The sequence below is a fragment of the Chanos chanos genome, chromosome 1 (assembly GCF_902362185.1).
Source record: "Chanos chanos chromosome 1, fChaCha1.1, whole genome shotgun sequence".
NCBI lineage: Eukaryota > Metazoa > Chordata > Actinopteri > Gonorynchiformes > Chanidae > Chanos > Chanos chanos.
In genome coordinates, this window is record NC_044495.1 from 12,748,459 (window position 1) to 12,809,406 (window position 60,948).

At 37.4% G+C, this 60,948-nt stretch overlaps 2 protein-coding genes across 2 annotated transcripts; both read left to right on the plus strand.

Annotated features, from left to right (window-relative positions):
• Positions 1-14,804: 14,804 nt before the first annotated feature.
• On the plus strand, positions 14,805-44,184 carry sntg2 (syntrophin, gamma 2). Its single transcript, XM_030785747.1, has 17 exons — positions 14,805-14,873; positions 22,599-22,736; positions 23,483-23,539; positions 23,838-23,895; positions 24,574-24,617; positions 25,262-25,303; positions 26,987-27,074; positions 27,298-27,389; positions 30,479-30,606; positions 33,314-33,443; positions 34,960-34,998; positions 35,452-35,568; positions 36,062-36,133; positions 36,554-36,763; positions 42,371-42,463; positions 43,699-43,809; positions 44,053-44,184. Exons 1-17 carry the CDS (start codon positions 14,805-14,807, stop codon positions 44,182-44,184), a joined length of 1,620 nt encoding a protein of 539 aa, XP_030641607.1.
• A 5,402-nt stretch (positions 44,185-49,586) lies between these two features.
• tpo (thyroid peroxidase) lies at positions 49,587-60,698 on the plus strand. Its single transcript, XM_030770320.1, has 11 exons — positions 49,587-49,594; positions 49,682-49,842; positions 50,333-50,456; positions 51,361-51,490; positions 52,382-52,588; positions 54,639-55,157; positions 57,342-57,600; positions 58,356-58,526; positions 59,241-59,478; positions 60,082-60,292; positions 60,555-60,698. Exons 1-11 carry the CDS (start codon positions 49,587-49,589, stop codon positions 60,696-60,698), a joined length of 2,172 nt encoding a protein of 723 aa, XP_030626180.1.
• The last annotated feature ends 250 nt before the right edge of the window (positions 60,699-60,948 follow it).

Sequence of the window (60,948 nt, forward strand, 5' to 3'; positions counted from 1 at the left end):
TGCTTCCAAGGCATTATATTCCACATATAACAAACTTACTAACTCATATCAGTGAGGTTCTAATGTTTTTGTTTGGTTACATGATCTGGATTGCACCTATAAATCAGGCCATCTCAATTGTGTGAAATCCAATAGTGTATCAGAGGTCATGTTAATAACACTGTCCTCTGTGAAGGGCTTAAAATGTAATATAGTGTCATCTATAGAATATTCTTCACTGGTCATATTCTTACCCCATGTTGTAATCAAATGACAGCAGTTTTACACTTTGCTCTTTGTTCATTGCTCAATGAATATAGTGTCTAGAATGTACTACAGCCATGGTCTAAAGGTTAGAGAACCGGACTGGAGAGTTGCCGGTTCGATTCCTAGGCCCAACATCCACGGCTGTGTGCCCTTGAGCAAGGTGCTTAACCCTAATGCTCCCCGGGCACAAAGAATGCTGCCCACTGCTCCTGCATCTGTTGTGTGTGTTCACTACTGGTGTGTTGGATGGGTTAAATGCAGAGACAAATTCACTGTTCACAGTGTGTGTGTGCAAGCATAGAGCTTTACATTTTTACATTTACTGATCATATGAATGTTTGATTATCAAATAATTTCCTGCCTTGCTGCAAGCTCTCCCTTACTGGAAAACCAGCAGAGCTGACATTCGCTCTATTGAAGGTGTGACTAATTCAATCTACACTCTTCTTGCATGGCCACACTCTGAATGCTCATATTCTCTCTGCATTTAAGCCTCTGATACAACTTGCCACTCTGTAGAGAGTGACTGCACAATTTTCATCAGTGTCGGCAGAAATGGGAGGAAAGTCAGTCTAACCTTAGACTTGAGACTTGAGCCCTTTCGTATTACATTGTGAGTTAATGTTTTTCCCACCTATTTTCTGAATATGTGATCTGCCTTCTTCATAGAAGTGGCTGTAACATTTTTGGTTCTAACTGAGCAGGTCTAGAAGACAGTGAGAAATCGACTTCTGGCTATGTGTATTGAATGTTTGTGGTGGCATAAACATTGCTTATTAGTTGTTTACATTCAAATTTGGCTGAAGACTGAACGATCGCATGATAGATGTTAGTTTTTTTCTTCTTTGTTCAGTTGATGTAGATTTTAAAATGTCATAATTTGGGTTCTGAATTACATAGCTGGAAATTTCAAAATAAAAACTGTTCAAACTAATTCAATTTTTTTTTTTTTAGGAAAGCTCAAAAAGTCACTGTGGAAGGGGTTTCAGTGAGCCACAATTCATCCATCAATCTAACTTTCAAATATACTTTCTGATTTTACCATACTGCTTTTTACAATCTTCGGTTATGTTGACTAAGGCTACATGGTGAGCTGAAATATATGTCCTTGAGACTCTACACTTCTTTGGCCCTGATTGAGCATGCGAATTATTTTTGCATTTTGTGATTCAACATGCATCAGATTAGGTACAATTCTGATGGCAGCTAATCAAAAGGCAGTCTTTTTTTTTTTTTTTTTTTGTTATTGACATTGTGTATATGAAAGAACCAATCCTGTTAGGCCATTCTCTTTGAGGGAAACGCAAATCAAACACTTCTTTTTTTCCTGAACTATTATTGTGATTGTGCTGTTGTGGTAACAACAGTTCATTCTCAATTCATTCTGAACATTTGGATCAATACTGATTTTAATCATTCCTCATAGAGAGGGATATTTTTACATCAATAATTAGAAACAGCTGGAGAAATTAAAATGGAGCCAAACATACTAATGGCAGGGGACAAAGTGCTCCTATGACCAATTGGTGTGAAGGAAGGAGCATTTCTTTCTTCTGTGTCTTACTGTAGCCTTACTACTTCCTCTTCTGCTGCTACTACTGATCGACAATTTTATTATAGTCGTTATTATAACATTTGTCTCTGTAAATAATAAACTGTATGACTATGTCAACATGTTGACTGATTTACCCTTTGAAATACTATTTTCAAGTAATGTTTAAATTCTGCCTTACAGCTCTTAAAGTAGTGATACTTGGTAAAATGCACACTAAAACTTGGTGGAGAATCATACTGTGTATTAAAAATAGAACATTGTTCTCTTCATGTTTACTCCAAAACCGTAAACACTCTATGATGGTACATTCAATGACGCTTATTGGGGTGCAGGATGAAAAGCTGTATTTTTCCTCTATATTGACAAATTTTGGCTAAGTCCTTCACGCCCATATAAAATTCATGAATCCCCTCCCACAAGCAAAACAATGCAGAGTACAGAGGAAATATACATTCATCCCCCACAGCGTGACTAAACATTTTAGATCAAAGAGGTACCTGACTTTGATGTTTCACTGAGGCAATAGATCTAACTGCTGAACATATCAATTTAGAAGAAAAAATGCACCAACTAAAATGTTACAAAAAAATACTTACTGCCCATTTATATAAGTCTTTCAGTGCATGAATCTCTTGTTAGTATTTAACTTCACTACCTTGCTTGGACTTCACTTTAATACATTGTTTATTTACACATTTTCATATGAGAAGTATCAAAGAAAGTGTCTTTCACAACTAAAGGAATTAGTTTCACAGTTTTTTTTTTTTGCTCCCCTGAACACGTAATGGCATGATAATCACTGAAAACTGAGGCTGCTGGTTAAATGTGTTTTTCCAAACCATGGAAAACTGTTAATGGTCTCTACATGCAATATTATTTTTCGGAAGAAATACTGTTGCATTCAAAATTCAACTCCAGTCAAAGATTCGCAAAAATGGGTCTCACCATAGAGTTGAGATTTTACTTTCCAGTTTGCTTTTTGGGCTGCCGTATATGTTAACATAGTAATGAGGTTTAGCTAACTCTACACAGAGTATGTTTTATTCCCTTTATCAGACCATGGAAAACAAAAACAAAAAACAAACAACCCATCTGCAAAGGCCACATAACCATGAATGTTTAAAGACTTCCACTGTTTTGCACATTTAAGAATAAATGTCTTCGTAAGTAAACTTTAGTTAATGGATAGTACTTGTTTACTGCCTAAAAGGACAATGGCTGTGTATACTTTAATTAAGATCTGTTGTGTTTTTCAATTTCACAACAAAATAAGATTTTTGGGTGCCAGACTCTATAATGAAATAGCACAGCCTTCTGTTTATGTGAAAACAATAGTTTAAATGTATGGCTGCTCCGAGGACACTATACCACAATTTAGTTAATTATATAAATGTGAAGCGTTAACTGTAAAATAGCCAGACAAACTAGATGCAAGGTTAGGGTGACATAGCTCTAAACAGTGAGCGGTCAAGGATGTTGTTCAGAAATCTGTTTTTTGGCCCAATCAGCAAAACCAAGGTACTATATTTTTCTTTTAATACTCAATGTTCCCCTATAATTCTATTTTCCTTAGTCAAGATATCCATGAATCTGAACAAAGATTTTGTATTATTATATATGTATTAAACATCTATGACCTTCCCCTACACTCCTATTCCTCACATTGCTAGATTGATCGAGATGTCTTTTAAAAGAACCATGAAAGAAATCTTTTGAGTCTCTAACAGGAGCTTTAAGAGGCAAAAGGAAAACTAAGCAGAGTGTGCACATTAAATGTTCCTGGGTTTAAGTGAACACAATTCAAGTATTTTCAGAAATTGTGTGCTTTGTGGATATTAGAGAAATGTAGCTTTGGAGATTCTTGCAGGCAGGTGTGGGGCCTAGCAGAATGTTCTCTATGGTATCAGAGGAGACCAAGGCTTTGAACCAGTTCAAGGAACGAAAACGAAAACCAGAAAAAATCAATATTTCACTAGGAACAAAAACAAAACCAGAAACTTTTTTTTTTAATGTTTTGGAACAGAAACATTTATTTGAAATAATGGTAACTGGTTAAAAACATTATTTTTTCATTCTTTTATCTATTACAACAAATTAAAATATTTTCTGCTTGCAATAACTTTGGTGTGGCCTTTACTTCCTGATTTCCTCTGAACATCACTCATGTCTTCAGATAGCGGACATGAATTTCCTGGCAGCAGGGCAGTGATATAGCGTGAAAGTGAAATGTGGTGTGGTCTCCCTATTTGCAGCCAGAGGAGGTAAATCTTATGCTATGCATGTTATAAAATATTGATCTTAGATAACAACCTCATCAATGTTTTAGCCTACAATGGTAAGTGTGTTTTGGCTAAATGGGCAAATTTTTCATAAAGGTTGTAGCTACATAGCCTATTTCTGTTATTTATTTGCATATGCTATTGAGCTATTGTTGCAGGCTATTGAGTAGCTTGAAACGTTTTTGTTGTTGTTTGACAATAAACAACCTGGCATAAACAACCCATATCTTCATTTGTGTACACAAAAAAAGCCTAAATGTATAAAAGTTCATGGGTTTTGCTTCCTAGGGCACGCACCTCCATGCATTTTGTTGTCGCTACTCAAACAGGCCGCAGGTGCTGGGTCACACCCAGTTCTGTGATTGACAACAATTGCAAACCAATCAAATGACCAGGAAGCCACAGTGGATTTCGGCCCGAGGACAGATTGGACTACAGCACTCCTAGTTAGTAATGCAATGTATTTTTGTAACGTTTTATTACATTAGCAATAGAGACTGTAGAGAAAATATCTAAAATATCTCTCAACAGACATTTTTATACCATCCGAAAGATACATATTGTCATGTCACACAGGCCTAAATGGAATCGTATTAACCGGTATTTCACTTTGTTCTAACCGGTTTGGGAACGGTAACTTTAAGTTTAAACGTTAACGTTAAAATACTGATACTGCTCGGAATGAACCGACTGAACAAAAAATTCTTGGGGAGGAGACACGCGCATCCTCACACACACATGCTCGCATACTCACATGCACGTACAACACGTATGTATCCCCAAATGCTCATATCCACATATATCTACAAATCTTTCCATCTATAGAACCAAGGGGTAACTCACACAAATCGACATGAAGTAGAGGGTTAAGCAGAGTACATTTGCTCCAGTCCTGGGTGTGAGTCTGAGGTGCTTGTTATCTGTGGCGGACAAGGTCAAAGGTCTTGTGGAGCTTGGGTATATCTTTACACGAGAAATTGCTTTCTTTGGTCAGTGACATCAAGACCCAGGTGCAGTAACATCTTGTGTGCAAGGAGTGGCTCTTCTTTTTCATTTGTACCAACACAATAGCTGTAACTTCTTTAAATGTAATCCACACACACACAAACCTGAAAGGCATTCTATGAATTAACATTCATTAATTAGCAGCTTAATTTGGGCCTGACTTTACAGCTGGGTAAATTGCTATGGCAGTGTGATAAAAGACACAAATTTTAAACAGTGTCATTTTTAAGAAATGTTTTAAAGGTGCACACTGTGGCTCCTCTTTTGATCGCTCACATTTATACTCACATGTACTATTTTCTGTAAATATGAATCAATCCATCATTTGTGTCTTGTTACAGAGATACACGGAAGCCCATACTCCTGAAGGGCAGAACGACTCTCAATGAAAGAAATATAAAGTAGGCCAATTTCAACTGTATGAAAATTCTCATTTATTTGAATTTATTTAAGTATTTTTAGATTTTATAACATGCCTACAGAAACTATATTCAAATATTAGGACTTCTAGAAAGAGACAAATATGTCACATAAATGCATTTTATGTTTTCCCTGCTTCTTCAACTGAATTACTTGGTGTACTGATATGTTGTTGTGATTTAACAAAGTTGTACATGCTTAAAAGTTAAATGTGATCTCCACTTGCATCCAGCTTGCTCAATGTGCTGATGTTAGCTAAACCTGGCTTTTATGTTCTCCATATACATCACAAAAAGTCAACATTTAATCCATTAATATTTAATCTGACTATTGAAAGCTAAATTATATGGAGGACAATGTACAGTTTCTTGCATCCATACAAATTATTATTCAAAATGCACCATTCTGTATTGTTTACCATGAGAATACCAGTTTGTTTTCCCCATATGGACTTGGCCCCAAATTTGCCATCTTTCTCAGTTTAACTTGTTTGTTCAAGTGTAAAAATTGGGCTGCATACTTGGACTCGTGTGAGATCGATTTGAATGCGACACTATCCCTGTCCAAGAATGGTTAAAACTGTTACTATTATAACAATATGAATACATGCATTATAATATGGGTTATAACGATGGTTTGACAATATTTTATCAGCAACAGTTTATGTTTTCGAGTAACTCTACTTTCTGCTTGGCCTGAGTTAACATAGTTCTGGGAAAAGTATTCTTTAGATATCTTATTGTTTATGTTCAATGGCATCAATTAAAATACCAGAAGAAATACCAGGCCTTATGTGGGAGTAATAAATAAATGTCTTGTGCAGGGACTACAAAATATGATTCATATATTAACAAAGTAACACAGGGTTGAGCTAAAGGTTACTCATATTGCTAAAGGGATAGGACTAAGGCTAAAATGTAATGGAGGAGATTTGGCAAGGCTTAAAGGAAAGTTAAAATAGTCAGGTGCATGGAGCTTATTAAACTGACCAAACTGCAGACTACCAACATACTGCACACTACCACATGAGTAATAAACCACCTCAATATTGGGTCAAAGACGTTTGAGGCATCTAAATTAAGAGGATCTTCCAAGTTCTTTTTTGACACTTTGTCTAGGTTTTGTTACAATATATTCCAAAATTGAGCTCAGCTAATGGGTTGTGGCACTCCTAATTTGCTCAAAGTACTGTGTCATGGCTCTTTACATCCCCTCTGAATACCAATTCACATATCTGTGCCTCGGTTAATTGATAGAATGTCTTCAGCTGTTATATTTAGTGCAGAAAATGCAATGACAGTCCCTTTCATATTCACAACTACAAAGCATTTCTCCATAACATCATCATTGTCTATAAACTTCAGGGCATACTTCAGAGTCGACAGGACAGAGACGGTGCTGTCTTCAAACATACTGTCTTCTACTTTAAAGACACCTATGTGTAACCTCCTTACATAAGTGAATATCCAGCTTACAAAATTTTGGGGCAAATCCTCCGTACACATTTCAAGCTACTGCAAATACCTCTCAAACCTTCCATGACAAATGTATAATGCAACTAGGAACTCACTGTCATATACATCCAATTCAGGATAAATGCAATTATCAAAGCAAAAACGTTTGATATTTGTTTTTTCTCTATATGTTTCCATTTAGTAAAATGAGGCATGTAAGCTTTTCAAAAGTTAGACCAAAACAATTTGTATAATGGTCACTTGAACATCAGTTGCTAATGTATAATGAATCAGGACCTCGTGATTTTATGATTGACAGAATCAATCCAAAATTTCACAGAAGAATAACTGATTTACACAGAAAGCCACGCCATAACACAGAGGAATGGAGGCTGGTTAGCATACAGATGCAGATGGCCTGACTGGCTCCCAAACAGGATAATATTGATTTACTACAGCTCATTACAAAGGAATAAACAGTTCTCTTGACACTTGCCCTGCTACTTCACATTTTACGGTATTAGTAGTTAATATCAAACTCTTAAAAAAAAAAAAAGTCTTTTTCAAAACTTTCAGTTCAGAAGTTTGTACATCGTAAAGCATTTTTGGGGTACCTTAAAATTTCATCACATACGCTTTTGAAAAAAGCATGTCGTGCCACAGAGAAGTCAAGGATCAAAGGATACATCTGATATAGCATGTTGATCTGTCGAGGCTAAGGCATAGCTTGGCAATATCACAGGGGGAATTAGTGAAGTCCCCACTCGCCTCAGGGATACATGTAGCCCATGAAAAAAAAAAAAAAAAAAACGTACAATGGGTCTTTTTAGTGTATTAAGGCATCGATATCTGGGACAATCAAATCAAAAGATTTTGCTCTCTAAAGAAACAAACTGGCTCTTCAAAATGTAATTAAAGAGCTGAAAGTCTGAACTGTGTCAGTTCTTCCATCTTATTTTCCTCTTTCGTTACTGTATGTCCTTAATAAAGTCTATATTTTATATCATTAATAAAGATACACTATTTTCTTTTTAATATTGACTGGTAATGCAGTCATTAGATGGAGTATTACTGTCCTTAGTGCTCTTTTGTCCTGATTGACAGAATTTATATTTGACACTGAATTGTTCACAGAAGGTAGAATGCTAGAATGGTTGAATCACCCAAACGCTGCTTATACACAAGACCAAATCAAGAAAAAATAATCTGCAGTAGGAAGCTGATAGTACATTGCAAATGAATATGAACACACTTAAAATTATGAAAAAGCATGGTAGAAAATGTTGTGGAATTTCAAAACATATATTTGTGATATTCAGAGTTAGCAAACAATTAAGGAGTTAAGACAGTAATGATATTTTCATAAAAGGTTTGCAAGTCTAACACTGCTACTTTCAACAAATGGAAGACCACTGTACCTAAATAATCACCAGTATAAAACTACAGATGAGAGACCTGTTTAGTTTATGGGCAGTGCAATAATCTATCACAGGCTGTCAAAGTTGTTTGGTTCATTTTTGAGATGAAATTGTAGCGAATTAGCTTGGATTGTATTAATTTCTCTCTCACAGCAGTTACGGAAAGCCTAAATGGTTTAAATTTTGAAGCCTGAGATGCAAGAGGTACTAACTATGGATCATTTGTGACAGAGGACTTACCCAGAGGCAAACTAATGAGCTGTTAGGGCCTCTCCTGTAAATTTCTGACAGATCCAGTTTGATGTAACGCCCATTTTCAAACCCTTATACATTATCGAAATGATCTTTCACGTAATGGCACTCTGTTTTATCATTGCACAAAAAGCCTTTTCAGCACCATAAAGGCACCAACAAAAGGAGCATTCATTTATATGAAAGTATTTTTGCATTTTCAGGGCACTTTGCAGTTCTAGCACTGCAGGCTGATTCACTCATATTTACATATTTTTCATTTTCACGACTTGACACATAGAGGGCATTTGGCTCATATATCCTCGCTTTAACTTCCATGGGTTCTGTTTGCTTTCCTGAAACCATCTGGTCATAATTTTACTCTCCAAGTTTGTCATAAACTAGTTGAAACTACAAGTTTTTCTTGATATCCTTGACATTAATATACATTTTGTTGCCATGTTATTTGACAGCATTGTGTAACCCTGTGTTAATATATATATAAAAAAAAAACATTTTGAACTGGACTTTGTCCATTAACTGCAGACAAATAAATAATACAAAAAAGGAGTTAATGTAAAACTCACCTCAGTCTTTGGAAACAATTTTGTTTTTGTTTTTTTTAACAATGTGAACATCTTTTTTTCATATTCATTTTTAAGAAATAGTCTAGAGGGCAAAATACCATGAAAAGGTCTAGGCAGCAAAATTTGGCGAAGGCCAAGACGTATAAAATGGTTTGAGAAAGCAGGTTTTTATTAAATGGGCTGCTATGTTGGATCACAGAAATAAAAGCACGGGAGACATTTAACTGTGAAAACCACATGCTGCTTTGAATCACTTCAGACTGAGGGTATCCTTTATCTTCCCATGTGGACTGAACTTATGTTTCCCATCTGTCACGAATCCTTTCAATTATGAAACCCACAATGCAGTGTAGGGTGTCGGCAGGCTATGCTTCAGAAGCTTGATCACCCATCCTCAAAGTCAAAGAGGACCCCGCTATTGTAACCCTCTCCCCTCCACTTTATTCCCCTACACCACAAACTGTCAGGACAGCGGCGGGATAATCACCAGACGCACAGGAAGCCAGCCACGGCCGTTCACTGGGCTTAAGCTAGTGCTTTTCACCAGCACTCACACTTTCACAGCCAATGACTACTCCAACACATGCTTTGATGTCTTATTTATCATGGTGGCAGAGATATTTTTGTTTAGACTCATAAAGGATTGTCATGCCTACGCTGCTGTTTTTTTGGGGGGGCGGGGGGGAGGAGGAGGTCGCGGGAAACCCATCAGTGTAATTAGGGTTCAAATGATTTTAATCATTCTCTTTTATGACATTCTTTTTCTTTCTTTTTTTCTTCTTTCTTTCTTTCTTTCTTTCTTTCTTTCTTCAAAATTCACTTTGTGTTCCTTGTGTTCTTTTATTTTATTCAAAATGTAATTATAATTTCAAACACAATCCCAAACTAAAGATTACATGTGATTTTTTTTTTCCTTTCCTTACTTCAGTGCATAACAGACAAGACTGATATATTCCTTTGGTTATTACATCCCCTCATTGTCCAGAAAGGAATCAATTTGAAGCAAGCAGAATTGTTATAGTGGTAAGTACATCCGGAGGATGGAATTGTAGTAGTGGTAGTAATGGCTGTGATGCTTGTAGTAGCTGTAATACTGCCTTAGTCATTTGGTAGAATTACTAGTGGTGCTGGAAAGGCTAGAAGATTGTAGTAATGGGAGTACAAAGAGAGAAAATGCAGGCGTGTTGTTTTTCATTGCTGCCCATTCCAACAGGAGCTTAAAACAGGCTCTCTGGGTGAGGGCAGATCTCACTGTGTAGTTACTGAGGAGCCTTCACAGAGAAATTCACACATACTCTTGCCTGCATTTTAATTTTTGTTCATTCACAGCACAATTATAATATTTATAATTGCATTCCACTTTTATCAACCCAGTGGGACAGACATGCAGACAATATCATTCTCTGTTCAACAGTCTGAAATAAACCCTACTGGTTTCCCAGAATGGCTGAAATATACATGTATGCCATCTTTATTTTTATTACAATGTTAAATTTAGAGAACAATTTTAGAAATGATAACCAGAGGGAGACAGGGACCTGTGAACAGGGTAACACAAATGTCTCACTGAGCATGAAAAATGTCAACTGTAACATTGTGACACTGATTAGATACTGTGAAAACCACCATAGCTTGTTTCACCAAAAATTCATACACCTGTTCTGGTGTCACTGCTATGGACTGTAATCAAAAGTACATGTTTTAATTCCATTATTCATTAGTGAATAGATTGATTGTTAAATTAGATTAGACAAGCATAGCTCTTGACTTACCTGCCCTTCTCTTATTGAAGGGTTTAGCGTTGATTCATTAAAGTCAAGGAAATACCTGCTTGTACAAATAAGAACTGACAGCTTGAGTCCCTGATTTGGTTCATGTCATTTTGTGTATATTACCATATTTCATTAGCAGCAGTTCACTCGTTCGTATAATGGTCAGACCTGTATGGAAATCCCTGTGCTTAGAATCATATTTTTTCCTGTATCAAAAATAGCTGTATTATAGACACAGACTCCTGCTGGCAGTGTAAATGAACACCTCCACTGAAGTATCTCGGGTCATTGTGCAGCATGCAACATTCTTTGAATACAACAGAGAGCCCTTAATCCTTAACGTGCAAAAGCAATCAACTAAAAAAAAAAAAAAAGAGCATGGGGGGGTGACATGGGGGGGGGGGGGGGGGGGTGACAAAGATGTGAAGACAACATTAATAAGGTCCTGTGCTATATTGCACTGGTTTTACCTTCAGGGAGTAGGCTCTATAAGAAAACTACGTAGCCTATGTCAAAAGAACAATATACTCTGCAAAAGACAACATGTAATGAATAGATTTGCATCTCTGAGAACGAGATGCATGGCATTAATTGAGGAGTAAGTTAACAGCGTTGCCCTTAATTGAGAAAACACATTACATCCCCAGAACATCCTGCCCACTTCCTTGTACCACAATCTGTAACTCATGCTTCTTTCTGAGCAATTATAATTTCCCAGGATGTATTAATATATTCATGTGGGTTTTTTTTTTTTATTAATTAAAAAAGCACAAGTATTCAAGTAATATAGCAAACACATGTAACTCAGGTTTAGTACTAAGGTTTGTTCCATCCCCTTTACAGTAAGTCAGAGTTAAGGGTTGTTCCATTGCTTCAACATTCTAAACCACAACGTGTAATGTATACAAAAAGAAGGTTTAATATTTTCACAGAATGTGGGTTAAGCAATTACCTCAGCAACATGCTCAGTTCAGTCAGTGATTATGTAGCTCCAGCTCCCTTCCATTCTCTGTGAAACTTTGCTTGCCCTTGGGAATGTTCCAGAAGTATGTGAGCTGAGAGAGCTGTGTTGGAGTCTCTGCGTAAGATATGATTTTTATTTTCTGTAAATATAGTTTGGTCTGTTGATTATCTTATTTGAGCTATATTTTGGTTCATTTTGTACTGTGTACATTTCGAATGGTGGTCCACAAGTCACATTTAACAAACATTTTAGTTCACAAGTCACAGATAACAAAACCAGCAACTACCCAGAGAGGCCTACACACACACACACACGCACACACACACACACACACACACACACACACACAGTATATAAAGATACACACAGCCAATATCATCACTACAGCACATCAGCCCTCCATTCCTTTTTGGAAACACTGTTAATATTGATTTTGGCTGTAGCTTTTGGAATGTTTGAGTCCTTTAATCTTTGTTAAACCTATTTTTTTATTTAGAAAAAGGTTCAGAAAAAGAAAAAAAAGATGAAAAGAAAGTTTGATAAGGGCACTGTCTGCATTTAAACACGTCCTATATTTACTTTCATCTATTTTTTTTTTAATCACTCCAGAAAGGTGTTTCTTAATGATTACTATGACAGTTTTGAATTGACATTTGTTCTTTCCTCTTTGTTTAACTTAATTATTTTGTGTATTTCTTTTTTAATGTTTCTCTGTATTTAGAAACCAGTAGTACAATAGCACTCAGATCTGCAAATAACTGCTACCACAATATTTTCCATGGAAAAGAATGCTTTTTTTTTCCCTTTTCCCCTAAATATATGCAAGGTACCATGCTGAAGTCTAATTAGTTGGGTGCAAAGGGGAGGATTTGAGGGAAGAAATTATGCTTTGATGCTAAATTGTTGATGCAGCTGTCCATGAAAGTGTGAGATTTTTTTTCCCCTGGGGTGACCCGCATCCTGACATGCAAGGAATTTCAACCATGGCAGAGCGTGGCTGAACAAGGCTGTCTCAGAGGGCTTGCGTGAAGGTGTCTCCCAGTACCTCGGATAACTGCTTTGTCATGCTGCATTCCTCCTAGCGGATCAAGAGCAGGGTGATGTGACTTAAGGCCCTGTCTTCTTCCCCCATCCTCCATTGCTGCCAGGGTTGGACTCCTGTTGCATGAAGAAGTCCTTCTGCAGGGCCCCTCATGTGAAATGAATGTTTATCAGCAAGTCCATTTATGCAATAGTGACCAGCTCTTTCCATGGGTGCCTCGCTGCTTGATGTGCTGTTGGCCCCATGCCCAGAGACTCTCTACCTCCCCCATCGCTGTGAGTGTGATCACATTTGGCAGGCAGAGGAGGGACTTTGAAATGCTATTTCATCATGGTGTGTGTATGTACAGCACCATTCAAAGATAGTTGAGAAGACTGCTCAAATGTGGTCTAAAAGAGTTTTTATCTTATAGAGGCAGATCATGACAGCTAAAGCACTTTCATTCACAGTCAACTATATTTACATAAAACAAGGCTGTTGTTGTATTGGAAGCCTCGCACAGAAAGAGAATAACTGTTGAATCTCTTTCTTTGTGGGTGTAGGGAAATCTGTTGTCTTTTTATTATGCTGTTACTGAGTACTTGTGAGAAATTATGAATAATCAGAAGAAGGAACAGAATCACAGAACGATTCCTCCCACGTTTGGGTTCTACTATTAAGGTAACCACTTCTCGATAGAGTTCAGTTTTCTACTGATGAGCCTGGAACACGGTTCAAGTTTGAATAGGTTTGTCAAAGACTTTAAGTGGAAACGCGGATACAACTTCTACAAATTCGTAGACGTCAAGTATAAACTGTACACAAGTCAATGTAAGGTAATACTCTGAATGTAAAAGGAACTAGAAATTCAACAAAGATTAAAACGGAGAGCCTCTAAATTGCGCGTAATGATTGATATAGGGTAGCTTACTAGTGCCCTCTAGCAATATTTGTCACCCTCCCGAGGAGGACGCCCATAAAAAATCGTTCCATTTTGAACATTTAAAATATTGGAACATTTGAACACTGCAGATTTGAAAACCTGAACATCTGAAACGACAGCTGTGGTCCTAAACTTGGACATTTCCTGACTCTAAAATGTATCTCTGATTTGAAATGGTTTTCGCCACTGGGTTGTCTACACATAACTACATCAAGCATCCATAGCGTCTCCCTATACATGATTTTAAACTATATAATTCTGTTTTGCGATTTTGTTTTCTCCTACAGCAGCCGAGAACGCAAAAAGCCAGTATCTCTGCAATGTTTTGTTGTCTTGGACAGACACTTAACAGTTAAGTTGTAGCCTCGGCTGAATTGCCATTGCTGTGGCGAATGGGCGGAGAACGGCAAAGGCAGCAGGTGGAGGAGGCAACATGCTGCGTAGATTGTACCTCGCGCCTTGGGTATCACTTCGCTTTTCTCATAACGGCACAGACAAGTTAGTGTAGCGTTAACGAAAAAAGGCTGGGAAACAGAAGAAGCAAACAAACAAAAACTGCAGCATCGACTACAGTGATTCACGCTATGTTTTGGTCTTCTCTAAGGAGCATTTTTCTTTGAAGAGGGAATGTATCATTTCCATTAATTTCATTAGCGTCAGAAGCGTCAAAAGCCGACATGTACAATTATTAAGGATCTTCATGTTGTACCTGTGGCAAACTTGCTCCTGATACGACTAATCCTCGAACCTTTGTCTCCCATATTGGCCTGAGCACGATGTATAGTCTCCTCATCTCTTTGGGTTTACGGATTGAGGGCAACAGTGAACTACGTTAACCGGGCATTATTGGATAGATGACTGATCAAAGTCTCTTTGACTTGAGCGGACAGAGTCTATGCTGCATGGGAAATGAGCGTAGCCGGCAAGCATCAACCTGATCTTTTAGAGCGACCAGCCAGCCTTTTAGTACCAACATGGGTAAGAAAACCTTTTTCCGCTTGTAATTGGCTCTGCGAAAGAAAGATTCAGTTTTGATTTCATGCATAGTATTCTGTTTAAGCAGTCTGAACCTTTTCCTGCCCGGAAAGAGTCAGTTTTAAATGACCGTGTGATTGTAGCGTAGCGTTGTATGTCTTGTGACGCTGAATACTCTTCACACTGAGAGATAGTTGTGCTCTAGCGTATATTTATTTGTAAGAGCCGAGATGTCCCAATTCGATCTCGCAGGACCCATGAAACAAACAGCATATCGATACTAATGAGTAAGCACAGAATAAAACTCATGGTTGTCCGATGTTTATGACAATGATAATGTGCTACTCTTGAGATTTTAAGCAATGTAACTCTTCACTGGTCTTTTTTGATAGATAAGTGTCCCTTATTTGTTTATTTATTTATTAATTAATTCATTCATTCATTCATTCATTCATTCATTCATTCATTTATTTCTTTATTTCTTTATTTATTTCTTTATTTATTTATTTTCATGGAGAACATTTTTTGACACCCCCCCCTACATTTTCTAACCTCTTGTTTCGCTCTAGTTAAACCTATATGTGTTTTGTGATCATATAGCTTGTACTCATATAAATGAACACAACGATGTAGAAGCTATTCACCAAAGAATAGTTTATCATCATTCAGTTAACTTCCTTTTAATGAAAGTCCATGTCTATCACAAAACTTAGGCAGTTTGTGTGTGTGTGTGTGTGTGTGTGTGTGTGTGTGTCTGCATGTTCATGCTCTGTGTGTGTGTATGAGTGAGAGAGAGAGAGAGAGAGAGAGCGCGAGCGCATGTGTGTGTTTATGCGTTTATGTGTGCACCCTTTGCAAACCTTACATTTATCTCGTGTTGAAGTGTTGAATAACTTAGAAGAGAGGGAAAAAACTGTAGGATTGCTCAAAATTTATATCTTACAGTCACAACAATTAACAATTAATTCAAACAATAAATACATTGTTACATTTAGAAGACAAATTTGTGTGATTTCATACACGACCTATTGTGTTCTCAGTGCTCATCAGTTGCCATGTAATTACTGTAGTTTCGTATTCATCATGTAAAGGCTAATGATGTGTGACAGTAAATAGATGAATATTTATATTTTTGTTCCTTAGAGAAGGTTCAGTATGATGTTCTCACAGAGCTCTGTCTTAGAAAGATCATCTGCTTTTTAACAGATCATCTGCCTTTTTAAAAGCCAGTTGCATATGCTTTATCGCATTGTTGTGCATTATTTTATTTATCACAACACTTTAGGAACAGTGATTTTGTGCAGTGTTGTGTCTGGAAGTAAACTTGCTTTACAGCACCCACCTTGAACTAGTTACAGAAAGCTGCCCCTTGAGATTCTGTCGGAGGACTAGAATGTCAGGCAGCCCTGAAATCAATGACATGTTCCCACATAAATTCCTGCCTTAACTCGAACCGGTATGTAGTCAGTACTACAGTCCAGTAGCCCAGAAGTAGAAATAGCTCTATCAATGCCTGTTAAAAGGTTTGTAGTGGTACTACTATTTAATTATGTTATTAATATTGCAGTAGATATAGATCACAATCTCAGCCCTCAGCAGTGGAGGGGGGGAGAAGGGGCGTATTCCTAGAGAACCGTAGTCTGCATGCTTTGACAGCGGCATTCTAATGGAGACTCATAGCGATATGTTTTGTAATACTTTTTCATATCACTTTTGACCTTCTGTAATTTAAGGTGTTCATATGATTTTATTTATTTATAGGGTAAAAACTGTTGATGAAAAATTTAAGCAAATTTATCTCAGGATGAGGCATGGGAAATAGCACAACACCGCATCATCTGAAATGATAACTGAAATCACTGAACGTTTCAATGGGGAAAAAAAAAAAAGTACTTTTGAAATTGAGGCTTGAAAACACACATTTTAATTCATGTACCTTTCACTTTATTTTGTCTACTTACACCAGTGAATTTAGCTTCAAGTGATTTCGTTTTTGCACCTTTTGATTCAGTTAGGAGACTCCCAGGTTTTCTTGTCATAACGTCAAACACAAAGACCACTACGTGACAGATCCTCATTTTGAAGTGAGTAAGGCTTCAAGCAGGAATGTAGTTATTATCAGTGTACTGTTCTGAACCTCCTGCTAGATGCATCAGTTGCATAAGGATGTACAGCATGTTCAGACACATTCTCTGACAATAACGACAGGTTGACTAAATCTCTATTTACACATTAAATCTCTGTTTACACTGTGACTTTTGATCTACACAAAAGGACAATAGTTAAACACTGCATAATGTGCACTTATCCCATAGACAGCGTAAGTAGTCTCTGCATCGATTTGAAAGCATCTCTCTTTCTGTGAGAAAACTGTGAGACTAAAATGTTTTTTCATCATTTTATGCCTATTTCTTTTATTTGCTAGTTGTTAAATGGAGATGAACTCTATATTGCAGTTTTTAGTGTAAGATGGATGCAACATGGTGTTTGCCCTAATATTTCTTTTTTTGCTTTGTATCTTTGAGTGAAAGACGTTGAAAACTGACTTTAGGGTCTCCCTTAGCAGTTGCTATGGTCACAGGGTTTTTTAGCCTGTGTGACTGTAATGAGTACTCACCCAGGAGAATGAAAGGAGACAGGGAGATGAAATGAATTTATTTTTTGCTTTTATTTTGTCCAAGTGTTGGCTTTTTCCCCCATATTGTTGTAAGTGTGATAATCAAAGCTTTTTTTGTTGTTGTTGTTGTTATGGCATACCCAGTTAATGCATTTCAAATCCAAAACATCTCTGGACTTCAGTATCTGTGGGTGGAAAGTCATCAAGAGGGACTAAATATCCAGTGATCAGCTTGCTGCATTTATCTACAGTGAAATTAATCCCTGTATCAAAGTGATGGTTAAAGACTGACTCAATCAGTGATAAAACCTTTTGAATGGCCCTCTTACAGGCAATATGAAATTACTGAGGAAGACCTTGCACCCCAAATCATAATTTGGCATGTTTTTGTCACTCCAGAAGAATAATTGATGCTGTATTTTAGGAAAGTGTCAAAAGGTGATGCAGCATGATCGTTAGTCATCTTTTTCTCATCATGTAGTGAGGGAGAGAGAGTGAAAGAGAAGGAGAGAGAGAGATTTAAGATTTCAATGAATCTGAAACCCAGAGAAACACTGACAGAAATCATGCATAAGAGAGATGTTTAATTATGATTAAGTCATGTTCATCGAGTCACAAGTTAGTGCTATGATCAATCAACCCTTGTACCCCAGTTCCAATGATTGATGTACTTCAAACTTCTGTTTCGCTTCACTAAAAGGTAACAACACCTCTAGCACAAGTTACACATCGATGGAGTCTTAACCAAGCATTCAGAGAGTGACAACACAAGCCTTGTGCTATTATTGTCTGTTTTCAAAAGGGACTATAATACAACCTCAGTCTGTAAGAGGGGTCTCCATTTATTCGAGAAATCACTTGGATGCTTCTGAATTAATCTTTTCCTCAGATTTTCTCCTCACTTTTTTCCTCAATTATTTTCCATTCTATTTCAAAGACATATATGAATTTAATGATCAATTTTACCTTGTATTTTAAAACTCGGGCTCCTTAGAGCATGGTCTCCATGAAGTGTCTTTTTATTACCAGAGAAACTACAGCCAGACTGATGCTGATGCCATATTCCCTGTTCATTATTCTTGGGAAAGAAATTGTCTGGTGCTCGTGAGGTTACACTGAGATACTGGCGGAGAATGTATCTGTGCTATCACTGGTGGCTAACTTCAGTTGTTCCTTGTTCCATGGGTTGTTTTGTTGTTCATGTGGAATAACAGCAGACAGTGTTGATGGTATTTTAAAGGTCCTCTACAACAATGGGAGGTGTCACGAATGAAAATAAGTAAATATAGCAATGCATTTTTGGTATGCTGTGGGTCCTTGTGCTTTAGCTAATCAAACTGCCTGTTTTTGGGGGTCATGCAGAGCAGAGTATGTTTACACATGAGGAGCGCTTGTTCAAGAGCAAATATATATCCTTCTGGATGCTGCTATCATTAGATCTGCTTGCATAAACAGTTGCTGACTCCTATTTTGAGGTATGTCAAGAGAAAAAAGAAATGAAAAAATATATATATTCTCAGATGTTGGCATTAAGTTTCAAGAACACTTTTTCTCCCTCTTACCTTTATCTGCCCAAGCTATAAAGCATAACATGATTCCCAGCAGTAGTTTGCAGTGAGGGTCCATTATATTCATTACAGCATAAAGCTTTTCACTGGACAAGGCAATTTGCCACATTTTCCAGGCAGTGCTTTGCCACTCTGTGGAAAATCATAATTGCAAAGAGCACATGCCTATTCAGTCTGCTGTTTGGAACACTGTGTGACTGACACATCTCTGATATCTAAAGAGTAGGAGGCACGCCTAATAGAAACTTCTGATTTGTGCACATTTCCCTTTTCAGACTTTTCTCATTGCAAAACATGTGGCCTGTCAGTCTTTCAGGAGCAAAACTATATTGACTCATTCTTGTCTTATGGTAAAAAGGGAGGGAAAAGATGTTATCTTCAGTTTAGAATGCTTGTAGCCTTGATTTCTGAATCCCAGAGCAACCAGCGTGTCTTTGCCATGCTTTTACCCATTGGTCTTTGTCGCCCAAGCTAATTCTTGGCTTTAACACAGTTTCTTCATCACGAGCAACTCACCAGCTCTTCAAAAGTATTTATTTATGGTGAAACAACAGAACGAGAGTGCTATAGAAGAAAGTGTGTCCAATTAAACAACTGTTTTGTTATGAGAAAACATACTTTATTGGAAATATATATTAAAAATGTACATGGTACATTGTACATTAGGTATATTTTATATCAATAGGGCCTATTTTTCGACATGTTTAAATCAGTTAGTCATTTAAAATGTTTGAGTGAAATAAAATAACACAATGAAATGTTTTAGTGAAACAAAATAACAGTGTCCGTCTCTTTTTCCTCTTTTTCTGTCTGTTTGTTTTCCGTTTGCATCGCTGTCTGGTGCATTGGATTGTTGTTGATGGGATTGTTGTACATTTTTCCTTTTGGGCTCTTCCTGGTCCTGTGCAGACTGCATAACCTTCACAGAAAAACAGATGAACAGCCAGGTCTCACAAAAAAAAAAAAAGATGTCTTGTACTTCTCTCCCGCCAAGAGCATCCAGGGCTTGTCATATATCCATTTCCTTCTGGAACCTCTAAAGTGCATCTGCTCCACTGTAGACAATGTGAACACATGGAGTCAGACTGCTTGTTTCTGCTTTCCAAGCTGGGCAAGGCCTGCCCATAGATTCAGAGAGTCTTTTTGGGTTAGTACTGAACACCACATTAGTTATGCAGTCAGGGATCTTCTTTTTAGGACTCTTTGTCTGTGATTGAATTCATATGTAATGTTGATGTGTTCATTTTCATCTGTTTGGACCGCAGTATGTTGTCATTCATTTTCTGGTGTGATGACATGGTGAGTTTGAATTACTTTGTGATATGTTTTTTTTAGAAAAGGATTCACAGGTGGTTAGAAATCGCTGTGCTGCATGTTGCTCCAGTACAAATTGTCTGGAATATTTACAGATGAAACCAGGACTTGAATGGGCATGTTATCAGTGAGGGCTTTCAGGAAAAAAAAATATTAAATGAGTGACACATATTATATGTCCATTACTAATGCTGCTGAAACTGTAATGCATTTGGTAAATTGGATCTTGGTTATGGTGTGAGATTGTTGCAGGGGGAAATGTAATTTCCTTATTTCTAGATAATTGTTTCATAATGATATGTCCGGGAACAGGTTTATTCATTTGCTTTGTGACTTTGTGTTCAGCCATCATTCAGTTTAACGTGGCTAATATTGGCTTTGCATCAGAAAATCTAGATATACGTTTCATGTCATTATTTTGACTTAGACTGTGTTTGATTTTTTTTTACTTAGTGGACATCAGTAAATATCCATTCATTCATCCATCATCTTTGACTCATTGCATTTTTTTTTTGCTTACTGCTAGAACATTCCCTCAGATTTGTCCCTGAAAGAGTTTGATGTGAATCCCTGGAGAATGACAGGGTCAGTTTATTGGTTCCTCCTGTGCATACAATGTTAGGGTGGGTTCCAACCTGCTCCCAGCCAGACAATGAAAGCTTTGATTAATTATCCTCTCCCTGTGGAGCTAAAGGGGGAGTCACTTGACCTAAATCCTGCTATCTCTTGGGAAAGAGTCGCCATGCTCTGGGTTGCCAGAATAAGAACAAGGCCAAAACTCAGAGACTGTGGTTGAAACCAATGTCTCCAGCAATATGGGTACAGCCAAACATTTGACTAACATTTGAATGCAGTGAGTAAAAATATATACAGCCCTCTTCTCTCTTTCTTCTGTGTCTACATTGAAGTAGCATTTCCTTTTTTTTTTTTTTTTATAAGGTGGTTCATCTAGCAAACTCACTCCCTGAGCTTTCAAACAAGTTTTTAAAGGTCATTGAAATCACCCCAGAATGCTTCAAGATTTGCGTCAATGTAATAAGGGGTTTAAAACAAATGCTTCACTGCGGTATGTCATTGACCAGTGTACGACCAGCAGCTACACTCGCATTCTCATTTGCATTCCTATCAGCATGTGCACAGTCTAGAAATGACAAAGAAAAAAAACACATCCACATATACCAAATTATTTAACTGATCTTTCATACTGAGACAGTTTTCTTGCAGTCTAATAGATTTTACCAGAAATGAATGGGATTTATTCATCATGAGTCCTCTAAGTATCTCATAGCTTTGCTTTATTTTATTACGTTTTATCAGACAGCAATGGGGAGCACATATAGTGGCTTTATTTGAATAGATAATCAACTGCCTTTTGATCATAAATGGTACAAGAAATGTATTTAGTTCACTGCAGGTTAAGTGGACTAGATGTGTGTATGTCTGTCTCTCCTTCCCTCTCTTACACAGTGTCAGTGTGTTCTTGCAGAGGAAACATGTTCAGTTGCTACTCTAGTGACAAAGATGTTCAAGAAATTAATGACAGTTTTCATCAAAGTAAAATAGTTGAAACAATCTGTGAAGGTAGTGGAGGAATAACCTATTTTCTTTTATTTTCATAGTTCACAAGTATTGCTGATCTGCTTACATATCCCCATGTTCTCAGAGATATTTCTTAAATGAATGGCCACAGGACATCATTTTTAAGGTTAATTTACAAGTATAACTACACTAAGATAGGTCTGAAAGTTCTCATGCTATCTTGTCCTCTGCTCTGTCTTTGTGAAGCTATGAGGAAAGCAAAAAGAAGCAGGTTTGTTTTCTTCATTGTATTGACAATGACATGCTCAGCTGACATGTTGAAAATGTGGGACTTGCAGTTATTGAAGTTAATACAATTTGGGGTCTAAGAGTAGAGATTATTGAAAAGCCTGAAGCAACTGGAGTGAAATGTTGATAGTTTGGATATTTGGAGAGCTTGTGTCTTAAGTCCACACACAGCAGTTTTGGTGTGGGGAAAGAAAAAATCCTCACATTTGAGAATCTTGAGAATAATTGCTATCCAAAACCACTACACAGTCACAACGTCTTTGGGGAAAAAAAAACAAACAAACAAAAAAACAAAAACAAAACAAAAAAAGTAGTACAATATCAGAACACAAATAGAGTTTTTTTGAGAATATTTTTTTTGTGGCCTTAATAACCATAAGCCATTTCAACTTCTACCAACAGACAAAAACGGGGCTCGCCCTGCTGTATGACGAAAACACCAGTAACACTTATGATATTCGCCTGAAGTTAACAAAAGAGATGTTAACCATACAAAAACAAGACGTGGTCTGCATAAGTGGAGTTGAACCCCACTTAAATGTAAGTACTTAGGCTTTACTGTCAAACCAGTTGAATATGCTGAGTACTGAACTGTTTTTCTTTTTCTTACTTTTTTTTCTTTTTTACCATTTTGTCAACAATTGGTTAAATAGTGTTTGCTTCCCTCTTTGAGTTTGTGTATGGAAGTGGTGTGGTATTGTGTGGAGGAGGGAGACTGCTCCTAAGGGATTACAGAGAATCAGCAGAATGAGAAGGATTAGAATATTTTTCATTACATTTGACAGCCCAGTCGAGCAGCACATTTCAATTCACCATTTACTGGCATGGCTTACATCAGAATTCAGAGGACTTATATCAATGCATTGGTTCAATCATGAACAATGTTCAGTGCTGCAAATATAACACAAATTAAACCATGTTTGAACATTGATTTACTCAGGAACTGCTACTAGTTTGTGAGTGATACCGATGTCACAAAACTAACACAAAAAACATGTATTTCAAATTTGTCATTTCTTCTTGTTCTAGGTTACCTAAAATAATTGCAAATTAAGGAAGCTTATTGCCAAGGAAATGTGTTTGTTGGCCAGGTGTAATACCATTCTATATATTTTGGACTTCTAATATTTTAAAGTGGAATAGTTCATGTCAAATGTGTGGTGGTTCTTGGACAACCACCACAACACCACTTGTTATCTCCTGTGGCACTGTTGTGTCATACTGAGAAATGATCGTGCTAATAATATCATTATTATTTTACCAAACTAAATCCCCGTTTTTTAAAGCACAGAACTGTTGTACTCCGAAGACAAGTGACTGGAGGCCTCGGTCTTAGCATCAAAGTAGGTTTGTTTTGTCTCTTATTTCAAAAATGGGCTTAGTTTAACACTGTACCCAGGTATAGGACTCATGACTGGGGAAAAAAGATACAATACAGCATGTTTTTTTTTTGTTTTGTTTTTTTTTAAAACAGATCAGAGAAAACCCTGAAATGAGTAAGACTCCTTATCTGGTCCTCACTAAACTTTGATGAGGCCATTGATTAGGACTGTTGGATGGCTCAGGGCATGTGGGTTTTTATTGCAAAAAATTTGCCAGGTGTGTAGCTGAATCACTTTAATTGGGTTTTATATGTTTCAGGGGGGAGCTGAACATAAAGTGCCTGTGGTCATTTCGAAGATTTTCAAAGATCAAGTAGGTAAGGCAGCACTGAATCATCCTCCCAATTACTGTGAGATTAAATTAGCCTTCGCAGAAGTGATGCCTTTATTTTACCCACACAGACATCAGTGGTGATTCATTCTTCCTGAAGTGTCCAAATGATTTAAGATGAATTCTGCAGTGGTGGAGCTAACGAAAAAAAAAAAAAAAAATCATTCTGTCTGTGGGCTATGTGAAATATCCATGTCATTTGAAGCCAGTCTGTGTATGCATTTACTTATTACAAACATGCCATGACACCAAGCAAGTAAGAGAAGAAGTTGTAGTCCTTCTTTGAACCATAAAATTAGAAGACCTCATCATTTTCATGGGATCAAGAAGGTCAGGTCCTCTGCTTCTCTGACATGGTAGTTCTGTTCTCATTAAGTTAACAGCAGCTATGTACACTGCAGTGACATATCTGAGTCTTATTAGTCAATTCAGAGAGCTGAAGAAGAGCAGAACCATATTCATCATCCGTACCAAGTAGTCCAACACTTGATTTCTTTGCAGTTTGGTCATGGATTAAAGTGTCATTGAACGCTTTGGGTTATAATCAGGGGACTTGGGGATGTGATCATTTATTGCTATATTCATCACATTATTATGTGTAAAGTGAGTAATTATATCTGAATATTTCCATTAACCTTTGACACTGTCTGGATGGTGGCTACAGCGGATCAAACAGGGATGCTGTTTATCGGTGATGCAGTGTTACAGGTTAGTGCACTAGACATTTGTTCACTTGTATTCCCCAGACTGCCCGGGGGTAAGGGGTGCATGTCAGCAGAGTGTCATCTTTGCATTTTAATGTTTCTCTCCTCTGATTCATTTTCTCCGACTTGGTGACAAATCTAACCTTTTGTACTTATTATACAGATCTGAAGATGAGTAATAATGAATGCTTTAAAAACATCGCAATAGGTTTTTGGTCCAGCAGCCGTCGTTAATTTTGCTGTAAAGAAGCTTTAAATGAAACTTTATGAATTTTGTTCTCGGAGCTACTTTGATTAGCCTACTTTGTTCAGTGTTCAGTAAAAATCCATCATTTAGCTAGGCCATCCATATTAAATATAAACATCAATATGAGTCCTACTACCTGTATAATATATACCTGCTCAAAATACTCTTCTATTCAGTGTTTCAGTACTGATTATTATTATTATTATTATAATTATTATTATTATTGGTTTGTTTGCAGTATAGGTTATAAATGATTTTGCCTTGATGTTTCTTTTTTCCAGTAATGAATTTGTGTCATGAGAAATCAAGTCATGCCTTGGCAAGCTGTGTACGTTGTGTTTAAATGGCACCGTAAGATTTATGTTAGAAATGTCCTTTATGTTATGTTTTCAATTCTGCAGGTGAATGGCATTAATGTGGAAAACTGCACACATGAAGAAGTGGTGAGTATTACTCCATCAGTCACTTTGGAGATTTATGCTCTCTGTATTGTATTGAAATAAGATGGTTACGAGATTGATCATATCTATGCTTCAGTGAATGGAACACAGTCCTTTTATATTGGTAACAAATGTTTCTTTTTTTCCCCTTGCCTAGACCATAACAGATCGATAGGGAGTAGATTCATCACATATAGGCCTCAGTGGGATTGAGCAGGCACTTTAGGAGTTCTGTGATACATTGGTGACTCTCTCTCTCTCTCTCTCTCTCTGTCTCTCTCTCTCCCTCTCTTTGTCTCTCTCTCTCTCTCTGTCTCTCTCTCTCTCTCTCTCTGTCTCTCTCTCTCCCTCTCTCTGTCTGTCTGTCTGTGTCTGTCTCTCTCTCTCTCTCTCTCTCTCTCTCTCTCTATCTATCTATCTATCTGTCTGTCTATCTATTCCCCTCTCTTTCTGCCTCCACCTTTTCCACTCTTTTTCCGTTCCCCCTTTTTTGTGCTCAATCTCTCTCTGTCTCTCTCTCTCTCTCTCTCTCTCTCTCTCTCCAGTTCCCAACAGCTGTTCTTTGTATTCACATCCAGGAAGTCAAAAGACGTGATTAATGATATCACTCTCAAAAATCACCAGCTAACAAAGCCAAGCTGTCACAATAGTAATGAGCTGTTTCCAACAAGACTGACCATTGATGTTTGATGAAGAGCTACTGACTGTATCAGATTAGTATAGTTACTGCATATTTGAGGAGAGACAGCACAAAATCAGCACAAAATGCCAGACAGGGTAGTTTAGGGTTATAACTTTAGGGGTTATAACTTTTTGTTTATCAAAACAATTGTTTATTTCATACATTCAGCATTTAGCAAATATTGCCCAAGTATCAACACAAGCTACATGAACTGTGATTTTCTACTTACAGATATCATTGGTAAGATCTATAAGATGAAGTCATTTGTTGCTGAAAGAAATATTTTGAATACATTTTCAACTGTCCAAAATAAAATATGAATGTTGGTGTTCTTTCTTGGTAGCATCTTGCTCATTCCACTTTTGCACCAGACTCAATGGAAATGTTCAACAAATATCTCATATTTCATTTATTGATGAAAAGAGATCTTTTCAAAAATTTAACAGTTTCTCTGTTTATGAAAATGATCAAAGACTTAAAGTAGTTCTTATGGTGTTCTGAATCAATTTGCAGGGGCAAAGCTGAAAGTGCTTCAAGTCTCACATCTCACTAGCTCTATCATTATGTTGTATCTTAAAATCCCTCAGCAAGTCAAATGATGCAATGCTAAGATAACAGACACTGGGAGGGTAATTACTTTTCTGAGTAGCTGTTAGCCAATCTTTCACAATTAAATGAAAGCTGCAACAGGAGGTCATAAGAGTCTGATCGTTTGTAAGAGATAGCATGAGCTCTGATATCCAGTCAGAACCTACATGCTGATCACATATAGCTCATTTACTTCAAACGTTCAATTCTCTCTCCTCAATTTACTGTCGATTTTATTGTGATTCTTAGATGTCTCCTCAGATAGCATCCTTCTAGAATGTTGCCTAGCCTGAACTCTCTTAAAAGGATATCCTCTCTCTCTCTCTCTCTCTCTCTCTCTCTCTCTCTCACTCTCTCTCTCCCTCTCTCTCTCTCTCTCTCTCTCTCTACCTTTCTCTCATTCACTTGCTGTTCAGGTACATCTTTTGCGAAATGCCGGAGAGGAAGTTACCATCACTGTAAGGTACCTCAGGGAAGCACCCGCCTTTTTAAAGCTCCCATTAGGTAAGCATATGTGTTGTAATGTGGTTTTAATTCTCCCAAAAACGTTTGTGAACTCTATAAAGATTACCTTATCTGCATTTCTGGACATCTTGCTGAATGTGGAAAAACACACCAGTCAGAAGTCTTTCCTTCAGCACCATTCTTTGAACTTTGCTTAGCTCTTTGATTGCACACAGTGCAGTTTCATATAGAGAATTTGTAATGTACTTTACCTAATTCTCAGGTTCACCAGGACCATCCAGTGATCAAAGTAGCAGAGCATCGTCCCCACTATTTGATAGTGGTTTACATTTAAATGGGAACTCCAGCAACACAGTAAGTGCATTCCTCTTAATCGCTTGTTACCATGTTAAAGTATAAATTTGATTGGAATATACTTCAGAGCAATGGTGCTAATTCATAAAACATAAAAGGCTAATGAATGACAGAATGAATCCAGTTATAAATGCGGCAGTATAATACAGAGGATTTACGTTGTCTTGAAGTAGTCTGTGGCAGGTCCTTTAGTCAGTAAGAGTTATTATTACAGTTTGTGACTGGTTTCATCTGTAGTCTTCAGGCTTTTCTTTGGCAGGTCTCAGAAGTGAAAATTGTGTGGGATGATTTGCCAGTATTCAAAGCCTGGAATTTGAGTCTCTTTTACAGTTCCACAGAGGTGTGAATGGGATTTTGATGACTCACTGAAAATGAATGTCCTGTCATAAATGTATACTTCATTAGAATACCTCAATACAGACAGTCTGTGTTGTACACATTACATTACATGACATGAATATATCGTCTAGAGCCAGCATTTAGAACAAGAGAGCCAAAATCCAGTCATGTTGCTGCAGCTCTTACCTCTAAATAAGATATCAGTTTTTACCTGAGAGACAGGTGTATGAAGGCATGTGGAGACCACAGTGTTTAGTTGTTAGGAAAAGCAGGATGTGTTCAGCCCTTTCTTTGGCATCCCAGGATCCCGAGTTTTCTTCACTGATGAACAGTAGATCCTGGCCCACCCCATCTTTACTGGAGTATAAAGCCTTACTGTCACACCACAAAGTCAAATTGATGTGGCGTCTATAATTCTCAGTCCCTAAAGTGTATGTGTGTGTGTGTGTGTGCGTGGCAACTGTGAATAAATACACTTGGATAGGTGCCTACCTGTGCACAAAGATTTTTAATGGGCAGGCCAAGGTTGACCTAATTAAAAAGAACAAGCCTGTTTATAGGATCTACTGGCATGAGATCCCACTCTGACTTGCCAGGTGACTGACACAGTCTATTAGCCAGCTAGTTATCTCACTGGACATGTCCCTGCCAAGGTCAAAAACAGATAACATGCCACAACCCCTCTCTCTCTCTCTCCTCCACTCTCAGAGTACACTGCATGGAACAAGGAGCAACTTGGGAACGTGTCAGCATCTAGAATGAGAAAATTTGTTTGTAAAATCGGGCTTGTAAAGACCCTATTTGGCTTGGGCTACTGTTGTCACCGGTCTGTATTTTAATCAGTTCATTTATCAAGTGTTACCATTATAAATGACCGTGCAGGCCGGGAGCAGGAGGAGGCGTGCTTTAATGAAGTCCCTCAGATGAAATGGACTCCATTCCATGATTAACAAAGGGGAACAAAGGGACAGACTGCTTATTTCTTTTTATGGAAAAACAATGTACACAGATATTTCATTATTAAACACTCAGTGGCACTCACCGCATCCAATTACCAGGCTCCAGGCGTTGTTGGTAAACAAATGCTTGCATGTCTTGCATTTACTCTGTCGCTATGGGAGGAGCCCAGAAATGTGTTAAAACATGAGCTACGCTTTTCTAATCGCTGAATCAACAGAACATGTGGATTTTCATGTTTAGACAAATGAGGTTTTTTTTAATATCTATCCTCATTTAGGCATTGTGTTACCTTGCCTGAAGGTAATTAGAATTCATTCAGCTTGTCATCCCCTCTAGGCTGTTCCGACTTTGAAATGATTGACAATGTTTTCCTTTCATAGAACCCTGGGGGGTGTGCATTGATTCATTTACATGCCTTCCAAAAATTAGCGTTGCACCCTTTAGGTCCCTTCAAAATATCCACACCCATGGCAGTCAGATTGATATGAAGGACAAAGGTGTCAGCCAAGCTTCCATTTAGATGGGACCTCACCAGAGAACAGACACTCCGTCACCCTAACCCATTTTGACATGCTGACAATGTTTTATTCCTTGTCATCTCTAGCTCTCTCCAGCTAGCACAACATGAAAGTCAAATCAAGTTTAATTATCCACAGTTAATCTGCATAAACATTGCATAGAAGAGCATCTAACCAGGGAAGGTGGTGAAGACCTAATTGACAATGGCACTGAACTTTTGAGCCAATACCAGTGAGAGGTATTCCACTCTGGGGTCTCTTCTAGAAAGTTCTGTGACTAATGATACTGCAAAGATACTTCACTGTTGACAGCTCTGAGATGTCTTGTAAAACTTGGAAATATTGCCATCATGAACTGGATTGTTACATTCCAAGTGGTTGTCTTGGAATCCAAACACCCACAGTCTGAAACCATCAAGTGAGCTTTTGCTCAGATTTATAGCAGACAGAGAACTCCTTCTGTTTTCTGATTCATAAAAGTGTAGATCAGCTGGCCACAAGGTTTAGCTAAATTTTGGCTTCTTAACACAGTCCAATTTCTTTTTCCCATCTTCTGTGTAAAGCAGATGTTGATCAGATCTGACTGAAGTAATATTGCTGTTGATTTTCTGGAACACTATCTGTGAGAAGTAAGGTATTTTGATTTGAGAAAACTAAATTCTATGTAGTTTGTCTTGCTTTGGTTTAAAAATAGCATAGCAATATTGAATATATAGAGATCTCATAAACATTGCGTTAAATCCTGTGAGAGATACTATCCATACCATCAATTTAAAATAAAAGATTATTTAAGTTTGGTTTTAGGTCAGAGGTCAGAAAGTTTCATCTTCAACTCGTGGTATTTCCTAGCCCTTGTTTTTGAACACGAATTTGTACTTTGATGAGTGGATCTCTGTAAAACTCAATCTATCCTAAGACTGACCTTTCCATTTTTATTCCGTAAGAGGTAACACTATTGCATGAGGATCTCTCTCAGGACATGTTTATATATTATTGAGTTTTTTTTATACACTCATTAGAAGAGCCCTCTCATACACAATCGCGAACTTCAACAATTTTTTATGATCATCTTCTAGCATTCTTAAAGTGAAACTGAGTAATCACCTGTTAGAAGGGAGGCTGTTTTGCAACGTGCCTTCCAAGCCTAAGCAACGCAGATGCTCTTGAAATGTAGGGCGTAGTGATTATCAGGCTGCCTGCGTAGCGATCAAAGTGTTGTTAGAGAACGGCTAAGATGAGATGTCCCACGTCTCTCTCATTTATTCCACCCAGGCCCCGTCCTCACCCTCCTCACCCTCGGCTAATGAACCAAAGTACGAGAAGCGCTGGCTGGATGCCGTTTTCCTCCCCCTGTCCATGGCCCGAATCTCTAGACGCAAAGCTGGAACCGATAAATTAAGGTAAGTAATCCGTTGCAACCTCTAAGGTGTGCATAGCACTCAGCCCGGTTGTTGGTTCTGCAAGCATTTTTGATGTAGGTTAGAGGTTGTTAAGACCAATATCTATGCACAGGCATGGAGTGTTGTTAAAGGTCACCGTGCACCTCACAGATAGAGGAGCAAAGAGGTTGATGAGGAGAGGCCCTAACTTAAACTGACTGCTCTTAGCTAGAGAATATTACATTCCATTTCTGTGATTATATGCCCACTCAGCAACAGGATATCCAACTAATCATATGTAAAAGTAAATCTGTAAAACACATCCCCAGTAAAGTTCCAAATTATACATAGCAGGATGTAAAAGTATAACATAGTTCATGAAAAAAAAAAAACTTTTAATAGAAATATTTGTAGAAATTTATTTAGCCTCAAAAAAGAGATTATTTTATTATTCTGCTACTTTAGGCTTATGGAAATCTAATTGTTAGATGAAACTGAGTTTTGGTCCTACAATGTAATCTTTAGTCAGTTGTGAGATGTATTGATATTGCACATGTTTAAAAGGATGAGGTATATCACAGGAAACTTCAAGTTCAAATTTTATAGGTTTGTCATAAGGTATTTTTCATCCAATATGTCTTGTGTAAATGTCCCTTACCCATAAGTACATGAAAAATATGATAATTTATAACTTCAAAACGTGTATCACAGGCAAGGCATAATTTAAATATGTTTCACTTGAGAGAAGGTAAATATTTTCCTTTGCACATTGAGAACTCAACTATTTTGGAGTGCCCTAGGGTGTGTTTCTGTTCCTCTCTTTGTTTTCAGTTTTCAGGCATCTAAAATCCAGGCATCAGTTGATGGTGCCTATGATGTTCAGCTGGTGAATTATCATATCCTTTCACTGACAAATTCAAAGCCCCTGTTTCATAATATCTTTGGGCTACATTATAGATTCTGGCATGACCACCATTAGATTACCTCTCCATGATGTAAACTGACCTCTTCTTCTTCTTCTTCTTCTTCTTCTTCTTCTTCTTCTTCTTCTTCTTCTTCTTCTTTATCTCCTTGTGTTTGTTTCTGTGACTTGCTTTCAATATTTCTTGGCTAAAACTCCTTCAAAGTGTATGCCATTGCCCAGTAAAAGTTGAACATTCTTCTCTAATGGATTTTTTATTGTGTTCTGTCACTCACACAGACCATTTCTGGGTTTCAGGGCACTTGCTGCAGTCTACTGGTAGTTCAAGCAGAACATTACATTCTCAAAGCAATTCTGTCAGAGATAGACAAAGTTAGAAATAAAAAAGGAAGAAATTGTTTTGCCTTGTGCTTGAATAGCACTAATTGAAATCATGGCACTCAAATGAGTGTTTGAGAAAAGGGCTTTGCATGGCTTTTCAGCTTGTGATTTTGTGAAAGTTAATTTGAATGATTTAGGTATTTCAGAGTTGAATTTTTTTTATGTCATTTTCATTAACCCTTCTAAATGTCATAATATTACTGCCCATTTACTTCCTGAAAATGTATACATGAGTCTCAGCATGTTTGGATTTTGCTTCAGAAGCATATATCAGCACTCAGCGGCAAGGGATTTCAGTGTTATTTTTGAAGGGGTTGTATGTCAGTAGGATTGAGGCATAACCTTTCTATTGAACTTTTGGACTTTGAAGAAAACTGTTTAAATAATTTATTGAATCACTCAAATACTTGATGAGGTGTAGGCAAACAGATCCTCCGGGAATGTGTTTGGATAGATACACCAACTATTCAATGTTTCTGCAATTCCAGAATTTCGTCCTCTGTGCCTGATTGGCTACAGTATACAGCCCTCAGTTTAATGTTCTAGGTGTCTCTTTTCCCCACAATCATAAAAGAAAAAGCTTAACCATCACATAAAATATGTTTTGGCACTGTAGTCAAAGTCACCTGACATTCTACTGAATGCAACTGACAGCCATCATTAAACAATCAGACCACAGAATCAAAGGGTAATTCATCTGTGGCCTGCGCCAAACACATACTAAAATTAACTGTCAAAACCATCCCATTAGATACAATTGATGAAGAGTGTGCTAGGACATTTTTTTCTCTCTTTTCATAAATGTATTCCATTTCATCATTGTTTCGTCAATATCCATCACACGTGTAAATCAAATTCAACAGCTAGGCCACGTATGACATGACAAAGAAACCTCACAAATCTGTTTGTGTTGTTTGTGTTGTTTTTTTTCCCCTTGGCATCTACTCCACCATTATTTTTTAAACAATGTTTCTACCAATTTTAATAAATAAACAAACAAATAAAAATGTATTAGTGATTCAGAGAGAGCAAGAAGACTGTCATAAGCATATTCATTTTTCACCCTATTTTATTTGTTTATTTATTTACTTATTTTTCACTTTTTGGGGGACTAGCAGTTCTTTGATGGGATTCGTTAAAACTACACAAACATAATGTTCACTGTTTCTCATTGGTTGTTATGGTTGATAAGGGAGAACGCTATGACCTATTTTAAAACACCAATTTTATCCTCATCTGTATGCCACTTTACCATCTGCTTACTACAGTGGTTCTGTTTGCTTCTGCAGAACATTGATTTTGCTTTACTTACAGTTATCACTGAGTTCAACTCTTCATCCCTGACTTGCTCTCTCTCTCTCTCTCTCTCTCTCTCTCTCTCTCTCTCTCTCTCTCTCTCTCTCTCTCTCCCCTCATTCCAAACAGGTCCAACAGTTTTGAAGTCTTTGCCTTAGATGGAACATGCACCAATATTCTGCAATTTTGCACTGCAGCAGAAAGCACAGATTGGCTTCAAGCAATATCAACCAACATTAATGATTTGACACAGGAGAGCGTGAGTGTTTTGTTTAGCTTTAATGAGTGTGTTGATGCATTCAAAGTCCTCAGTTGCCCCCTCCCGTCTCCCCAGTGAATGTGGCATGTTTTGGAAAACAATGACATTCTGAAATGATAGTTTTTAGGAGGCTGGATCTAATGTCCAGCGACTGAATGGACAATTTGCGCATCGATGCAAATAGGTAAATTTAAAGCAGCTCATCGTTCATCTTGGAGAGTTGGAGCCTTGTTGAGCCATGTTGGCTTATTGGTGTGATCTTTAAAGGACTCTGCTTCTCCCTGACATCCACCACATTAGATCCAATTGTGCATGATATTCTATAAGCACTTCAAAGACATTGCTGCAATCCCGGAATGCCTACTAATAATGCACTGTGTTGATATATTATGAAGCACATAATCCATTCCTCCCCTTCACAGTGAATCACATATCCTTGGGCCTAATTCTCTGCAAATAATAAGTTGCTATGCTCACAACCAAGGACTAAAATCCTGCAAGAATTTCTCTTAATGATCTCATTTCCTGCATGTTGCTTTAATTACTGCTCTGATGATCCATTGGGCCTTTTCTTCAACGAAGCTACAAACATGCACTGATTTGCAGCCGCACAGCTGCCTGTTTTACGTGTAATTATTTCACTTGCGTCACCTAATTATGGATACAGAGACTGATTGCTAAATGTCCAATTAAGATGTGATTGAGTGAGAGAGCATCAAGCGGAACTGTGACTTTTATTGCCATGACCTATAACCCATAAATAGACTCTCTGACACATCACTCTGACATCACTTTGTCTTGATGGGTCATGGCATTGAGAGGAAGTGTGTTTGACAGCTTCTGGCCTGCAGTTTTCTGCCCAGGATGTTACAAGATGAGCAGCCCTTTTTGGCCCAGATTCAGGATACATTTTATGTACTGTCAGTCATTTCTTGAAATGACTCTTTTAAAAAAAAGGAAGAAAGAGAGAGAGAGAGAGAGAGAGAGAGAAAGAGAGAGAGAGAGAGAGAGAGAGAGAGAGAGAGAGAGAAAGAGAGACAGCAAGAGAGAGAGAATATAGCTCAAAGAAACATCTTTTGATTTGTCTTTTCTGTTTGTCTGGGAAATTAATTGTAAAAATTTTGCAAAATGCCTAATCAGTAAGACTTTTGTTTTAAAAAAATGACACGAATGTCCTTTAGCAAAATATTATCTGTCAGACTGAATTGCATTTAGTACAATGTAGATTCCTGGCTTCTATCTCAGCAGTAAAATAATAAATAAATAATTTAATTAACGAAAAAAAAATTGGTAGTACTTTTCAAACCAGCAATGACTATTTCCCTCACAAGGTCATGAAACAAATCCCCTGTCTGTTTATTTATAAAAACATTCCTGAAAGAGAGGTTTACATCCTGATTCATTTTTTCAAGTGCAATTTTGTGAAATACCACTAACTTAGCAGTTCCAGAATGAAAATTAAAGCAACTGATATGTAATTTACCACATTCTTAACCTGTATTTCTTTTTGATACAGATCAAAATGACCAACAAATACTCTTCGCCTGATGATCAGGTAAGTATACATCTCTATAATTTGACTTGAACTCATATTCCCAGGCTGCCAGCAGTTGACTCTGTGCTGTATGTTTTATGCTTGTTGAGGAGAGGTATTAATAGTGGTGGCCATGAACCAGATGATCCATCTTTTGATCAATTTCTGGCAGAGGTAATCTTATGACTGATCCTCAATTGTGACTCACGATTGCATCACCAATCACAAACAATTACATAAGTGAGAGAGAATCAGTCTTTTCAAAGATGTTCAAGATTTGCTCACTCCCTTACTCACTCACTCACTCACTCACTCACTCTCTCATTCTCTCACTCTCACATAGTGGCTACTCATCAGAATTAGAGAGGTACCTCTGCAGATGTGAATAACACTTCAGGAACTCTTTCATCTCTGCCCTGAGAATTTCTCCCGTTTTAGAATGTATTTTTCAGCCTCTGAATGTTTTCCTCCCAGATCATCCACATGGGTTGGGTCTATGAGCACCTTCAGGGGAGTGATGCCAACCTTACACACAAATACAAGTTCCTGGCATTGAAAGGATCCTCCCTGTACATCCTCAAAGGCCCTCCGGTAAGATCTGCCAGTCCAGCCCCCTCATGATGGAAAGGTCCAAGCAACTTTTTACTGTGACGGAGCGTCAAAGTATGACCTTTCCCAAGGTCACACTTATGGGTATAGGACTTAGTTCAGATAACTATTTTCTCTGCAACACTATTTCTGTCTAAGATTCTTTCATTTGAGTAAATCAGTAGTTCACCAGCAGACGCAAAGATGGTCACCATTGTGTATCAGTTCATAACTTTTTAATGGACTACACAGAGGTAACAGCTACTGCCTACCACATGTAAGGAACACTATGGGCAGAAATTATGCACTGCTTTTCTTTTATTTAGGCCATTAAGCTTAACAAGAGTAATTCCATTATTCTGGTTGTCCGGTTGACTCATTTGAAACCATTCCTTCATCCGCTCTGAACATAATGTGTGCCCTTTGTGATTTGCTTTTTCAATAGCATGTTAATTGTAAATAAAGCACTGACAGGAAGTTTGTTGTCTGATTCTAGGTCAGTGCGGCAGACTGGGCTCATGCTGAGGCAGTATTTAACCTCTGTGAGGTTCTCTTTAAGGTTCATAAGGTAGCTCTAACTTTGATAAAGCATGCATCTTCACAATCATGCTTTTTTTAACATGATGTTTAAGCAACAACGCAGCCCGTAAAGTGGAGTCCTGTTTGCGTGTGGCAATGCGATAGACAACTGTAGAATGTCTCAGCAGCAGATGCAAATCAACTTCCCTAAATACCACTTAAGTAATTACTGACTTCTCACAGTAACACTTCTCACATGCCAGTAACATGTGACTTTTTTGTAAAATTCAGTGTTTTTTACAACTGATCAACTGGAGCCTTGTAAAGATATCTTCCACTTGACAATAAAATTACTGCGTTATGTACTATCTATGGAAATAGTGCTCCATGACATACTAACTTAAATGAAATCATAGTTGTACTGTGAGTGTTATCCTCCATTGTGACATCTCTGTCATGGCTTGTGCAGCTGTGGATAGCAGAGGACTGTTGGATCCAGACAAAGCTGTACCAGGGACTACAGCAGGAGGGCGAGTTGCGGGACAGCGAACCTTTCTGCTTCAGTGTGTTGGTGGGTCATGGACAGAGTCACTGCTTCAGTGTGGAGCTTGGGACTGAGCTGGTACTCTGGGAGAAGGCCTTCCAGAAGGCTGTCTTCATGGAGGTCCAGAGAGTAGGGGTAAGTTCACTCACCATCATTATAAAGACATGAAACCGGAGACTACTGAATCAATGTATCTTAAAGGGAGCCCTTGTTTTCAAGTGCAGTTTGTTTCACTGTTGTTTGAAGACTGGTGTATGAAAATAGTTTTGGGAAGTAAAAAAGAGCTGCTTCAATTCATTCCTAAAGCAAAGCAGTCTTTTTTTATATTTGAAGTTTTGTTTTGGGTTTTGTTTGTTTGTTTCTTGTAACTCTCTGTTCTTTTTCCTCTATTTGAACATTCTGAAATCAAGAGCATGTAATTCAATTATACCATTTCAGATTGTCCTATACGCGTAAACATTGTTTAACATCGCTTTCCTGATAACTCTGCCAATTTGCCTTTTGTTTCAAAAATGTCCTATCACTTCCGCAGCACTCTGGGTCAGTCAGCATTTTAACCTCTTAATATCCTTATAACAATCCATATAGGCTGCAGAGAGGAAACAAAGAAAATGATTCGGCTCCACTCATCATAGCTTTCAGTTTTCCTTTACAAGGCACTCTGCTGCATGGAAGGCTGGAGGATAGCCTAAACTCTGTTTCTGATTTGTTCTTTTTCAAACATTATTATTAGTTTAATTAAATTTCACTGAAGTGCCTGTTTTGTAAGACCTCTCCTCATTGAGCCGTTAAATTGGCTCCTCTGCACAAAGGTCTGAGGCATCAGCAGTCAGATGAAGTCCTGCAGGGAGGAGTGTTGTAAAGCATATGCTGCTGACATAAGTGGAGAAAGGTGGAATAGAAGTTTGAGGGAGCTAGGAGACAACTTCTTTGAATTAGACAGAATTAGCTAGCCAGTTATGGCACCTGTTATACCATGGAAAACATGAGATCAAATGTTCAATACCAAAACACATAAGTGTTGTAAGGAGGGAAACAAAAAAGGTAAAAGGTGAAAAGGGAAATTTAGAGCTTCAGAAATTACAACATTGGCTTGTGTACGAAACCATGTTAGCGTAACAGGGGTCTAGTGGTCGGACACAGAGATGAACACATGATTTGCTTTTTGATGTTTAATGACAAAAGCTGGCAACTGATGACATATAACAAATACACACAGAGAACTGTCAGTGTGGTGGCTGCCAACATTAGATCTCTCAGCGAGCAAATTTTTTCTAGTCAGTGTTTTCAGGAGAAAAAGAATACATTCAAATATGAAATACATTAAACAAATACATGCAGCTATGAAAAAAGCAATTCAAGTACATTCCTGTAATCACATGCACTCTAATGGAGTGTTAGGAAACCCTTTCAGAGAGTGTGCAGACCTATACAGGTGCAGTGCATGACAGGAGTCTCTAGAGCAAACAATACTTACCAGGGACACCTAAGTACAGCAAGATTCACTGCTAACAAAGAACTCAATTTTAACTCTATTACACCAGCATCAATTATTATAAAACTCTGGTTAGTGTAATATTTATAATTGTTTTAGCTGTTTGATTGCATTAGGCATATAAGAAGACTGCCCAGAGTCAATAAGTGTCAGAATACAGAAATAATTTGTACTTAATATGAATGGAATATCAAATCTAACATTAACTTAGCTTTTAAAAAGACTGGCAGCATATGACAATCGTTTCTTCAAGCTGATCCCACTGGCTAGTTAAAAGTGACACTTACACTTGTTAATTTACATGTACATCACATTTCAGTTTATTTATTCACAGGATAGTTTATTCAGAGTTATTAAAATAGTGCAAAAAAAAATGGTTGACAGAGGAAGTTGCCCTCACGATTGACAGATGTATCCAGTGACTGCTTCTTACATCGGACTCCAATAATACTATACACCTGCGTAAAGCCACAGTCAGATAAAGTAAACCTCTCTTGTGACTGCTGGCCATAAATTATAAAGTACAGTTGCCTACAATTTTTACTTTCAATGTGAACAACTTGAAATAGTTTATATATATTTGATATGATGTATGGGCTATTCAACAGAACATAACTACTGGACTGCTACAGAGACAAGTGCTATGGTACCTTTTTACTGTATATAAAGTAGCAAGGTTTTGTACCACCCACCAGCAAAACCAACTGGTTTTTCACGATTAGGTCTTTTTCTAATCCAAATTCCTCTTGTGAATGGTGAAAAGTATGAAAGACATCACAAGCTAAGATTTCCCAAAGTGGCCACTAGGGCAAGGTGAAATCTTATCACTTTTAACTGAATGCAGCTGCAGTACAAACTCTTAAAAAAGCAGTGCTAAGCCAGAGGGCCATGATGCTTGGTACCCTTAACAAGCGACATTTATAAATAATACAACGGAAAGAACTTGTCAGAAGAGATTTAAATCACAACAATACTGAGAGAGCAAGAGCAGTGTGCAACCTCCCTGAATCCTACCATGAATTTCTGCACCAATGTTCCCTACAAACTGTGAGATCTGAGACTCAGCATTATGAATGCAAATCCCCCCATAGTTCACTCTATAGCTCTGACTTAAAAATCCATGACACTGTAAGTTGGGAATGCTGTAATTTGGTGGTGTGACGAGACTGTGAAAGACCTAGGACGATAAAATAATCATATTACATTCTATGGAGTATTCATCTGGTGAAGTCACCCGAAGTTCAGGATCACAATTCCACCAAGTTCATTTTCATCCCTATTTAACTGCGTGGACAATAATTCCTAAGGCAAGCTTCTCAGTGAACCAGAGGAAAAAGCTCACATTTAATACAGAGTGCAAAATGAGGACGGCAGTGCTCTTGCAGACCATATTAAGAAGAATTATGGACCAGTTGCTCTTAATCTTCACTGACAGAAACCCTGTGAGCAGTATGCAAAGCTGTGGCCATCAGTCTCAATGTTTCTGGACGGTGGTGCTGCTATCATTTAGCTGTAATTAAAATGAAAAACTCAGTTTAATACGACCAAACTTGACTCTGTTTCTAATGAGCAGGGTCAGTACTGCTTGTGGTTTGGATGTTGTCAAGCTTCAGGGCTTGAAAAAAGCTGATGTGCTTACTCCTCTTGTGTGCACATGCCCAGTCTGCAGAATATCTTGCAGGGTTTTATTTTTTTTATTTATTTATTTATTTTTTTTAGGCTTGTGCAAATGTGATTGCACGTGAGGGATCCCAAGTGCAAAATGCTCCCCCCCCCCCCCCCATCATCATCCTACCAAAAGGAAAAAAAAAGAATGAGAAAAGAGACATAGAGAAAGAAAACAGAAAAATGATCCTCCTCTCTTGGCCTTAATGATATTAAGTTGAAACCATGTCCTCTGGGAACCTACTGAACATGATGGAGGATTTCAATTAGGGGGTGATTCTGTGTTCTATAGCCAATTAGTCAAACCTCATGTGGTTCACAATGACTGTTTAACTGTTCCTATTCTGCTTAGTTTGCAACTTCACGAGACACAATGTGAAACAAACATGAGAGAAAATAGAAGCCTTTCATATTTATTAAGCTCATTTAAATAGTGTGTTCTTGAATGTTATATGATTATCCAAAAATGAGGAGGTTTTATCTCCATCATTATAATTTGAGCCTCCCAACTATTGCTATTTTTGTCTTCATGTCTGTATGGCTATCTAAAACTGGTTGATGTAAGAATAATGTAAATGAGGATTCAGTTGTGTTGTATATTATCAGCTCTAGGTTTACCTTGAGTTTACATTTATAAACATCCATAGATCAGGACTATTTCATATTGAAGTGTGTTAGGGGGATATATACCATTGAAAGGGTGAATTGGTCAAACTTCAGCCATGCCAAACATAACAAGGAGATTCTGGAATACCACGGATGATGTGTTTTTCTTGTCTGCTCCAGAAAACCCCCCAATTAGTACTGTGTAGTCTGCAGTTTATGTGTCACAGAAAATGCTCACATGAGCCGACAGTAAGCACTGCAAATCCGCCTCTGTGTCGCTTGCTTTTTCTGGCAGCTGAATTTCATGCACCACCTAAACAGCGGCACATCTCTGAGGGAACCATGAAGTCCCATTTCACTTAGGGCTGAATGTACTCTGTAATTAAGAGCGTTGGAATAGCATTCATCCTAACTCCTGATGTGAGTGTGAGGACTTAAAATACACCCCTGCCAAAAATAAGATCAGGAAAGTGTCAAAAAGAAGGGGGGGCAGATTTTAACATTCTAGAAGTTCAGAGGTGATTTGGAGTAAAGCTTTCTGGCAATCAGGTTGACTGGTTTCCATTTGCAGCTGCATTCAGAAAAATGGAGCACGAAGTGTAAAACATGCAGCTACACAAGGCTTCCAAGCGCTGCCCAAATTGGGTTCTCCTGTGTGTGAAGGCTTCTGCAGAACTGTGAGAAAACCCATTAAAGTTTCAGGACCTTTTTGCCTGCCTGAGAAGGTTGTATAATAGTTAGATTAAAAAAATAGTAATAATAACACGTACTTATGAGAAAACTTGATAAAACTCCAAGTCAGCACAAACAATTAATGTTGTACTCTCCCCTTTTAACACTGCTCCAGATATTAATAGAGAAAAGATGAGCTGATATAATGTCAGTGCTTAGCAGTGCACTGATGGTCTTTATATGACTACTTGTTGTGACAGAATCATTCCATGTTATGTGCAAAACAGCAAAAAGTAAAAAACACCAACAATAAGGAAGGACAACTGTCTTTACAGTCCTTTAGTGGACCGAGCAAAATTATAAAATAACTTGATAATAGCAAGCGCTTTCAGGAAAGTGGTACATACTCATAGTTACTCTCTGACACATAGGTTTAAATCATTTATATATTAGAGCTTTGATGCTGAAACAAGCTTGCATCATTTAGCGGACATTTTTAAGGTCCTCTGACCCAGTTTTTGAAATTAGAGAAAATACTCAACTGTTTGTCAAGGAGCTAAAAATCACACAGTAATTATGTCATTTTTAAATTAAACTAATTTATTTCACTTTGGTAATAGTTGTGCATTTGACTGTCAATATGTAAAAAAGCCAGATGGCATGTCTTTACAACTGTGGCACAGAACACTTATCACCATTATTTATACCCAACCAAGAGAAAAATAATTTCCAATCATTTAAAAATATTCAGACCATTTCTCCTAAAATACTTTACTAATAACAACAAAATTATTTTCTATTGACTGTATAATATATTCATTCAATTTTAAAGCCTTTGATTTTTCTAATTCCATCTCTGGTAAAGAGAGGAGAGTTGGGCAGCCGTTGCCATGGTGACTAAACCATACCTGTCCTATTGCTGTGGAAAATAACTCTTCCACTGACAGCAGGAGTGCTGGAAATTTTCACCTATTTGCATAAATATGAATTAAACAACAAGACAGAGACTGTGGACAGTTGATACTAAGACTAGTTTAGAGTAGAATTTGAAGACTAGTTTAGAGTATGATTTTAAATCGATGTGTTTCCCACCAGTGCTTCACAGATTTTTTTTTCAATATTGATTCTTCTTTTATAGATATTTACATTACCCCCCCCCCCCCCCCCCCCCCCCCCCCCCCCCCCCCCCCACACACACACATATATATATATACATACACTTTGTCTCCATTTCCAAATCTATGTATTGTTAGTTTATGTATTGTATTTTATTGTTGAGTAATTCAGACCTTCTCTCTCAACAGTCAAAAACCTACATGTGCAGCAACCAAGGAAAAATACTGTGCTTCACGATTGATTTCGCATCTGGTTTTTCTTGTGCTGAAAGTGTTTCAAAGGTGAGCTGGCTAAGAACATTTAAGCATTGCTTCATTATTTGATCCTGAGAAAACTGTTTACAGTCTTCAGTGGTGATTTATTGGTAAGAATATCTACAGAGAGTATTGAGGATCTTTACATGTCTGTTTGTAAATGCCAATGCTAAAAGTTCAGATGGGGACACAGCAGTCTGCTGTTTACACACGATCCCCCCCCCCCCCCCACTGCACTATTTCCACTTTGGAAAAGAAAACATGTATGGTGTTGCTTTAGCGCACAGGACAAAATGAGTCTTTAAGAGATTGAAACTATTACAATGTCATCACTACTGGAGACACAGTGTGTTTATGAATAACATGAAACAGAACAGACATATTTCAGGACAAGGAGACACACTGCAAAGAACCTCTCAGCCTTGTGTAGAATCTAATTCTGGACTGTATTGTTCTTGGTTAATGCAGAAAGCAGTGATCTGCACTGCAGAGAAAAGTCATACTGAGTAAGTTGATTGGTTTCACTGTGTGGAGACTATCCCAATAAGCTGTTGTGATGTGGTACCCACAATAGCCCAGATCAGTCATTTCAAAAGTGTTTAATGAACTGTCTCTCAAGCTAAATCTAAGTTGTCTGTTTTTGCTGGGCTCACAAAGTCCACAATAGCAAAACCTCTACTCTTATTAATGTCTGTCTGGTAAAATCATTCTTCTCATTTTTATCCAGATGAAACAATGTGGGCAAATGCCCTGCTTAGATACATGGAAAATATACTCTGTAGCACAAAATGAAGTTAAAATAAAGAGTGAGTGGAATTTTCCACTCGCTGGTCTTTTTTCTCAGATTCTTTTACACTGTGTGAAGAGAAAATGGACAAGTGGAAGAGTTCCTTTCATTACTAGACATAGGATCATTACCTCTCTGCTTAGTCTCATTTGTTAGACAGAGAAGGAAACATATGTTTGTGGTTTTGAGACCATCCCTTAAATCTGGTCCCAGAGGTTCAGAACCCTGCCGGTTTCATATCAACCAACCAATGCGCTCTCTGAATGGCACACACTTTTTCACAGGTGTAGCCTCTAATTATAAGGTGAAGGCAAAAGACAATATATTATAGTGTTAAAGTGAAGTGTTATTACACATCACTTTAATACGCACTCTGTGCATCCTGTACAATTAAAAAAAACATACAAACAAACAAACAAAAAAACGCAACACATCCTTATTTACTGATTCATGATTTTTTTTTTTTTTTTTTCAGAAAATCATTTGGAGATACAAGTTCTCACAACTGAAAGGCTCTTCTGATGATGGGAAGACAAGAGTGAAACTATTATTTAAAAACTCTGAAAATAAACAGATTGAGATGAAGGTAATAATAATGTTTTTGACATCACTAAATTATGCAAATAGTATGGTATCAGGTTAACAGTTTTAGGATTGTAAGAATATTTTGCTATTACAATTACAAAAGTATAGTAAACAATACATATTTGCTTTACATAGAAACTTTCTTACAGGAGCACAGGAAAGAAAGACAGTGACCATAAATGTACTGTTTGTGCATTTTCTTCTGTCTGTTTTCTTTCTATTTGTGATTTTTATATTTTTACAGGAGCTGGAATTTGCCAACCTGACAGCTGTACTTCACTGTATTCACTCTTTCATTGCTGCCAAAGTAGCCTCCGTGGACCCTGTTTTTGTGACCAATCAAAGTATCACGCGAAAATACATGTACAATAGCTAGAAGCATCTGTGTTACAGAGAACATGTACCACCCTATCGGTTGATACAGTCTACTATTTTATGCACAATATAAATGGATATATCTAGTTCTTGTTATTTTTGTATGGGTCTTCTAAAATGAGGACAATGTTCAGAACTTTTCAAGTAGATGATATTTTGACATGAGTGATTATTTGGTACTGACATACAATGTGTTCGATGACATACTTAAAAAATTACATTGATCATGTAGCAAAGCAAATATCAAGACTCAGAGACCTTTATTTGTTGTTTTTTTTTTATGCATGTACTGCAGTTAAATGTTCAAAACAGGGAAACACTTTGAAGAAATGTGAACAGTTGTAAGAAAAAAAAAAGAAACTGCATCCGTGTTTACCTTTTTTTTTTTTTACACGTTTGGCTTGTTTGCCTTTTGTATTATTTATTTCCACTGGGTTCTTCCGTCCTTATTTTTCTTTATTTTGATTTTGAATTATGTAACGTAAACTTAATTTCATAGTTGCTCACTTTCTGCCTTTTCAGTAATACTTCAGATTTTACACTTAGATTCCCATTGTCATCATATCAAAATGATATAATGATGTTTGCTTCAAGTATGTGATATCATTAAAAAAAAATCAGTCCCAGATTCAAAATGTATTAAGATAAATGGCCATTTTAGCATGAAGTAAAAAGTAAGCCACAAAACCTAATATTTTTCCACAGGGAATTCATGGAGTTTTTTCCTTAATTAAGATGCATTTCAAATTATTTTCCCTTTACATGTGCTTGCTAAGTTATGGTAGGTGATACATTATGCAAAAAAGTGTAAATTACTGCTTAACTGTTTGATTAATAGTTAATTGATTTATTGTTATCTTGCCGGGTACTTGCCAGGTAATTTTCTTTTTTTTTATATGATGTGATTAAATAATTAAATATTAAATCCAAGATTTTTAGTCTCCATCTGTGTTTGTCTTGTGATGATAGCCCGTTCACCAGCATAACTGGAAATGGATGGCAATTAATGACTGAACGAAAAATGTTACAAGTAAATAAGAGGAGTGTTTAAATGGTCATATTCAGACATCAATGACAGTAATGTTTGGAGACTTGGTTGGTAGGCTGTATGAATTTCAAACTGACTGACAAGATGGCTTGGTCACCGTTGTTTCTATTTTTAAACTTATTAGTCTGGGTGTAATAAGCAATGGCCAAATCTCTATTTGAAGAGCCAAACAACTTTCAGCTAATACACCTGATTCTACTATTTAACTCACACTGTCAGAGATAATGCAATATTTGTTAGTATAGGGGCCAAAGCTCAGTAACAGTTTACCTAGTGGCTGTACAGGAAGATGCATATACAGCATTATAATGAAAAGAGAAAGTCAGTTCACCAGCTAATTTTTATGTGCGCTTGTTATTTGTAAGTGGGGTAGAATGTTTCTTTTTGCCCTTTGGTTGTTTCAGTGTAGTTTATTTAATGAGAAGTCTGACTTTGTCCTTACTAATTGAAATAATCCAACTTACAGTTCTTAATTAACATTACAATCATAAATATTAGCATTGAACTTCCCATATCTGACAACAGCTGCATTTATACAGAGCGAGAGGGGAAGAGAGAAGGAGAGAGAGAGAGAGAGAGAGTGAAGGAGATACAGATGATTAAAACCATTGCTAATTCCCTTCATTTGTGTCTCCTGTGTTTGAGTGACATCATGTAAAATTAGCCAGATTCCGTTTTGATATTTACATATATAAATATTCATGTTGTAAATACACTGCAGTCTTTATTATGCAGTGCTAAATCTAAGATTAGTGTTTTGAAAATGTATAAAATCTTGAATACATCTTGAGATAAATCTGAATTGGTTATTAATTTTAAGACTATCAAATTCACTATTTTATAATAAACAACTCTGTGATCAAACTTAGAGATTGCACAACATATAACTAAGTGGAACATTTTCAAAAATATGAAAGCCGTTATGAAATTCCATTTAAATTCTTTTATTCTCTTGTCTTTGCAGGGAGTACATGAACTAAACCTGTTAATTTTCTTTCAAAGACTTGATTTGCCTCTAATGGTTATGTTATGTAATTTTCTATTAGTTTGCTGAGTGTCCCATCAACTACAGATAATGGCTCTCACATCAAGTGGAAGTGGGCATCACAAACCCTTTGAAAAAAAAAGACCATTTGAAGCACTTGGATAAAAAGCAGAGAGCTCTGCTGGGTGAGTCCTTAAGTTGTACCACTCAACCTTGGATTCAAAGAACTCCCATAGTCTTCAGGGAAACAGCAAGTTGTTTGACGTCAAAATCATTGAAAAAGCTATGGAACAAAGCACAGAATTGAAAATGAGCAGCATCATGACAAGTGAACATACAGTATTCCTATAGCACAGCCAAAAAGATTTGTGAAAACCCAGAAGGCTTTCTGGAGCACTTTTGCATGCCTTTTTCATTACTCAATCATATGTAGCTCTTTGGGTCCCTTAGAAAAACACTTCACTCTGTGGAGAGCTTCAGAGACCTAATCTTGACGTCATACATGGTTGTCTTTGCTCTCTATGGCAGAAACATCAATGAGACCAGTGTGAACAGTTCACTGTGCTAAGATTAATCAGAACTTTATGTGACCATTATAATTACAACATTTTGAGAGTGTCCAGAATATTGTATCTAATTTGTCTGAAACTAACAATTGGGCTTTGTTCCCTGCTGTTCCTCAGCCCTGTTTTGATTTTGAATGATTTTTTACAAAGATGCATAAAGATGTAAGAGGGATAGAGCGATCGTCGTTCTGTAAGGCTGGTTGAACTGTTTGGGCAACAGAACTTCTAACTGATTCATTGTGCCGGCAGAGAAGTTTTCAGAATGAGCCTAATTGCTATCAGAATTATTTAAAAATGCCTATAATAGACAATACTCAGACATTGTCTCTTGGCCCCAGCTAAGATAAGCTGTTTTAGATATATCTGGCAAATGTCCAGAGGACTGTAAAATCAATAAGCATAATAATATTCATTCAAGAATTTGTTTTAAAATATATTCATTCCTGAGATATCATCTGGAGATGGAATTAATATGCACAGGTCAATACGTCTGTTGGGATGAGCAAAAGAGAGATCACTGGTTTTCAAGGGCATCCAGTGGAACTACTTTCAAAAATGCTCTCGTATGCGGTTTAAGGTTTTTTTTTTTTTTTTTTTTTTATTTTGACAAAGTATGGGCAACAAGAGAGTAGGTTTCTGCTCTCCATACAATTCTGTGGTTCAGCATATTTTGAATGGAGAGTGGCATTTTGTGCAATTTGCTACAGGAATCTGCAGTGTATTTCAGAGTGAACCTGCAATCCCTGTAATTTATAGAGTCAGAGAGAGAGAGAGAGAAAGAGAGAGAGAGAGAGAGAGAGAGAGAGAGAGAGAGAGAGAGAGAGAGAGAGGGAGAGAGAGAGAGAGAGAGAGAGAATTCAAGTGGCTTTCGTGCTAGATCATCGGGGTGTGAAGAAGCACTCTGATTCACAGAGAAAACCCCCTGTCCAGATCGGCTCACTGGGAAGTGTAAACACAGCCAGTTGGAGAGATTCTGTTCACTCTGCCATCAGACAGCAGAGCAAAACTTCAGAATTCTATAAAGGGTAATGTAATACTTTTTTTTCCCTTTGTGTTTCAAATGAAAAGTTTGCTTTTTGTACTAAAAGTTTTTGATGTTATGTAAAGTAACATCAACAGTTCACAAATTCTGTAATCAATCTTTAACTGCAAAATACTTTGAAAAGAGTTCGAAGTATGTTGTGTCATATGTTAGGATGCAACTGGATTATTTGTCTTTGACATTCTAATATTTCCTAAGGTATGGTATTAATTTAGCCTTATTGTAAATGCAGCCAAAGATAATTGCATAATCACTTTTATTAACCTTATTTTTTTGTTCTTGTTGTTTTACATGTTAGAACTAGAAAATATGGCTTATATCGCTACAGCATGTATATCGGCTTTGGTTTGCTTCATTCTACTTACCCCTTTTTCACCTGCTGAGGCTGGAAAATCTCAAGGTAATTGTTATATATGCTGTACTTAAATCAATAATAATACATTTATTATTCAGCAAAATTTATAAGCACTTCTTTTCCAGGAATCCCTTAAATTGTATTCTCAAGTAATTATCTCCCCATCTGTTTACTTATATGCATCCATGTGTTCAGATCTGTGCATCATAAGAGGTACATCCAGTAAGTACACTGCATTATGGTCTGTCACTCTGTTACAGCCTTACTGTGGGTAATCACTGCTAATTAGCACAACTTTAGACAGTTACGTCAGTTGCTTGTCACAGCAGCAGCGCCCAGCCATAGAGAGTTTCAGGGTTCTTATAGATTACCCCATCACTGCTGACAATCTGTTCATTAGAGTCCCACACCTAACTGACATTTTACATCTGGTATCTGACACCTACCATCAACATTCTCCAATTACACTCCATTCAACTGCCCCCACAGTTTCCTTAATAGATTGCAGGTTATCAGCAAAACATACGAACATGGTAAAATGGTTATGAACAACCACCATTCTTTCTATGTTGTCTTTTCAACTGTACAGTGTAGAGTTTTTGATAATTTGACAGTATGTTAACTGAAAGTGATGGTGACCTTATTCTTGAACTGCACAGCACTCCACGCATGCTGTATCTACTGCAGTAAACCTTCTAATTAGACAGAGAAAGAGAAATTTTTTCTGAAGCAAAATTAGCTCCAACTTTAGATCTAAAGCTCTTACTTACTTAAGCATGACAAAGGCATTCAGTTTTCCAGCACAATTCAACTGTCATTCTCCACATGTTGCTTCTGAGTCTAAATTAACTGTTATTTAAACAACCACCAAACCCATTTAATTAAATTGTAAAATTAGTTACATGACACGTTTTGTTTTCACAAAGCACTTCAAATTGAGGGGAAAAAAAATGAAATAAAATAACTCACCTCCACTGTGCATTTACAACACTATACTTTGCTCTACACTATCAAACTAAATCAAACACTTAACAATATCTGTGGCCATTATTTCTGTTCAATTAGTTGTAATAAATCAATCAGCTGCAATGAATGGTGAGGTTCAATGGAATAACTGCTCAACAGCTATTGAAATAACTGAAATACACAAAATAATAACAACTTGAGCCACATAAATTTAGTTAAAAGAATGATGCTATGTTAGTCCTTTACTCATGAATAACTTTTCACATCATTTTCTCCATGCATCTGTACTTCTATTTTTTTCTTCTTTTTTTTTTTTCAAAACAAATCGTCACATTGTCAATATTTTCAGATTTTGCAGGGAACCAAAGCAAGAATGAAAACTTGGTACTTTCATCTTTCCAAGACAGTCTACAGATGGTCAACATTGCGTTATTTTATACCATGGAAAGGTAAATAGTCATGGGCAATAGATAATGGCTTCCATATGATAGTGTCTTTCAGTCTAAATAGGAATTTCCTTAATATCCAAATGTCAGGACGACCACTCCCCAGACCGCCACGCAGATGTTCACTTCCCTCCGAAAAGCTGGACCAGACACTGAGGAACTATCAAAAGCTGCTGAGATCTTTGAATTGACTTTGGTTCTTTTAAAAGAAAGGGCAGGCAGGAGACACAAAAGGTTTCTTGGAGAGTCAGGTGAGGGTTTTCTCTTGATTCTACCTGAAAACCACCATATTAATCTGAGTTCAGCTTCAAAATAATGTCTGGTAACACTGTTGAGCAGAGATGAATATTCAATAAATTCTAACATAAAGGTATTTTGCATCATTTTGTGATGATTTATAAAATACTTATGATGAGGCTATCCTAATGAAGGCAATAAAGGTATACTGAGGACAGACATTTTATAATTAGTAAATGTTTGTGTTCATCAAATGTCTTCAGTACATTTCTCATATATATGTGAATAAAATCTTTTTTATACCAGAGAGTTAATGAGAGCCTTTATTTAGAAGGGTAAGTCTCTGGAATAATATACCTGATGTAGCATCTACACTTGTTAACTGCCAGATGCAATCTATGCACAAACTCGGAGATGGTGATTTAAGGTCTGAATTTGATATTGCAAAGCTGTTTACTCACAATGTTTGACTTGCGTTTATCAACATTATTAATTCCTTTCAAGAGATTCTCACTGTGGAGGAATTGGAACTGGTAGCAAACTTGTCTGGATGTCCTCCACCCACTGCATGTCCTGCAGAATCCCGCTCTAGTAAATATCGCTCCATTTCTGGCCTCTGCAATAACAGGTATCTTCTTTTAAATATTTAACAACAACACACGAATCTCTAAACCTTGCGGGATATCTATCAGGCAGCTGGAAACTGCACAAATTGTCCTGTTGCTGTGTAAAGCTTGTGTCAGCTCTGTGGCATTTTGCTCAGAGAACTGGGCCAAGTTGATAAGATGGCCTATGACAGGTTGTACAGGTCAGGGCTTGTACCAGATGGAGGGCACTGTGGTCTCAGCATGAGGGACAAACCCAGCAGAGAGAGCAACACTAAGCTGTGACAGAATGATGTCTCACTTCAATTCTATTATCAAGCAGAAGAAGGGAGAGAGAGGGAGAGAGAGAGAGACTTTAAATCAATATTTAAGTCTGTACGGCTCTGGGAAGCACAGTGCAGGAATTCCAATTCATCATGGGAGCCCTTCAAGACCTCTTCATCTATCCTCATTATGGAAAGTATATTTCTTCATAGCAATCATGCATGACAATCATGTATTAATGTATGCAAGTAAGTGACTTTAAAGGTCTTTGGCATATTACTAAACGTATATATAAATCTGAATAACACTGCGGGAAAACTGCAAACACCATAAAATAGTGGTTTAAATAGGAATATGCCTTCTACTGGCAATAGCTGGATGTGTCTTTCCATCTGTTTTGTTGGGGTATAGTATGTGAAACTGTCTTTAAAATCAAGGTCTGTGTGTGTTGTTGAAAAAGCTGATTTGTTATTCCTGAATACAGAACTATTTCTCTGTACGTGGACTTAATTCATGTTTCATATTTCAAGCATAACTGCATGGCACTTTTACATTCCTTGCATCCAAAAATACTTGCTTTGCTATGCTTCGATACTTCTTAAAAATGTGATGCACTTTGTCACGCCGTCAATACAGCCTTTTCAGACATACTTTCTTTCTCAGAAATAACCCTCACTGGGGAGCAGCCAACTCTGCATTGGCCAGATGGCTCCCAGCAGAGTACGAAGATGCAGGAAGCCAGCCCAAGGGCTGGAACACTGGACAGCTATACACTGGCTACCAGCTTCCTCCGGTAAACGCTTGTGTGGGAAGGAACAGGATGCATGCCATCTCCACTTAATTTAGCACATTTTAAAATAAAATATTATTTTTGATTGGGAAAAAAAAGAGAAATGATTAGGCTATTCAGTATGGTACTTGAAATGCAAATATATGTTTGACTAGAAAATACCAACATTTTTATAATGACTAATTTGGCTAGGTAAATTAGTTTCCGTAATGGTGCTAACATAGTCCTGAAAACAGAAAAAGCTGCACTCTACCTAATGAGATTGAAAATGCTGATGAGCATCCACGCTAAAAAATCTCGTCCTTATTCTGACATTTTCAACTGCCACAAACTAGCCTTACTCATTTAAAAATATGGTACTTTGCATAGTGCTTTAAATTTGAATCTTCTTTGCATACACATAATCCACCCAGTTACATTTTATCTTCAGAATGTTTTTCAAATCACATTTCACTATAATGAATGCACAGTCGAAAATTCAACTTTGATCAAAAATCTGATGCACAGGAAATGTGAACCTATAAACAAAACAAAATTAATAGACCTCATTTATCAACCATCTGCATATTGAAAACTCAAAAACAAATGTTTTGGATCCATGTGAAGCTGTGCTAGAAAGAACCTTTATCATGAAAGCTGGGCACATAGTAGTGAACCCAAGTATGGGTGTAGTGGGTGACTGAATGCTAATATACATCATATTGAAGGATAAGTCTACTGAAAAATCATTCTGTTACAGCAAAATAAGATGGATATTTGAGTCCTTCCATTACAACAGGCACTGTGAAAAAGCCAGTAATATAATGGGTAGCTTTAGTTTGGGTGCTTCAGATATATCACAAAGGTAACTCAGGATTTTCCTTCACTGAGCATGTTGTGTTCATATATTTGTAGGTGCGGGAAATCAGTAATAAAATTATTCAGAGCTCCAGCAAGCATTTCTTGGAGGATGATGCATATTCCCAGATGCTGGTGGACTGGGGCCAGTATATAGACCATGACATCTCCTTCACCCCTCAGAGCACAAGCAGAGCTGCCTATTTGGAGGGGCTGGACTGTCTAAAAACATGTGAAAACGTTAGTCCTTGCTTTCCTATTGAGGTAAATTCTCTTCACATCATCAAATACTACACAGTTACATATAATGCATATAATCTTTTCATTGGCTGGATGAGATAAAAGTGAGCATGGTTTTCTGTTAGAGCGACGATTTGATTTCCTAATTCTCATTTCATTGAAATCTCTTTAATGGCACACTAAAATCTTGTCAGTTTTAGGTCAGTCTTGTAAAATCCCCTCGGCGACAACGCCTTCTCACATGAGCCCTTGAGCAGTTAACTTTCATAATGACCCTATTTGAAAAGATTTGTGCATTTGTGAGAAAATGAACATTAGAACTATATACAATGTATTTTTTCAAGGGGAGATTACTAAGATGCAAACTGTTGACTGTCTATTCCCACTGGTTTACTCATCGGCTAGGTCAGGGGAGTGCATTTGGGAAAGTAGCAGATGTATCAGGGACTGCGGCAGAAACTTATAATTAAAAAAATCTATATTGCATTGATTGCTTCTTTATCTCTGTCGGACACACATGCCTTTGAATGTGGCGAGTCACTAAGGGAAAACTTTTTCTTTTTTTTTGGTCAGGTCTGTCAGTGAGACTTCCCTAGGGTAGAGGCTGGTCATAAAAGAGTGTTGGATATTACCATGTTGTTCTGTTTTGTAACTAATCTCTGAGGCCTCAGCCTGAGGGAAGTAAACAGCCACTATAGATATACAAAACACAGTGTATTATTTCTGCCCAGACTAAGCAGCGACAGACATCTAGCACTGAATACAAATAATGAAGAGTTCATAAGTGTCCTCTCTGAATGACACAGTGAATAATAAACACCACACAATATAAACAAACAAGAAATAAAAAACAAATAAAACAATGTTTTCTTAATGTAACACCAACACAAGTGTACAAAACAGTTTAAATCTAATGCCAGATAGATGTACAATAAAAACTGAAGAACGTTTTAGTCAGTTATAGTCCCAAAATCGTCATTTTTGTTAACTAGTAATTACTGTATATGTTTGATGATGAATTCAGAATCAAGAAATCAGAGAGCCATTTAATATGTGAAAGTGAGAAATGGTTGAAAAGTAGATTATGAGATGACGGTAATAAGGTATAATACCTATATGGAAAGAACACAGAGTGATCTGTGAAGTACAGAACGCAGTGTTGATCGCAAAACTCAATTGCAACATGCCCTGATATAGCACTCTGAATTGCTGGAAGGCGTGAAGCTATTTTAAGAAAATGCAATCTCTGTTCCAAAGCTTTGCTTCAACAAGAGCAAGAGACAAGCCAATAAAGTCAGCACAGAGAAATATGCCATATGCTTTTAATCTATAGCTGGGCATGCCTCTTCTAGAGTGGCATGGCCCTGAGCAAGCTGCCTCAAGCACTCGTTCCTTAAGGCTAGTGCGTGCACCTGAAGCAGTCGCTCTCTCTCTCTCTGTCAGATTTCCATTGTTTGAAAAAAAGATAGTAACAACTCAGAAATTGAAGCTAAGGGAGTGTTAAACTGTCGTCTTAATTTCCAATCTGAGTCCCAATTGCACTCCCCACTTTGCACAACCTCTGCACTGGTCGACATTTGCTAAATCGTGGACCTATTTTTCCCAATGCCCAGTGGACTTTACTGTATCATACACTGAACAAGCCAAAGCATGAGATATAACATGTATAGGATCATTATTTTTGAGAGAAGTTTTTTTTCTCTTGAATCTCACTAGGTTTAACAGTACAACCTCTGCACCGGGTAGCACCATGCGGTTTGTTAAAACATGCATTGAAATGACTCTTTAGCCCCTTTCACACATGCACTGCAACCCTAAAATAATCGTGAATAACCAGCAGCACCACATACATGTCTTGAACTTAATTCCTCTTTTTTGCTAAAATATGGATCTTGTTTGAACAATATCTCCATGTAAGGCTTTTTTTTTTTTATCACAATTGCACTGACAGTTATAAAACACCAGGAACAGTAACATCCTGGAGAGGTGAATATGACAAAAGGAAATAAAAGCATTTGTACTCAAGCAAGCAAAAGAGCAACACAACACTAACAAATCGTCTTTGTTGGCACAGATCCCTCCTCGCGATAAACTGGCTGGCAGCCGGAGCTGTCTACCGTTTTTCCGCTCCTCTCCTGCCTGCTTAAACGGCATGACACACATTCGACGTGATGGACTCACACAGCCGCCGCAACGGCAACAAATGAACGTGGCTACATCCTTCATAGACGCTTCAACTGTTTACGGCCACAACGAAAACGTACAAAATGCACTCCGAAACTTGTCAAGCTCCGAAGGCCTACTGGCCGTCAACACCAAGTTCTCAGAGGATGGTGGTCGCTCATACCTGCCTTTCGTCCCAACCATTCCATCCGCCTGCTTGCAAGACCCCACAGCTAGAGAGGCTGATCGTGTGGAGTGTTTCACGGCGGGAGATAGCAGGGTGAATGAGATTGTGCCACTGTCTGCCCTACACACACTCTGGGTGAGGGAACATAACCGAATAGCAAAAACCCTGAAAAGACTGAATCCGCACTGGAGTTCAGAGATCACGTACCAGGAGACTCGCAAAATCATTGGAGCACTGCATCAGGTATGTGTGTTAGAATGGCTATGTAGAGGTGATGGAGGTTGAAAAAACACTGTATAATTAAAGAACTCACATTTATTGCTTGTTCACCTTATCATCAGGACCAAAAATAGTTATGTCTTTCTGCATAAGTGAGCTGTGTAGACAAGAGAAACAGGACCACTGTTCACAAATGAGAATAAAAAAAGATTTGCACCTGGAAGTGAAAAAGGACCTAAATTCAAATTTGCTTCAATCTAGAGGGATCTGACTTTATTTGAGTACTCATGTATGATTGAAAATACAATGGGCCCACTCTCAGTTTTCTAAACAAACAAACAAACAAACAAACAAACAAAACAACCTAGTAGTAGGCCTACTCTGACTACTACTACTACTACTACTATTAAGAGGAAGAAGAAGAAGAAGAAGAAGAAGAAGAAGAAGAAAAAAAAAAGAAGAAGAAAAAGAAAAAGAAGAAGAAGAAGAAGAAATTCACCTCATTTATTAATTTATTTATTTATCTGAGATTATAAACACAAATACAAAACTAACATTTTTCAAATGAACAATGACGGCATGAGAATTGGACTTTTGAAAAAATCATTTATGAAAAGTAAATTTCATAAATTATTTATGCCTCACACTGCATATTAAAGCACTGCAATTTAGCTCTCATCTTTTACTCTGGTCACACACTGGGCACTTCAGCTTGTCAGAGGGGATGACTAGACTGGAGAAAGTTAGCTAATCCATGCAAATCATACAGAGTGATATGGTATCTGAATATATCTGATGTGTTGAAAGCACTTGTCTAAACATACAGCCATCTTATATGAAGTGCTAGTGGATGCATTGCCTGTTAGAGGCATTTTAACCTCATGAGAGATGAGCATCTCCGTCAGCAGCCACATATGGCAGCATCAGCTCTTGTTTTCTGAAGTATCCAATTAAGGATTTCTCTGCAGTCTTGAGAACATAGCTTGATAAATAGAGGCGGCTCATTTGTTATAGCAACAGCTTTGTACACGAAGACGCTGCAATGTTGTGGTTGCCATAGATTTTGTTAGACATTTGGGCAACTTTAAGAGCTGTGTGGGATGACAAGTTGATTTTATATAATCTTTTTTGTTTTTGTTTTTTTTTTGCACAGTCATTACCCCTTCTGGTGTGATTCAGGAATCGTTCCATTCTACTACGGTACATACTTATTCCCTGCTAGCATTCAGATAGCACTTTTGTAGATACAGGACAGAAAAACATAAAAGGATGCATGTTTGTCAAATAAGCTGTCAAATAATTTATGAAAAGTATTTCATCCTTAGTTTCAAATGTCGTCCCACAGGGTACAAAAGGAAAAAAAAGAAACAAGCGATTCATCATATTGGACAAAGGCAAAATTTAAGGATTAAGAGCCCTGAGCCAGAAAACTCTAACTTGTCCTCTCTGTAGAGTCCCTGTGTTGGATCAGACATTTCATTGGACACACAAGGATCTATAAGCCTGAATGAAGCCTGGGCACCTTAAATTAAAGTGGCAGAGAGAAAGACTCCCAAGTGTCGCAAGACACAAGCGGATGGAATACATCAACCAGAGAGCACTGTTTTAACAAAGTCCCAGAGGGGTTGGCTTCACAAAACCAATAAGAAAAAAAATGACTCTACCCTCCATGATAAGGTCACTATACTGTTGCTTTATGGACAGTGAGTAATGATATAAACAATCCTGACGCTGTCAGTGAGGAAAGTTAGCTCTCAGACAGACAGATATGAAGAGGCTTTGTACAATCCGCTGAAACGGCTGAGTGTTGGGGCGTGAGATTTTGAAGGTGAGCCAGGAATATTTTTTTGTAAGTAGTGATAAGGCCAGATGAATCTCTGGGGTATATCACAGAGGGTGGAAATGCAATCTTATCTTATCTTTGTGTTGCTCAGGGTGTCTCCAATCGCTATCTAAGAAGCGTGTTCTTTACATATATATATATATATATATATATATATATATATAATATTTTATCACTAAATTTTGCAGGAAAATAGTGTTTCTCAATTTCTTAGGAAGGTATCATTTGAAATCTAAGCAGAGCTTATCGGGCCAATCTTTGCAACTTGCACACAGACACGGATGTCGTTCTTCTCACTGTAACATGCTTGCTACAAATTTTTATCATCAGCATTTGATATTTCTCTTGCGTGTGTCTCATTTCAGATCATAACCATGAGGGATTATATTCCAAAAATCATTGGGGAGCAAGCCTTTGATCAACACATTGGCCCCTATGAGGGATACAACGATTCTGTAAATCCCTCCGTCTCCAATGTGTTTGCGACTGCAGCATTCCGATTTGGCCATGCCACCATCTCAGCAAAGCTACAGAGGCTTAATGAGAGCTTCCAAGAACATGAGCTGTACCCCTCTTTAAATTTGCATCAGACCTTCTTCAGCCCATGGAGGCTTGTCAGAGAAGGTAGACTCTCTTCTATCAGCTACTGACTGATATAAGGCCAGTATCTGAAAAAAAAAAAAATTAGACATTCGTATAAATGACTTTTGGTCATGGTCCGGCGTGCGTCAGACCAACACAAATTTGACTTCTAAGGAAAAGTTGAGAGTCCGTTCCCTCTGGCTGACTTCATTATCTGGTCCTCAGATATGAATCAAACTGACATGTTGTAGCATAGTACAGAATTATTGAATATGTCAATATTAAATTATGAGAACTCATCAACATCAGACTGCCTCAAGTCCTGGTAGACTCATTAAGCCAGACAGAGAATGATTTTTTCATATGATGTGGGACTCTAGGATTAATTACTCTAAGTTCATGTGATTCATAAATATCATATCTGGAAGGCATTTTACCATACGTCCAATCAAACGAATTTATTACACAAATAGCTGTTCAAAACAGTCAGGTTTCTACTTTAAAGAAAACTGAACACATATTAGCAATACAAGTAGAGCACCCTTAGAAGATCAGTGACTCAAAATAACTTTTAGTCAATATGTTCTAAAATGTAGTGTGCATGATCCCTGTATCTCTTTCAGCTTTTATTTGATTATATATAACAAATGGAATTACATGTGGCAGATAGAAATGGCTTTGATGACAATATTTGTGTTTGAAGACATGAGTAAACTTTAATCTTTGTTTCACAACCTTGGCTGACAATCAGATAAAAAATAAGCCCTTGCCAAAGACGCTGTGTGTGTGTCTCTCAGGGGGATTAGATCCAGTTCTGCGAGGTCTTTTAGGCCAGCCAGCCCCTATGGTGACCCAAGAACATTTAATGAGTGTGGAGCTGACTGAGAGGTTGGTGTTGCTCAACGTCTCTGGGGCTTTCGATCTAGCTGCACTTAACTTACAGAGAGGACGAGACCACGGTTTGCCAGGTGGGCACCTTAACAGATATTTCCCTTTCACACACACACACCCACATCATGTTATCAATCTGGGAATTGTCTTCCTTTGGCAGAAGGACCACATTACACTGAAGTCTTCCTGGAGGAGATGAATAGACTTAAATGCAAAAGTGCACTGATTTAACAAAGGACCACCATGCAGGGAAAATGGCTGATTGCTGTGTGGTTACTGCTTCTGAGGACTATGTTCCAAACCTTTAATGTATTTTTTTTAAGGATGACGACAGCTCTCACATTAGAAATTCTGTCTTAGAAAATAACTTGAATCATCTGTCAAATAACTTTGTATGAGTCAGACAAATGATGCTCAGGCAAAAAGTGAACACAAAGGAGTTTATGACAGCATCCTTGTCAACATGAGTGAAGAAAATTGCCTTCTTGATATTTATTACTTTTTTAAAAATTATTCTGCAAACATCTTGTTATATTGATATAAATATTATGGATGCATAATGGATTGTAAAAACATAGCATTAATTATACTGCAAACCTTCCTTAATAGAGTAATGCAATTAAAAAAAACCAACAAAAAAAAAACTCATGTTTTGGTGAGTAAATTCTAGGGCAGCATTAGTCAAATCATTTGCTGCATCCAAAACATCCGAGATTTACATACAATATCTAGTAGCCATTTAACGTGTGTGCTGTGGTTTTATTAGTTAAGCTGTGTCACGTGTATTTCAGGTTACACTGAATGGAGAGCGTTCTGTGGATTGCCACGAGTAGAAACCAGAGCAGAGCTGAGTGAGGTTGTGAGCAATGAACATTTGGTTGAGAAAATCATGGATGTGTATGGGCATCTGAATAACACTGATGTGTGGCTGGGGGGACTAGTGGAGGACCTACTGCCTGGGGCTAGAACTGGTCCTCTCTTTGCATGCTTGATTGGAAAACAGATGAAGAAGCTCAGAGATGGCGACCGGTAAGAATATTAAAGCTGTGTTGTAGTGAGTTTTGACTCACATAATTTTGCTTTGAAAAACCTGAATTCCTAGTGCACTGCTTCATTTGTGTCTCTCTCTTTTCTTTTCTTTTTCTTTTTTTTTGTACAAGATTGCAACTTCTGGCACAGTAATAATATTGATTTTCTAATTTTGACTTGATCTGATGAAAACGAAACAAGCATAGATAAATATTTATGAGAAAAAACAATTGCGTGGCATGGCTCATTTCATATTTGTATGGAACGTCACTTAAAGAGTCAAGATACAAAAAGATACAAACCATGTAGGACAAAATGATCTGTGAGGTTATGCTAAAAATGGAAATGCGAAAGTGAAGAAAGAAATATGCCTAATATTGATTTTTGAACACTTTCAATACTTGATGGCTGTCTCATGACACTAGATACCTAAGAGAGAGAGAGAGAGAGAGAGAAATTATTTAGCAGTCAATTGGCTATGCAGCTTTAATTAATGGTGTGTCTATATGACAGGTTGCTTAAGTCTGGACCTTTGGCATTGTGTTTCAAGGTCAGTGATTTGCATCATTATAGATCTTGAATATTTTACATTATATTTTTCAGATTCTGGTGGGAAAATCCAGGTGTCTTCTCTCCGAGACAAAGACAAGAGCTTCAGAGGCACTCTCTGTCACGTGTTATCTGTGACAACAGCGGGGTGACAGAAGTTCCCCTTGATCCGTTCAGGACTGCCACATATCCGGATGATTTTCATTTGTGTGATAATATACCATCTTTGAATCTAGAAGCATGGAAGGACGATCTTAACCAAGATTAAACGATCGCCTATCCTTTCATGTAGTGTTTTCTTATTCTTTCTTTCTTTTGTCTTTTGTGGGTGTGTGTGTTTGTGTGAGTATGTCTGCAGCAAGACATTATGTTCCAGTTTATGAATACCAAAGAGAGGTCCTCCTAATTCCAAAATGATGAAAGAAAAGAAAATGCATGTTCATTGCAAACAAATCAGCAAACAAAATTGTTGAAATGTATTTTGAAGTGAATGGCTAAAAATGCCTCCAGCTCAAATTGCTATGCTGAATCCCTGTGGTTTTCCTATTGAGATGATGAATGGGGATGCTGTATATTGTTACAAATCTGACAAATTGATTGTGTGGGATTTCCTGTTACTGTGGTTATATATTAATAGACTGTTTCTACTCCTCAGAATTGACACAGGCTGAAGTAGTACAATTCCCATATGTACAGCAACAGTCACCTCACAGCACAACACAACCAGGGTTGTGAATATCTATTAAACATCGGTGCAACATTTATTACATTTCATGATTTCAACATAAATGTCATCACTACTACAATTACAGTGATTAAAAATGAAAATAATCACAAAGAATTCTGGATCAGTCTATTCAGACAACAAATGGTGATATGAACAAGTGAGTTAAGGATTGCCAGCAAGTAAACAATACCATA

Excerpts from the sequence above, each read along its gene's own strand:
- sntg2 (XM_030785747.1), top strand. The coding sequence starts at position 14,805 with ATGAGCGTAGCCGGCAAGCATCAACCTGATCTTTTAGAGCGACCAGCC. Across the intron at positions 34,999-35,451 it reads ACTCTTCGCCTGATGATCAG|ATCATCCACATGGGTTGGGT; the intron begins GTAAGTATACAT and ends TTTTCCTCCCAG. Across the intron at positions 35,569-36,061 it reads ACATCCTCAAAGGCCCTCCG|GTCAGTGCGGCAGACTGGGC; the intron begins GTAAGATCTGCC and ends GTCTGATTCTAG.
- tpo (XM_030770320.1), top strand. Across the intron at positions 57,601-58,355 it reads ATGGAGGCTTGTCAGAGAAG|GGGGATTAGATCCAGTTCTG; the intron begins GTAGACTCTCTT and ends TGTGTCTCTCAG. Across the intron at positions 58,527-59,240 it reads ACGAGACCACGGTTTGCCAG|GTTACACTGAATGGAGAGCG; the intron begins GTGGGCACCTTA and ends CGTGTATTTCAG.